Source organism: Chelon labrosus, assembly GCF_963514085.1.
Source record: "Chelon labrosus genome assembly, chromosome: 5".
In the NCBI taxonomy this organism is placed as follows: Eukaryota; Metazoa; Chordata; class Actinopteri; order Mugiliformes; family Mugilidae; genus Chelon; species Chelon labrosus.
In genome coordinates this window covers 14975156-15044652 of record NC_140341.1, presented here as the reverse complement: position 1 = coordinate 15044652, position 69497 = coordinate 14975156, and the positions used below count along the sequence as shown (strand labels likewise).

At 44.3% G+C, this 69497-nt stretch overlaps 3 protein-coding genes across 6 annotated transcripts; 1 reads left to right on the top strand and 2 right to left on the bottom strand.

The window, feature by feature from the left end:
* The first annotated feature begins 13960 nt into the window (after positions 1 to 13960).
* Positions 13961 to 38112, top strand: bcl9 (BCL9 transcription coactivator). Its single transcript, XM_084544864.1, has 10 exons — positions 13961 to 14722; positions 16424 to 16589; positions 28226 to 28716; positions 30761 to 31074; positions 31283 to 31390; positions 31538 to 31724; positions 32402 to 32498; positions 32615 to 34787; positions 35271 to 35543; positions 35662 to 38112. The coding sequence occupies exons 3-10, from the start codon at positions 28430 to 28432 to the stop codon at positions 36699 to 36701; spliced, it is 4479 nt and encodes a 1492-aa protein (XP_084400990.1). The 5' UTR covers positions 13961 to 14722; positions 16424 to 16589; positions 28226 to 28429; the 3' UTR covers positions 36702 to 38112.
* A 312-nt stretch (positions 38113 to 38424) lies between these two features.
* On the bottom strand, positions 38425 to 46258 carry acp6 (acid phosphatase 6, lysophosphatidic). 4 transcript variants are annotated; one of them, XR_014699072.1, is made up of 12 exons: positions 46169 to 46258; positions 44669 to 44894; positions 44438 to 44566; positions 41834 to 41964; positions 41607 to 41686; positions 41429 to 41516; positions 41107 to 41239; positions 40324 to 40424; positions 40128 to 40220; positions 39879 to 40044; positions 39596 to 39786; positions 38425 to 38876 (listed from the first exon to the last, which is right to left on the bottom strand). XR_014699072.1 is itself a non-coding variant. In XM_084544865.1 (11 exons), exons 2-11 carry the CDS (start codon positions 44885 to 44887, stop codon positions 39652 to 39654), a joined length of 1275 nt encoding a protein of 424 aa, XP_084400991.1. In that variant the 5' UTR covers positions 44888 to 44894; positions 46169 to 46258; the 3' UTR covers positions 38887 to 39651. The 4 variants fall into 4 exon arrangements, 2 of the variants coding, with proteins under 2 accessions (XP_084400991.1, XP_084400992.1); XR_014699073.1 differs by lacking the exon at positions 38425 to 38876 and adding an exon at positions 38887 to 38962; XM_084544865.1 differs by lacking the exon at positions 38425 to 38876 and having other exon boundaries at positions 38887 to 39786.
* A 1931-nt stretch (positions 46259 to 48189) lies between these two features.
* On the bottom strand, positions 48190 to 50420 carry LOC311488264 (gap junction alpha-5 protein-like; the record flags this gene model as incomplete). Its single annotated transcript, XM_084544867.1, has 1 exon — positions 48190 to 50420. The coding sequence occupies one exon, from the start codon at positions 50418 to 50420 to the stop codon at positions 49275 to 49277; it is 1146 nt and encodes a 381-aa protein (XP_084400993.1). The 3' UTR covers positions 48190 to 49274.
* Between the last annotated feature and the right edge of the window lie 19077 nt (positions 50421 to 69497).

The window sequence follows — 69497 nt, the reverse complement described above, 5'->3', positions numbered from 1 at the left end:
CTCTGATGCTCTGACCCAGTCAAAATTTGCCAAATCGTCCTGCTTTTAACATTAACTTTGAGGACTGAATGCTCATTTACAATTTAATATATCCCACTCACTTATCGTTGCCATGATAATGAGATGATCTGTGTTATTCACCTGAATTTCACCTGTGTAGGTCTCCCTTGTGCCTCTAAAACTGTTGTGACTTATCAGGGAATAGATATGGGCCTTCTGAGGGTGTCCTGTCAACAGGATGTTGTTAGTGGGGGCCTTTGGGTCCTATGGGTTGAGGGGAGGGGCCTCTGTGGATCATCAGACAGATACTTGGTCAGTTTAGGATCTAGTGAATTTGGAGGCGAGGTCAACACCTTGTGTTTTTTGAGCTGTTCCTAAACTTTTTTTGCTCGAAATTGCTCACACCAGTATTTGCTTTTACTTTTCTTATTTAATATTAAAGTGAATCTTTTCACTGTTAACTAACATTCACAGTACATGACACACTGGACCGCTTGATGCTGCGGCTGCGAGTTCAGCGCAGTCTTCATCCAGACAGCAGGAGGTCGGGGGAGTTCTCTCTGGGGAGGTCACGATCCAGGAGGAATGATGAAGAGCTTCAGACATGAATCACTTCTTTACATCTTTCCTGACTCATCTGCAGCAAAAGCGCAGACACGAGTTAAGAACAAACTACTGTATAAGGAAAGAAAAAAACACAGTATGTTCTATGCACCGTTGGTGTGCAATGTTTAAATCAATCAGATATTAGTAATGTTACATGTGCCAGAACGTCTTGATTTTATTACATTTTTAGTGCATGTTGATTATCATAGTTGTATGAATAGTATATGACGGGTTACTCTTGTAATTGGTCTTTTTCGAGACTTTTGAGATTAATCAAAAAAATGCATATATTATGTTTAGTTTGATGTGGCTTTGCAAAGTAAGGAATCAAATGTGACGTACTTCAGTATACATGTGGAAAACTAGATTATTATTTTATAAGTTAAGATGGATTTGTGCATATAAATACTTCTTGAATCCTGAAACCCTGCTTTTTTTTTTTCTTTTTGAAAGGATCACAGTTGATTTCTCTTCACGATTTCCCCTCTACTCACTGTGACCACATAACAGGTGCTGCAAGTCAAAACATTCTGCGCGAATGTCCCAGAGCATATCACTGAAATCTGAACTTGCTCTACAGCCACATCTAGCTCTTCCCACGCCACGCTCAAGGGAAAAAAATGCATGGAATATTTTTATTTCTTTAAGTGGGGAAGTCTGGATGCAAAGAAGTAAATTTCTTCCGCTCCAACTTGGCACGCTGTTTGCTTCTTTGAAACCACAGTACCCAAACCAGACACTAGATGACAGCCTACACCAGCAGATAACAATGGCCGCTCGACAACAATAAAACTACAATGCAAAATGGTTCCAGCCGTATCAACCCTCACCTCTGGAAACCTCGAGACACCTCCATTGTGGGGTATCTGATTGATGGGGAAATGAGAAGGAGGTGACTAGTCAGCGAGCTGAAATCCCTCCGGAGCTTCCAGCTAAGAAAATAACACCACATTTAATTATTTGCAAAAAAAAAAAACCGGCACAGTTATAAAAACTGCAGTAAAGGTTAATGATTGTGGTTCCACTCCCGGAGGTCAGCTGTTTGTGACTTCTGGGAGGCATTAAAACAAACTTGCGGAAGGAGGAAGCAGCAAAGGTGACGTTTGGCGCGTAACGCCGCCTTTGCACAGTGAACACTCGGATTAATAACAGCGCGCTGGTGTTTTTGCACTAATTAACCAAAAAGGGCTGAAGGAAAGGGGGTATGTTGACTGTAACCCTGCAGCTCCGTTGGCCTCCGTATCTGTTGCAGCTTATTATAGAGTAAAACTCCCGGTGCCTTCACACTGCAGCATTATTCGGGGGCCTGGGTATACTTTTTCAGACTCATAACCAACAGGGCTTACTTGGGTTACCCTTGCCCCACCAGCGGCTGCATATGGAGGCTTATGTGAGTTTAGGGAGCCACGGAGAGTACGCCCAGGAACAGCTGACAATTTATGCTAGTGGGGCCCCCACATTCTCAGAGAGAGGGAGAAGAGGGGGGGAGGGAGAAAGGGAAGGAGACAGGAGGGAAGAGAAGGGGGGATCGAGAGGGTGTAAAGGGTGAGGAGTGAGGATGGGTGCGAGCTAAGCAGACCTGGGCTGCTGCTGCTGCTGCTGGGGTGAGAGGGAGTGAGGTGGGGGGGAGAGGGGGGTAGAGAGGGAAAGGGAGGCTGTCTTGTTTGTAGCTTGTCAGCAATTGCTTGAGACAAGCTTCCCCTCCATGTGTGAAAGCTACTTGGCAGGAATGCTTGGGCCGTACCAAGTGAGGCCAGGCGAGAGGGGGGTTCCACAGGAGGAACGGACCCGGATTGAGGAGCCAGTGTGTGGCTGAAGTAATCCTTCGGCAGTGTCGGCTCTTTGATGTTGTATCTTTGTGGATGTGTGTGTGTGTGTGTGTGTGTGTGTGAGGGGGGGAGGAGGAGGAGGAGGGAGGTGTGTGTGTGTGTGTGTGTGGGTGTGAATGAGACTGGAGAGAGCGTTCTGTATGGATATGTGCTCTCTCTCTCTCTCTCTCTCTCTCTCTCTCTCTCTCTCTCTCTCTCTCTCTCTCTCTCTCTCTCTCTTCCAGCAGCAACAAAAGAGAGGGAATGAGACACCCCCCTGCCCTCCTCCTCCTCCTCCTCTTCCTCCTCCTCCTCGCCGGCTCTCAAGAGAAAGAAAGCAAAAAAAAAAAAGCAAAAAAAAAAAAAGGAAAAGAAGATGATGAAACCTGAAGTGGTCCTGCAGTGTGAATTGTGTGCACATGCAAACACACACACACACACACACACACATTTTCAAACGTGCACGTGTGCAGCTTCTCCAATTTAATCTGTTTACTAACAGTCTGTGTGAGTCCTGTTTGTGCTGTTCGTGTGTGTTTTTCGAGGAGCCGTGTCCGTGGGTGTGTTTCTGCGTGCGATTGTGCGTTTCAGTTTGTGTTAACAGCCAGTAGGGGCTGTTATTGTCTTACGATTTTGTGTGTGTGCGCGTGCGTGTGCTTGTGTTTGTGCTTGTGCGTGCGTGCGTGCACAAGGGGTCAATCTCCAGTAGCCTGTTGCTTTCTGCTCTTGACTGCTCTCTCGACTCTGCATCGGGAAGAATGCAGCCTGAGATCTGAGATGGATTCCTGCAGGATTCCTTCATTATTCCCACTGCCGCTGCTGAACAAACACACCCAAAAAAAGACAGTCTTTTTTCTTTTTTCTTTTTTCTTTTTTTTGCTCTGTGCATATACAAACAGGAATATCCTAAAACGACTCCCTTCTTCTTAATGATGAGGGAACGTTTCGCTTCATTCCCGCACCCGGAAAAACTCCTTATCCCCTCACAGTTCTCTTCTTCCCCTTTCACTCACTTACTGTCTAGCGAATACACGCTCTGCTGGCAGTCACAGGGCTTCACTTCCACACTCGCCCTTTGTGTGTGGAAAGGCAGTAAACTTTGAGAGCGTCCAGTCAGCAGCAGCAGCGGCGGCGGCGGCAGCAGCAGCAGCAGCAGCAGCAGGCTACCGAAGAGCAGTGTCCTCTGTGTTACACAAGGAACTGAGAGCTCCTCTCATCCCTTCACCCCCCCTGCTCATCGTCTGTTTCCAAGGCCCGTGGTTAAAAAAAGAGAGTGAGAAGAGAGCGAGAGAAAAAAAAAAAAAAAACTGGAGAGGCCAAGAAACGGGGATGCAATTTTAAATGAATTAGGCCGTGAATAATTTTCAGGATGTCAAAATGTATTGGGGTGAAGGTGTTTATGTAATTGGAGCGCTTGGTTCACTGGTACACAGCTTAACGGAGGAAATTCTTTATTAGGGCTGTAATGAACACACACACACACACACGTTTAATTTTTTGCACGTGTGCGTCTGCAGCGCACCTACGCCGACACCTGAGTGACGTGCCGGATCCGCCCGGGTGTGCTGACCTCGATTACACCTCCTCTTGAGGGAGGTGGTACTGTAAGGAACGGAGAGGGACAAGGCGGAAAGAGGAGAGGAGGATGTGGAGAGTTGAGAGAGAAGGGGAGGAACGGGGGAGGAGAGGACGGGAGATGGGAGAAGGGAGAGGAGGAGGAGGAAGAAATGGAAAGCAGAGGAGCAGAGAGAGCAGGAGCGCGGAGGAGAAGGGAGGGAGCAGGGGCGCGGAGAGGTGGCGATAAGGGAAGAGGAGTTGCGCAACGTAGCGGCGGGCAGAAATGATGGGAAGGAGAAGGCAGAGAGGAGAGGGGATGATGAAAAGAACGAAGTGTGAGAGGTAAAAAATCAAGGGGGAGGAAAGGCTAAAGGAAGGGGGAGGGAGGGAGGGAGGGAGGGATGAGGAAATAAGGCAGGGAAGGAGGAAGCGAGGGAGGGCGTTTGGGGAGGAGAAAAAGATGGGGAGCAAAAGGGTAGATGAAAGAGAGGGAAAGTTGAAAGGTAAAGGGGGCGGAGATATGAATGAAGACTGTGGCTGAGGAAGGCAGGGATGGAGAGAGAGAGAGAGAGGCTGGTAGAGGAGGGAGGGAGGGAGGGAGGGGAGGGAGGGGAAGGGGAAGGGAGGAGGGTTGATCTCTGGGGTTTGAAGCACATTAGTATTCATGGGGAAGAGGAGGCCACAGACAGCAGAGAAACAGAGGGACCAGACTGAGAGCGGCACACACACAAACATGCACACACACACACATACATAAATACACTCACACCGCATGTTAAAGCAAGCGCTCTGCATACGAGCCCACACACACACACACACATATCGCTCCTGTGTTATGTGGTCTTGGATGCTACGGAGGGCCTAACCGCTCCTTGTGCTGACACCCACACAAACACTATCGGCTCCGTCTTGTCTAATATCTCCAGGTTGCGCGCATTAATGCGGATGCGGGCCCCGAAGAGCCTCCCCGGGAGACGCTTTAGCGGTTGAGGCCTCCGAAACCACACGCACCCCTGCTGGCCCTCGGATCGAATCCCGGGCCCTCAGGAGCGTCCCTCCTGTGTTTTCACCGCCCCGCATCCCTCTTTCCTCCCTCCTCCTTCTCTGCCAATAAAGGCAGAAGAGACCGGAGGGGCCTGCGGATGACGTGTGCCCGCTTTCAAAAAGGGAACGAGACCCCGACAGCTATACCGGTGCGCCCGCGGAGAGGAGCGAAAGGGAGTGCAGGTGATTCATTTCGCTGTGGGTCGAGAGCGGGGCCCGGGCTGAGCTCTGGGGACGGAGAGAGGGCGGACGGAGACAGAAAAGATTCCTGTCGAGTTGGAGGCCACTTGCAAAACACCTCTGATGGTGGCAGGAGGAGAGCAGAGGGAGAGAGAGAGAGAGAGAGAGAGAGGGAAGGGGAGGAAGAGGGAGAAGCAGCAACACTCTCTGGGTGTTCTATTCTTAGTCTCTCTCTCCTCAGACTTTGGGTATACGTGCGTGTGCGCGCGCGCGTGTGTGTGTGTGCGCACAAGCATGTGTGGGCGGGCAGGTGGTGTACAGCTGACAGTTGATTTGCTGTGACACCAGACACACTGGCTGCCTTGGACTCCCATGGCCTAGATATCAGAGTCTCCTGGAAGCCCCTCACACTCTATTTCACACACACACACACATTTAATCACATGCACACACACACACACGTCGTCTCTTTCTGTCTCCCTTTCCCCCTTTCCCTTAGACCTACATATCAATTTCTGATTGGCGAGCAGGTGGTTTCAACTGTCCTCGAGGGTTCGGGAGGGAAGAGCGGGGGGGAAAGGCAAAGAGAGAACTGCGAGGGAGGACGAGGGAAACAAGCAGGAAAACGGGGGAGAAGGGAAAAAAAGAGGGAGAAGAGAGAGGAGTGATGAAGTGCAGGGAGCTGATGGAGTGAGAGGAGGGAAGAGAGCGAGATCCCATCATGTAAACAGAGCGAAGCGCCGCATAGAGATGGAGGAGGCTGTTGCCATGGCGGCAGAGGCTGCATCCTTTTGTTAAAGATGTCACTCAGGGGGAATCAGGGCTAATGAGGAAGGACTTTTGCGCCTGCGCGTGCGCGTGCCGGCGCGGGCGCTCAGTCGGTGTGTATCTGAGCAACACGGCCGGTCTGCTGGTATTCTCGGGCACCGGCGGTGTAATGGTTTCACTTCAGGGGAATGACAAAAGACCAAGGAGGAGGAGAAGAAGAAGAAGGAGAAGAAGAAGGAGTTGAGAGATGAGGGGCAAGTGAGAAATTAAAAATAGAGGAGGGACGGAGTCAAGCAGGGGTTACACGGTCCACGTAGAGAAATGTCAGTAGTGTCACTGGCTGGCGAGAAGGCGGCGAGCCACAGATGAATGTAAACCGCGTGTGTGTGTGTGTGTTTGCGCGTCTGACCCAACTCCATTGAGAATAAGGCGATGGGATGTGTGTGTGTGTATGTGTGCGAGGCACGGTTTGGTTTGGTGTGGCGCTGTGCTGCGTAGGTGGTTTGTTCTCCGTGCTCTTCATCTTGCTGCAAATTAGTGAAGAATCAAAGGGAAACAGGTTTCATTTAATCCTACCCTCCTCTGTCTCCCTCCGTCTCCCTTTCTTTTTCTCTCTTTCACTCTCTTGTCTCCCTGTCCTCGGCAAACAGCCTTGAGCCTCCCACAGAGTGAATGCAGACATCTGCCTGCACTTTCCCTCTCTCTCTCTCCCTCTCTCTCCCTCTCTCTCAGTACCAACACACAAACACACACACACACATACGGAGCATTTGTTTCGCTGTCAGCACCATCATCAAAGCGAGTGAGAGAGAGAGAGAGGTCTTTGCGCCATTCTTCCCTTCTTCTCCCTCTCCTCACTCCTTCCCCCCCCCCCTCTCTATACCTCCCCTCCCCTTCCCCTCTTTTCCTGATCTCCCTCTCTTTCCCTCTCTTCCTCTTCCTTTATAGACAGAGATAAATAATTTGATCTAGAGGGTTTTGAAATTCCACCACTCTGAGAGGCGTGACGTTAATCTTTTATTATCTGCTCTCTCATTCTTCCTCTCCCTTTCTTTTCCATTCCTTTTTCTCCTTATCTCTCAAGCAGACCCTCCCACCCCCCACCCCCCTCCTCACACTCCTTACACCCCCCCCCCCCCCCCCCCCCCCACCCCCCTACCCCAGCCTGTCCTTGCAGTATTCTAATGATTCATATTTCACATCCACTGCCTTTTCATTTAGCCTGTCTACACCGCTTCAGGGACAGCTACTCACGATCTTAATTGACTGAGGAGATAGAGGGGCTGGCTAGGTGGCAGAGGTAGCGCCATCATCCAACCCCCCCCCCCCACACACACACACACACACACACACACTCCCCACCCCACCACCCCAACCCCCTCCTCCTCCTCCTCCTCCTTACACAAACAAATGTATGTGCTCCGCGAGGGAGAAACGGAGTCCACCGGCGTCCGCGCATTTGAACAAAAACTCATCAATGCACGGGCAGGCATGCAGATTTGCACCCTGTGGTAATTAAGCTGTCGATTTTTCTTAGGGTCAAGGGAGTGACGCAGGAGAGCTGAGCAGAAATGATGATGTGAGGGAAAGGATGCAAAGAAGAGGAGCAATGTGAGGACTCGCTATACCCTCCCTTTCTCACCTCTCTCTCTCTCCATCCCTGCCTCTCTCTCTCTCTCCCTCTCCCACCGACCCACCGACCCACCCAGCCACCCACCCACCCAGCCACCCCAACCCATCTCTCTGTCTGTCTGTGCCTCTCTTTGATCTCAGCCTCTGTCCCACACTGCATATTAAGATGCCCGGCCCCTGTTTGGTATTCTGAGGCGGGCACTGAGATGCAGTCTCCATATCCTCTCCTCGCTTCTCTCTGAAAGAGAGCAAAAACCCCTCTGTCTGTCTCAAGATGCTTATCCCGCTAAATGGGTCTGAAATAGCTGGAGAACAGGGCGGGGGAGCGGTGGTGGCGGCAGGGTAGAGAGAGATGCTCGGAGTGGGGGGGGGGGGAGAGGGCGGTAGGGGGAAGTAATAGACACACCACAGACGGGTGGGTGGTGGTGGTGGTGGCGGTGGTGGCGGTGGGGGCGAGAAGAAGGGTAAGGGAAGCGGGGTAAGGCACGAGAAGCAGAGTGATGGGGCTGATTTTAGCTGAGAGGATAATTAAACGCTATTATCACAATGGGCCAGTAATACAGCCAGCCCCGAACATAGAGGAGCCAGCCCTCCCATGTTTGCTACACTAAAAGGAGGGAGGAAGGAATGAGGGAGGAGGGAGGCAGAGGAGAGGGAAGCACAGATTAATAGGCGGAGGAAGAGCAGGAGAAACAGAGGGGGAGAGAGAGAGAGAGAGGGGGAGACAGACGGCAAAATAGGCAAACAGAATTAGAACGGGGAGAATGAGTGGGAGAGTTTAGTGCTGGGGTGATTGCTCAGTGTTTGGGATTAGCATGACTCCCTCTCTCTCTCTCTCTCTCTCTCACCCTCTCCTTCTATATGTATCTCCCTCTTTCTTTCCTTTCGCTCCCTCTCCTTCCATAAGCCCTGGGGATGGCACAGCTTTAGTTAAACTGCTCTATTAAACGGCGCCTGCTGAGAAAATCAAATTATAACTTCCTTTAATCAGCGAGTATCAGTGGCCCACACAGGAGCAGCCGGCTCTGACAGCACACACAGAGAGACAGAGAGAGAGAGAGAGAGAGAGAGGGAGAAGGAGACTGTGACTGGAGACCTGAGGGAGGCCGATATGAACCTGTCTCCCGTCTGCTTCGGTTCCCATGGCAACAAGATAGAGTGAGGGGGAATATGGGTTGTGGAATGTCTGCATCTATCGTTTCCTCTCGGTAAGCATTCATACACAGAGATAGGAAGAGAGGAGAGAGAATGTGCTCGGTGAGTCAGGGCGCTTCTTTTGAGCGCCAAAACACGCGCGCACACGTGCCACGCAGCCATTACCTTCTGCAATATGTCCGCCGCGTGGCCTGCGTGACCCCAGCAGTGCCGTAAAATAAAGGACCTTCACAAATCTGTTGCACTCCAGTGGATTCATCCAACATTTTGGATAAAGACCTATCAGATTTTTTTTTATTTTTTACTTGGTGTCCCCAGTTACAACTCCAAACCATTCCGTTTACATTGTTAAATCGTTTTTTCCAATTACATAATTACGTTTTGCGCTGACACAGTTAATTGCTGCCTGGATTGTGTTCACTGGCCTGCATTTATTTTTCCACAGTTGTGTCTGTCTGTCGGTTGGGTTTAGGCAACAAAGGCGCTCCGGTTAAAGCGGGGAGGAAAACTTTCTTTTAATGTTCACAACCTATTGCCGTTATTAATACGACACCAGGTCATTAACTATTCCTAAAACCTTAGCCAGGTGCTCTGACTTCTTAAGAGTAACTGGAAAATGGTTCAATAATGCAGACGTGCTACTGCTAGATTGGATATTTCATCAAAACGACAAATGAATTGCCTTACCAGTGAACATTTTAGTAATTAAAATAGAAAACATATTTGATTTAACAAGTCAGGGGCATACTATAAGACACTTCACATCCAAACTTCTCAAAAGTCCTTACAGCTGTTTAAGGCTCATATAAATATAGAAAAGTGCAAAAAAATGAGCAAAAATTTGTGCAACAGCACTTTGTTTTTTCTTCTTTACCACCCCATAAATCACCTCAGAATCCCTCAGCTTTATCTTGGGTTTGACCCCTATGCTGGAAATCAGTGAACTAATCTACCTAACTGTATCTACAGTGTTGAAAACAAGCTGCACCTTGAGGATTTTTCAATGCCGTCGTTGTACTCTGAGTATTTCTACATGGTAACATCGGCATTTTTTATTTAAAGTATTTGATCATCCTCCACTCGGCCCGAGCTCTCTTTCTTGTTGTCGCCGCGAAGGCCTCAGCCATATAAGCGTAATGAACTCGTTGCAATCATAAATCCTTCTCGTTAGGAGGCGATGTAATCGCTCTCGCCTCTGATTAGTCATTAACAGTCCAGTTAGTGAAATGGTGAGACGCAGGTGGGTGGGCAACTGCTTGCATCTCCGGGGTCTGCCTCGACTCGTTAATGATCAGTTAATTAACATTGTTTCAGTCCTCCAGCTTGTTTACACTCACCTGCCACGGGGAAGAGTCAGAAAACACTGCTGCAGGGGACAGTAAACACAGCGAGGAGGGGGGGAAAAAAGACAGCGGCAAGGGAGGAAATGAGCTGAAGAGATACCGAAACTTATAATTGGATTGCATTAGAATAATGCTTTCCAAAAGTTCAACTTCAACGAGGAAAATGCAGAGGGGGAAAAAAACGCGGGAGAGTCTAGAAATAGACGGACAGGTGGTGCAAGTGAGGAGAGGAGAATAGACCAAGTGGTAGCATCTCAGTGCATCAGCCATCATTAGGGATCTGTGAGGCAGCGCTTGTCTCTGTTACTCATAGCAACACTGCATACCATGATAATAGGCTGACTGATGATTGGTCAGGCTGCCACACTCCGGTAAGTGACCTCACTGCTGTGTGAGTGAGCTCACCGTCTCAGTATTTTGATAACCCCTCCAGCCCTGGTCTTTTCTCGGCATCGCCACCAAACCTGTTAACGAACTAACCCAAATATGACCAGTTCCTCCCGTTGGAGGCCACCGCGGGAGCCCTGGGGGGTACACAAACCCACTCCCCAACCTTTTCAAACCTCCCACAGCTGCTCATCTTAGACCGTTTCTGTATTTACCGGGCTTTGTTAATAGCCTACGTTTTAATTTGTCACAGTTGCCGGCGTTATCCATAAAACGTAATGTGCTTCCAACCCACCGCTTCATCCTTTCCTTCTGTGTCTACAGCGTGTCTCCCCGGCATAAGACTGTTTATCGAAGCTTTAAATAATGCAGATGGTAATATGATAAGTGAACAGCCAATGTTGCTGTCCTGCTTAAACACACGCAGATGATGCATGCACGCTCACGCATGCAGGCACACGCGGCGTGCTTACAGTGAAATAAATACGATTGCGTTGTCCCCCCTGTTGTCTTAAAGCAGCCTAGGACGGAATCTGGATTTTGTTCTCCCGCTTGCAAAGTACTCTGGGTTAGTCATGCCAGAGACTCGCGGTGTTGGAGAGCCAGAACATCGACCTGAAGAGCTTTGCTAGTGTGCATGTCTAATGCAACCCAGTCTGGGAATACTGCCAGTCTACTGTTACTCCACCAGTGGGGTTTATCATACACACATGCACACACCCACACGCTTATATATCCACACAACCAGAGAGAAGAGGGAGTGTATGTGCGAGAGAGACAGAGAGAGAGAGAGACAGAGCTTTGTGGTGTGTCACTGATCTCTGCTAGCATGCACAAACATGTCGGACGTAGCCATGGCCTGCTTGTCAAAAGTCACAAATATGCAGCTCTCATCCCATGATTTTGTGTCCTACATACAGAATGTCATCGCGCAACGCTCACAGCCGTAAAAAAAAAAGAAAAAAAAAAAAGGCTTCAACCTTGCTGGTGCTCTACAGTTATGTGCGCTGAAATGCAAAGAGGCATACTGTGTGGTATCTAACACGCCTAAAAAGAAAGGAGGAATAAAAGAAAGTCAAAGTGTCAGCCAAGGCAGAAATAAATAAAGAGCTACATTAAGTAGTTTAAGTAATAAGTGAGCAAAAATGTTTAAAAAAAACCAGGAGGCCGGTGTTTTAAAATGGAAGTACATTATTTTTTTATTTTTTCTGTCTTCTGTGATTGGAAAATAAATATCTTTGGGCTGCGGCACGTTGGTCTGACGAGAGGCTCGAGCTTTGTGAAATTCTTACCCTGTTTTCTGAAATGTTATGGATTAATCCAGTGACACACACACACCGCGTCTTAAAAGCTCAATAGACTCCCAGATCTGTCCTTGTGCATTTAAACTGCCACGCGCACAAAACCCGAGCCTTCACCCTCGAACTGCCTCTTGAAGAAGAATGCTTTCACTTTACAAAAACATCTTCATTTTGAGACTCTAAATCATTTCTCTTTCGGAGAAAAGAGCCAGAACACACACGCACACACACACACACACACACACACACACACGTGCGCACGCACACTTCACAATCAGCCCAGTTAATAATGTGTGCACTTAACCACCAATTCATTCAATCCCCAGTTGTCTTGATTATACATTTGGGTTAGATTTGAAATGTATCTTGATTAAATATTGAGAAGGACCACTCTCACATCGCATGTCCTTAATGTTTCACTCTTCCTCTGAGGCTTGTGATAGTCACTGTGTGATAAGTGTTTCTGTGTGTGCGCGCTGTAGCTGAACATCATTTTATTTATCAAGTGGCATCAGTCTATTTTTTAATGTTGTTAGCTACTTTGTCACATCATGAACGCGAATCTGCATTGCACTGAAGAACTCCAGTTAATAAAAAAAATTAAATGAAGATGATTTTGGTGACGAACTTGCAAAATTATGTCTTATTTTCCTCATCATTGATGACTATAATACCCCAATAACATGAATTTGGTGGACAAAATACTGGAAATACCTTTCAGAATAACACAATGCAATTCAGCAGCACCACAAACTGCAGCCTCCTGGTTACATGTATAATATATATCTACTGTATCCATTCAATATAAGCCCAAAACTGATAATATAGAGTTGTACCGGTACATTTAGACGGCTGGTTTACTGTATACACTGTATTTATGTGCGTACACATGGGGGATATCTATTCTGCTAATGAACAGTTTCTATATTTTGATTTTCATCAAACTGAAGTCAGATCTATCCTCTTCTTATTCCCTATTTTTGTTCAAACAGATTTTTTAATAAGCCCACACGACATTCAAACCCTAAGAACGTTTAATTTTTCATAAAGTTACAGAAATAATCAGACATGCCCTCCTCCTCGATTGGATGTTAGAGAACTATACAGAAGGTGGATTGAGGTATTGCAACTGTACGGACATTCAACAAGCTCTTCTGACGGAGTCTGCAGGCCCCCTAACTTTCCTAAACCATCGAACGATTGCGAAATTACAGTATATAGAGATTTTGTGTCTCAGTTCACTAGGCATCAGAAGCTTCACTGAGCCTCTGTGTCAGTGAACTCAGTTGAATAATGTATTCTGATGCTCTGAAAATACTTTTCCACGTCTGAAAAAATAACCCTTATGATGATCAGGGTTATCTTGAGTTGCACCCGGTTGCATAGGCGGCAAACTGAAGATATGGGCATTAAAAGATAGGGACGTTTGCCGTGCATGGTTGCATCCTGGGAAATGTAGGATCTGTGCGTTTTGCAGAGCTTTCTGCATATTGTGGGCCAAAAAAACAAAAAAACAAAACAACAACAACAAAAAATGTATGTTTCGCCCTTTACTGGCTTTATATAAGTGCATTCATTAATGATAAATGCAAATGGAGCTAAGTAAGTGACTCTTAAAGACACTTTAACGCAGCTGTTGCTTAACAGACAGCTTCATTAAAGGAGGAAAACATCTGGACGAAAAAAATGAAAAGATCCAGGTTGTAAAAACACCAGGCTCCGGCGAACAATTACAGTAGTTACAGACTGATCTGTCTGTGATTCTCTGGATTAACAGTTGGATCCATACTACCTGAAGTACTCAATACAGATTCTTAAAGTTGAAAGCTTGAACTGTGCGCATAAACATTGAGGTGTTTAATATACTACCATATAAAGCAAAGAAAGGCAGATGGGAACCTGAGACTAGAACGTGTTTTTGAATGGAAAAAACATTTCCATTCATCAAAATAGACGGCGATTCGATTAGTCGTTTAGCCAATCGAACATAAACGGTGCACATGCACTCAAAACTATTTCCTGCCAACTTCCACAAAGTTTGATGCTTGGCTACGCCTACGTGCTTTGATATGGGGAAGTTCCAGGTAACTACTATTATGAAAGTGTTACTCTTGGAAACTAAAGAGAATAGTTCTTTTTTTTTTTTAAAGAAGAGACTGTCTTCTTCTTTGGGTTTGCGTGCATCTTTGCTGAGTTTACTGTGCCACATGGAGATGGACATTGGCGTCTCTCGGCTGTCCGACAGTAACATTCTCACTGGCACACAGACCTGACCTAGAATTGCTACTTAGAATTCGGGCTAAACCATCGCGCCTGGAACGGAGGGGGGTGTGAGAGACGACAGGAAATCTTGACTGGGATGTAATGGAGTAGGACCACTGGAAAGCTCGGGCGAAAGGGGGGGAGACGTATTCCCATTTTATAATGTTGCCGTGAAAATGTTGTGATTTGCTAAGCGTGCGGTGTTAACTCGTCGCCCGGGAAGAGCGGAAATTAAGCTAACATTCCAGGTGAGTGTTCCCCTTTTTTCACATCTAGCTGGAAAGTGTCGGTACCGCGGCTCGCCTCCTGGCAACGGGCACACGCGGGTCCTCCTCCCGGGGACATCTCACTCCGGTATCCGTTCTTCTCTGCCTCTGTCCCCGAAGGCTGGCTAGCTAAACCCACGTCGCGTCTGGCCTGGCAGACAGTGAGCACCATTTCAACCGTAAACGCCGTCTCTCTCTCTCTCTTTTTTTTTTTTTTTTCCTCCTTCTTACCACCCACCCTCCAGCGCAACAAAAGCGGATTATTCACGATGTTTGCGGCGTGGTGTGAAACCCGCGGAGAAATATTGGTTTTTACCCCATTATACTGGAGGACCGCCCGTGCTTCGTGAAAATGAAAAAGGGATACAATGCAGCATGCATGTTCTGCATTCTTCGGGAGCACCACACCGTTGGTATTGTATTTACCTTTATTTAAAAAAAAAAAGAAAAATGTGTTTGGTCTGATTTATAAACGCGTAGCGAAGATTATAGGCCTCGGCTGGTGATTGTGTCGGCCAGCCCTATCATCTGCCGAGCGATTTAATTGTTACATTGTTAACGGAGCTAGCAGAACTTGAAAATGAACGTTTGCCCAAGGCGGGCCTGAGTTGTTTTATTAACAAACAAAGCCCTGAAATGAATCCCATCTCGTATGGTGTGTGTGTGGTTTGTTATTTTTTTTATTTTTTTTTTATTTTATTTCTGTGTGCGTGCGTGCGCGCGTGTGTGTGTGTGTGTCTCTCTGTGTGAAGCTTGTGGCCGACGTCGTTGTTCTTCGCCTCTCAGCCGCCGTCCACTGCCTCCCTCTTCGGGGAAGACTTTGTTTGCGCTGGCCGAGGCTCCATGAATGCGAGTGCTGAAGTCCTCCCTTCCCTCCCCCCACCACCACCACCACCACCGACACACACACACACACACCAGTTCTCTGGCGAAACAGGAACAACTTCTTTTAGGAAAAAGAAAAAAAAGTTCCTGGAGTTTTCAAGCGCCATGGAATTACTTTGTCCGCCAAGAGTTGTCCAGTGAGGCGCTGAGATTTCAGAGGGGGGAAAGTCTAGTCCCTGAAGCCGCTGTGTGCTTTAGGTTTATTTGCAGAGTTTTTTTTTTTTTTTTTTTTGCTTTGTACATGTCTGTGTATATTTTAGGGGACGACTTCCTCGAGTAGGCCCGTTTGAGAGTAACTTGTGGCATTGTGCTACCTTGGCAAGACCAGAGAGAGCTAAACAATGTGCTCACTCTTTACATTTTTACCAATCTGGTTTAACTTGACTCGTGAGTGGAGTGGAGTGAAGTGGGGGGTGGGGGTGGATAATAAATAAATCCACAGGTCGTGTAGTAGTGGAAAGTAAAAGACATCAAGAAGTCACCTGGGAGTTTTGTTAGCTCGCTTTCCCTTCAAGTTTTTTTACCCTTTCATCCAAAAAAAATGGACCCAAAAATAATTAGTTGCCCTTTATTTTAACATTTTTTTTGTTGCACAGATTAATAAAATTTCCAAGACATGCTTATTTAACATGATATTGGCTTTATTGTGAGGGTAATCGGGGTGAGAGATCTCACCCCTCCCGTGTAACTTTGCAGCGAAGCCTTCAGTGTATTCGTCCATTGACAGTTTTAGATACCAGTTGCTCAGACTGAACTAAAGACCGTCCTCTTACAGGTCTCTTCAATTGCTAGGCAACAACTGCTGGTGTGCTATTAATGCATATCTCTCGTATTGCCTCTGTGCCGTTTCATGTGTCTTTTTCTATGCTCACTACTTTTAACTTGCATCTCGACAAAAAACAAACAAAAAAAAAAAATCTAATTTTTACTCTCCGCGAAAGAGAAAGTCGTCCAGGATGCAGAGTAGCGAGGAAGCTCTTCATAGAGTATCACAGGCTGCCTTGTAATCCCTTATGTGTACGCCAGTCGATAACTGAAGTATAAATGAGTGTCTGGGTTAAAAAGGCACTCTTACACTGTTACTGTAGCCCCTAATGACCTCTGCCTTGCACTGGTTATGTGTTTAGTACATGCTGGTCTTGTCAACACGAGTGACTGAGTGCTTTTCCTTGCCATTTGCTTGTTTGGCGTTTCACCCGATGAGCAAAGTTCTCCTCCCTCTGTTCCAGGTGTGAATGACTTGTGGCTGTAGGTTGTCGTGAGTGGGCCAGGTTCCTGCACAGCCTCCGTGGCTGACTGGGAGGAGTCGAGTGGAGAGCAGACATCAGTGCCCAGGGGACCTGAGGCCTGGTTCTCCATATGAGGCCCTGCTGAAAGGGCAGGGGGGCTTCTGAGGTAACCCAGCTCAACTCTATTTTTTTTTTTTTTTTTTCTCCTTTAATTATTTGTTTTGCTTCACACTTTATCACACACACTTCTGAGACCTACATGACAGACTGCACGTAAATATCCCTACTGCTTTCGTTGCTATGAAGCGAGTACCACAAGACATGACAGGATCATAAGGGCTGTGCAGGAAATCTCTCTGTATTTGCAGCAGTCTGTTAAATCCTTATACATTCCTGCAGCGGGTTATATATTTTTTTAAAAATCACCAAATAATGTCCATGAAAGTGTTGGAAATTTCTACATCTCACTGCAGGGACTTGTGACTGAGTGAACAAGGTGGTGATTTTGCATTTTGGACACAGTCTCTTTGTTTAAGACACCCGTGTTTCCTCTCTATCATTTCATGCATTTTCCACACTGTAATGTTTTTTTTTGTTTGTTTTTTTTAAAAACATAATAGTGGTGTGACAATCTCACCGTAGCAACAAACACGGGTGTCAAAGACTAACCGGTGCCATAAATTGATAGCTTAACACTCCTGTGATGCAACTGTAAGAAGCCAGGCACAGGCTCTTCCTAATGTTGGTCACTATCTGTTTGACATTTATCTGCGGAGGTGCCCGCATTCTGATATGAGACGCCTTGGATTGTGGAGCAGTTGCACTGTTCAGCCGCTGTTGATGCTCTGGGGGGTGAAGCGGCGTGAGGAAAAAGGACCTTAGAGCTGCTTTGGACTATCAGCGCAGCGTTTGGTCTCATTCTCTGATCTGCACATGCTGAGGACACAACGCGGTCAGTGCGCTCTCACCGAGAACGCCGTGCACGCTGTTTATTTATCTGCTATCTAGTCGGACGCGTGTTAACCAGAAACCACAGCGAGGTGAAGGACGCAGGGAAATGGATATTGATGTGAAGCGGCAAAGGATTTATTTTTGCCTCCGTCTATCGGCCTCTCATGTTTCACTGCATTTGTTTGCTTCATGGGTTTTCTAATTAAAACTCGCAAGGCTTGTGTTGTGTATGACACGGAGGGAATGTTGGAGAGGCGGTTTGTGTCTTTGCCTGTGTAGTGGGTGGCGTGGGGGATACCCCCCCCAACCCCCACACCTCCCAGTCATACAGTAGATTAGACCCGTGTGTGTCTGTTTTTCTCTTGGTTGAAATGTTTATTTTCACTCTGTAGCATCTGCGTGTTTTTTCTGTGATGGTTCTCATAAAGTAGGAAGCATTCACGTTAATCAAACATATCAGTTTTCCATTCACCTGGTTTTCTGACAAAGGCATCCATTCACAATTCATTAAGGAATTTCAATTCATCTGCTGAATGACTCTTACAGTAGTCAGGCCTCCATAGTACAGAAATTATGTAGGATGCCCCAAGGGATGCAGTAAAAACCGAGGATATTCAGTTAGGCGTTTTGTGGTGTATTAGTGCACTCTTTTGCCTCAACACACCATTTTAGGTTTACATGCTTTGGAAAGTGTAGCTGAATTATTGCTATAGACTCATAGAGCAATAAAACTTTAATCCAGGTGGTTGATATACACTCCATGGCTTTCAAATGAATTCAAATACTTTGATGTGAATTAACTCCGGTAAAACTTGAAATTGCATTAGCGCACAGTCTATTTTTCATATTCTCCACAGAATATGAAAATATAATGGTTCTAATACACTAACATTCACAAATTATACTCAAGAAGAATATTAAAAATATATTTTTAAAGGAACAATATGGCTTGATAGAAGACATTTCGCACTCCCGAGTTTGTAGACGATAGTTTGATGTGATTGTAAAAGTTATTAGCAGATCAGTGTTAGGGTAAACTTTTGATTTCTGTGGCTATTGATTTATTGATCTGCAGTTTCCCCCCCGCAGCAATCATGATGGATAATTGACATGTCTTGTGTGTCATTAGATGTATTGATCTGATCGGATGCACTGGATATGTATTGGCATCTGTAACGACTTTATCAATCTATTAAGGTTTTAGTCATACATGACCGATTCACATTAATGTGTTTTCCGACCACACGGTTTTATAAAGCTTCTTCTAAACACAACGTAATAAAAATCAGTAATTGGTCAGTAACAGTAAATGGGATGCACAGATTCTTTGTGAAAGAAAATAAACGGACAGGTATCGGATTGATGCCACTTATCAGAATTGGTATTTACAGTGAGAAAAAGTGGAAAAGGGGTCATTGTTCCTTTGTATGTCGCTTGTCAAACGCAAGGCTACGTATTGGCCAGTTAAGATGGGAGACAATACTACAGAGAACATGCACAGGGATAGTATTGTAGTATTAAAATAATGCGAAGAATCCAAATATTAAATAAATAAGGCTCTGTTGCTGTAGGAGTGGTGTTAAGTGCTTTCAGTAGATAAAATGGTCCAATTATCTACTGCTCGGTCTCAGGTCATTCATACCACAAACCGTTTCAGCAAGTACAAGAAAATTGGTTGTGTTTAGTTAATTTATTTAATCAATTTCTGTGCTGATTGTTGTTGATTAGTAATCAGTTACAAACACGGTAAGGATAAATTGCAGTGGTTCTTGTACTCTTTACAGCCTAGTGTGCCTTTCCAAACAGCTGTGTATGTATTTAATGTGTTTTCCTAATAGCAGCGTTTCATATCTGTTTGGCGTAGGAGGTCGTGGTCTCATATGTGTGGATGTGCGGCGGGGTTGTTGCCCATACAAGATCCTCAGGGATATGTCTGGCTGAGTCAGAATGTACCAATCAATCTGCTTTCATGTTTGTCTGCTGTGATTGACAGTTATGGCACAGACGGGCTGCTACGAGGCGAGGGGTCTTCTCGAGCAGAGCTGCTCTCAGGAGGAACCTGTGATTCCTTTGTGACCCGCCGTCACCTCAACTGTCCATGCTAAAAGCCACACGGCTGGTTGACGTCCTCTCCAGCCACCAGTCTGACTTTTGTCAGGCTTAGATTTGCGTAGCACCGTGACACAAAGCTAACATCTGTCCAACACAAATCAGGTTGTTGAGATTTCGGCCGCTACGCTTTCTTGGATTTTCTTTGAAATTCCTGGTAGTCTCCACTCTGTCAATTTACCATAAAACTCGATGCATGTGACAATTCAGAGAGCTCGGTTTTAATTTTGAGTTCGTTGGGCAATTTCACGAGCATCAATCTGCTGTGTCAAATCTTCCTTTTTCAAGGGTTCTTTAACTAAACCGTAGGCGATAATGAGAGGAAGCATCTCGTAATTTAATGCATCATGTTCTTCTGTTGAGCTCCTGATAAATGTTGGGTGTGATTCTTTCAGTGATTTTTCAAAAACGTAATCTTTTAGATCAGTTTGTGGAGAACAAGCAAAGCTTCACGGCGCTGAATGTTGTTTGTAGGTCAGAACCAATCACCGGTCTAATCGAGAAGCTGATCACCAGAAAATAGATTGGTAACTATATATTTTCAAATTTATTTGGCCATGACCAGAAGATTAATTGAATAATCAAATAAATAACTGGCTGATTAATTTATAATCATTCATTTCTGTTTTTATTTAATAGACAAAGGAAGCGAACGTGTTGTTTCACAATTAATAAATTTCTTCCTCTCTGAATATAATGAGCATAAAATAGTAATTGCTAACTAAGTCCCGCTTTTCTTTTTAAGCCACCATTAAAAGTTTTGAGAGCAGCTATTAAAGCTTTACAAAGATGTTGAGTTGAGACAATAAAGAGCGATTGTAGCTACATTATAATCTCCTCTTTCCTGAAAAGATAAGGGGGTGAAAGTAGGAGAGGATGTTCAGCATGTCTCTAATATCAGGATTAAAGGGTATCAGCATTAATTTGCACGTCGCGTCTTCAGCCAGTTTGCTTGGCATACATGGGCCTTATACTGTGCGGTCTCAACATACTGCTGTGTGGATAATAGGAGGGCAGACATGCCATGTTGCATGCATAGTTTTGCAGGAACCTCAAGGAGGCTCAGACGGTAACGCACACGAGTAAGCTCTGACTCAATGGGAACACTACATGCCATAAACTTGAGGCGCAGTTTTCAGTGCATCTCAGACATTATTAGGACGGCTAAGTACTGCCGCATGTGGTTATTTCTCTGTGCACTAGTATGAGTATGTGCGTGCATGTTGCGCGGTGCCTGTATATTTAATTGGGCAGGTCTTAGCCAGTGTGTTTAAAATTCCATGGGAATGACACACCAGTGTAAATGGAGGTATTTCAGGGATACAATCTGGCTTATTTTCTCTCCAAAGTGCTAATTTTGTAGTCTGATAAAGAGGATAGAACATCTAGTGGATACTCCGTGTGCTTCCTTGAGTAAAAATATAGTTCTTCCTGTCGGTAAAGATGCTTGAACTGAGTCGGCGTGTGATCGGTTGAGAAGCAAGTTACTAGAGTTCAGCTGATGTTGAGGTTTTGTACAGTTTATGTCCATTGCTTCTGTGATGTTTGTGTCTTTGTGAAGACATCAGCGATGCTGCTAGTTCGTCACGAGTGCCAACAGGTTTACAAGCGGCAACGTTGGAGAAGGGACGCAAATTTCATTTAAATTTACCTCAATGCTCTACGTGGCCTCTGAAAGGCCTGGCCGTTGGGATTTCCCACAGTGCTTTTAGTCACAGGGAGACGTCCTCCCAGCATGAGCAAGGGAGGAATGTGGCCCGAGTGTGGGAGCGACCGTCCGGATGGAGGGAGGGAGTCACGGACCAGAGAGCACGGTCAAGGGAAGGCTGGAAAGAAGGGGTCTGCACAGAGGGCAGAAGAGTTTCTTTTAAGCAAGCGCTGCTTCTGTTTGACTTCTGATTTAAGCTTCAACGGAGATGAAGCATGCTGTTGGGTAAAACGTGCGTATGTGTCCATGCATTTGCATCTGTACCATTTTATATTGGTATCACTCCAACTGCTGCTCATTTTAGTGAGAACTTTTAACACAGCACAGCTCTCTTGCTTTAATTACCACTTCTTCTAGAGGTCTTCATGAGTTCAGAATTTTGGTCTTGTATAAAACCTGTTCCAACCTGAAAAAGGACCAAATACAAAAGGGATCTGTAAAGAATCTTACCCAGTTTGAAACAGACCGTAGGATAATTGGACTGCATCAGAAATACGGCTGACCCAAAGAGAGACCACTAATAGTTAATTGGCTGCACGATGTAGCACCAACTAACAAGCGGTCTTCCTCTTATTTTTAAAATGTTGTCCGTTGCTTCTGTTTTATCTGGCTTCAAAAACACGTCTTCTGTAGCAGGACACCACAGCTTGCTTTCAGAGCTGAAACCAGATTTGTTAATATACATTTTAGACATATTTACCTAAACCAGATTAGACTGAATGTAACTTGGAATATAACCCAAGTGATGGCCATGCTCGGGTCCGTCATATCAAGTCTATAAATACCAAGTGCCGAACTGATCCCACTGCTTTTAAAATAATCTAGTTTGACACTGAAAAATAACTCGAAGAATAAATAATGACCGCAGAAAGAGTTGCAGCCAAAGTTATGTTGTGGCATCATTACTCCCACTTCTTTACTTGCATACTATACACACACACACACACCGTTAACTGGTGGGATTTTCCAGTGTAAATTATTGCCAAGACTGCTCCCATAGCGCAGTGGCATAGCTTCACAGACTAGCTCCTGCTCTGGTCATTTTCTAGTCTTTTTCGTTTCTTGCTCTTCCCGAACTAGCGGACACGGGCGAGACCAAGGACCGATTTGTTGCATGCTTCTGGTGTTACTGTGCGCGGGGGTTGACGGTGTGACTGTGCCATTGTCCAGCGCTGGTGCAATTTATGTACATTTAACAAGTGTTATGGATTTACAGCCAATTGAAAATTACAACCTGAGCGTGTAAACTTGGGAGACACTGCTGCGTTTATTAATATGCCTAAAGTGTCTTCTCTAGACCAACAGTCTTCTTGTGTGAATGCTTTTTTTAATTATAATTTAGTTTAACGCTTTTGTAGAGTCCAGACGTCATACTTGTCAAAGATAAACCTCGTGCGGTGCTCCATCAGAGAAGCGTGGAATATCACCATAGCCTTTTTATCATGATATTTTTGCCGATAATCTTGCTGTCGGCATTTGATACTGGCACACTCTAATTTGCACCCACGCTTGTTGTGTCAGAGAAATAATGGCACATTGTCGCCAGCCCAGTCTCTTTGTCTTGCATTCGGTAGAAAGGTTAGTGAGTGTGTGTGCCTATGCAAGACACACCCACTTAGCCAGAGACGCAGAGACAGAGGGCAGATGGACAGAGATGGAAGTGCAGGATGAAGTGTGTGAGACGGAGATCAGAGCGGGCCAGAGTGCTGATTGCCAGTCCTGCTGCTGGAGCTGGCCGCCACACATGGCACCGTGCCCAAGCCACACCAGCAGACTTGTCACTAGTGAGTCAGCTGTGTGTGTGTGTGTGTATGTGTGCGCATCTGAGATGTAGACACCCATCCGCGACTTGTGTAATAACCCCCCCCTCCCTTCTACTGGTAAATCTGTATCACACTCCTTTCCCATCCTCCTGTTTTCATTGCCACTTCCATCATTGTGATGGACATGGTGAGGCTTCTGTCACCACGATACGATATGACAGAATGTGACATTACACACATGTCGCCTCCCCGGGGACGGAGGGACATCGTCTGCCAGCCAGAGGAGAAGATGCACCGAGGATGGGGGAGCGGGGGGAAGGTTGTTGTTGTGGAAATGCTGGACGCAGAGACCAGTGGAGAGACGGCTGGTGCTTGGTGGAGCGCAGTGAGTGGGGAGGAGGCTTAAACCCGGGTGAACAATAGACAAAAACCTTGGCGGAGAAGGGTGGAGATACGCATCTACTGGGAGCGGCTAATAGTTTGGAGAATGCAGAAAAGTTTAAAAGTTCATTGTAAATATTTGCTCGGTTTCAATAGAAACCGTCACAGGCCAGCGTTCATGTGTGAGCGCCCTTGTTCCTGTCACTCCAGATATATTATGTCAAATGTTACATCTGTGGCGTCACAGCTCTATCTTTAGTGACTCTCTGCATTCCTCGCATTCTGCGTGTGCCGAGTGCGAATCATGAATGTTATGCAGGGTGTGGCGTGTTGGGACAGCACTCCCAGGAAGTCACCTCAACAGGTGAGCGTGCAGGTGTTCCCACAGCCGGGGTATTCTGGATGTCCAACAAGCATGTTTCCTTGATGGATGGTAAAAAAAAAAAAAAACTTTTTTATTTTCCTAAAGTATAATTAATTTCGACTGTTTGTTCTTCAGGAAGTCGCTACTTATGTAGAAGCGTGACGTGTATGTTGAGGAAGTAGTTGTACTAATGAAACTGGTTATGCACAAGGATATCGCTTTCAGCTTTTTATTTGAGTTCAGACTGCAGACGAACTACTAGTTTGATATCATCTCCGTCATCGTATTAGCCTGGCATTAAATTATGTTCAGAGAAAGGCTGCCGTAATAATTTGGGTTTAATGGTAATTGATTTGAAGCTAGCTCTTCAGAATGGAAAAAGTAGAATAAATGGCATGTTTTATTCCTAAACAATGAAAACTCCCCACCCTAATTTAAAAAAAAAAATCTGGGTGCAGCCAGTCACTGATGTTGACTAACATCAGCTCAATAGTGCTGTGTAACTGATGCTTTACTGTGTCTGTAAACAGACGCTGTGAGCATGCTCTCTAGAAAAGGTCTCAAATTCAGTTCCTGGAATTACTGCAAAGTTTCATAAGCGGATGGTAAAGAATTTCAGTGTTACAACTGTCCCATAATTTGCACCTGTGTTCGGTTCATCCTTAAGATTTACCTTCATTTCATAGTTTTGAAAGCGGTGTTTTAAGATTGACGCAGTGTCAGAACAGCATTTGAAGCAAATCTTGTGACAAGATGAATATAAGACAATTCCATATCATATTGGGTTTTGTTTGAATTAAATCACGTGGTCCTGCATTGACAGTATCACATTTCACTGCTGACAGTTTTGTATATTCCTGCAGGAAACTGTGAAGAGAGGTGGAAATAATGCTTCTGATATTGCCCTGAACAAATAATGGGCTAAAGCAATTCTTGAGATGGAGGCCGAGCAGACGGAGAGCGGGTAGGGGAGCTAGAGAGCGAGAAAGAGAGAGCAATACTCCATTGTGACTGAACTGCAAAATGGGATTTGCATAAATAAGGCTGAAACATCAGCAGGCCCTTTTACAGCCAGCAGCAGGGCTGAGATGAGGGAGGAGAGATGGCGCGTGTTTGTGTGTGCTTCTCTTTTTGGGGGGGAAAAAAAATAATAAATAAATAAAATAAAAATTGTATTTGTAGTATTGTTGCTTCAAAATTTTAAGCCACTTGGACCAGGTTGGCAGTAAGGTCAAGGTCCTTTTTTGTTGTTGTTCCCAAACCTTACTGGTGGAGAACACCAGTGGATACTATATTGGTATAAATCCTCCCACTCCCTCAGAGGAATTTGGGTGACGTAGCTGGGACGGGTCTACTCTCTAAGCAGGCAGGCAGGCAGGCTACGATGACTGTTACATAAGCATGAAATAAAACGCTCCCTTTAAGTGCCACCCGCATTGGAAACCCCAAGTCTAATTGAATTGAACAATTTTCTGCCCTCCTTTTTTATGTGGAACCTCATATTTATATCGTAGCCTCATTATGCTGTTTTCCCATTAACTCGTGTGCGCCGCGGCTCTGCCATCATAGACAGTTCAGCGTCTTTACTGGAGTTAGAAGAGGAGAAATCTGATTGTGTTCATGATGCTTTGTTGTGTGTGTTTATGTGTGTGTGCGCGTGTGGCCGGCTGCAACACGCACACCTGATGTGCATGCGTGTCGGCTCCTTATGACAGTCATGTCAGCAAGCTCTCCAATTAGTGTCTCGTTAGCATGCGATTGGAGGCAACATGTGATTGACAGTCCCTGCTGTTTGTGTATGTGCGCGTGCACGTACTCGCATTGCACGCATTTGTGTATGATTGGATTTTTGGTTTAGATGAAACCCCTTGAGCGCATTCACACAATTTGGTGCTGTTCTCTCACACTGGCTTGAGCTATCACGTCTGAGGCTAAACTAAACAAATGTTTCAAGGGAATCTTCTCGTTTCAGTCAAGGCTCTCCTCTTTGTTGTCAAACCAAACCCACCTTTTTTTAACTTGCGACGTCTCGCGCTAAAAGGTTCGCTGTGCTCCAAGTAAAGTGTTTGTTGCATGGCTGAACAGGGTTTGATTTTTCTTAGTGTTATTTCAACTGTTAATGGTGTCTCACACATTTCCGTTTCACCTGTCTTTTTGTCCCACCTTTGAGTTTTGGCTGGAACAGACGACAAACCTTAGCTGCTTCACTTGAAGCATAATCTGTGCCTTTACATTCAACAACAGCATTTAACAGCAGTGTAAAGATCTGTACTGTAGCTCTTTCCATTGACTATATTTTTTTTGTATGTCCTCAAATAAATGTGTAGTAAATGTGATTGTGTGATTGTGAATATATTTCTCTTCACATTTCAGATGTGAGTTGTAAGGAGGTGGAGTTTTGTCCACACTGTTCAAGTTTGCTTCCCTGTCGTCGGCATACAGTTTTGCCTGCTGTTATTGGCAGTGATTTGGTTCAGATTGGCCGTCTGGCATTTCTTTTCAGACTTGGACCAGCCATTGCTACCGTTTGATCACCTAATAACGGTCAACAATGGCGAAAAACTAAACTGTAGTTCTCGCTCTTTTTGCTTCTTTTCGTTTCGTCACCGCTAGCACAATGTTGTCCTTCCCTTAGTCCAAACTCTGCAGGAACAAAACCATAACTCCAGAAACAACGTAAGAGGTGTCAAATGTAGGACATGCTGCTCTCTGAATGCCCGTTCTCTTGATGGTGTACAGTTGTTTTGACAAAAAAAACGTAACTCGACGTTCGTAGTGTCGTTTATGCGAAAGCTCTTGTGTGAATTTCAAGCACGTTGTGTCGCGAAATAACAACATGTTGTTTGACTTAGAAAGGAGTTCTTTCAAGCACTTCTGTTGTAAATAAATATGCAGTAATGAGCCCCCCACTTCCTTGAAGAGCCTGCACTACTATGTCACACAGTGTGTTTTTTATGTTCGAAGGTTAGTCTAATCAGTTTAATTTGGACACACAAGCCTCCTCTGTTCCTGTGGAGAAGCCAGCCTCGGCTCGTGTGCAGTAGTGACCCTGACAGTTGTAAATCACATCTCCTGTAGGCCACTGAGAGACGAGTGTTGCTGCTGCTGCTGCTGTAGCAGGAGTCTGTGTGTTTTCCTGGTTCCCAGTGACGCCCCCCCCCCCCCCTCCCCGAAACCCCTCATACTCTCCACCTCCCTCTCCCAAGGGGATCTCTGGAGCCAGTTACAATGTTGAGTTTTTTGGAAGAGCTCCTAAATATTTTCAGGATGACAATGTAATCTGACTGGCTGGGTTGCTCTCTTGAACAGCATTCTCATGCAATTCTTGTGCTCATTCACCAACTCGGAAACATACAGCGATTCGGATCACGGTAATAACTCTCCTATACGCCACTGCCACGCTTTACGCATTATGCCACCAAGTGTTTGTAGCGTCAATGACTTATTTATCTGAAGTTGGATTATTTCATCCCAATAGTGGTGTTAATATTTAAGAATGACAACGATATTGGTTACTTAGTGGCCAGCGTACACATTAATGCAACATATCTTAATGAGCTAATGCTAACGAATTTATTATCTCCTGCGAAGATTGGTGCAGGGTTCAACTTTTAATGTAGCTCTCTATTGCTTTTAGCTTTTGACGTTGATCACTGTTGATATTTAGATCCACATGGACAGGGCAGATGGACATAATGCTGCAGGAGACTTTTGAGAATAACTGCGAAAACGGTTCCACTAGAGTTGATCTTCACAGCACACATCTGACACGTCTTAAGGCTCATTTAAAGTACTGCGGGACTAGACGGCGTAACCTACACACGTAGCCGACAACGGTGCGAGACATTTTTACTTGTGCGCTTGTCAGTCTGGCTGCGCTTTGCCAGTCGAGTTGATTTTTGTTTCTACTTCCTGCTCTGAAACTTACTCACCAAAGACGAGTCATACAAATGTTTGTAACTCCGAACCTCCTCAGTTAACCTTTCCTCGATGTGTTCCATCTTTAGTGATCCAATATTAATCAATTTGAAAATTGCGGTGATGGAGAAGGAGCAGGAGCCGGAAATAGTAAAGCGGGAACACTCTACTACCAAGCAGATGAATCGCAGCTCTTGCTGTCTGCGTCGCAGCGGTGTGTAGTTACATTTCTGCGGAGGTGCACGTCAGGCTACGGTGTTAGGGTCTGCGTAGGGTCTGGGCTGTCACCGTAGCTACGACGTCAAAATGACGCAGAAGCCTGAAATGCCTGTTGGATGGAAAAACCCAGGCGCTGGTGTGGTTTTCCTGTTTATGATTCATGTTAAAACGTCTTCATGTTATTATTTTTGGTCACACGTACTGATTTGGAGTCATTGTGGAGGAAAACAAAACAAACAACTTCTCCATCTTTAAATGATACACCTGAAGATTGATACTAAAAACATTTTTTAGAGGATTGTCAATTTAAGTTTGGTAAAACTGCCGCCCCCGTTTTCACTTTTGTTAACTTTCCTTTTTCTCTCTCTCTCTCTCTTTTTTCTCAACAGTGTGCCCAAGGGCCGTTGAAAGCCCCCTTGGGGGAATTTCATAAATACACTCTGAACAAGAAAAGCCTCCTGGACTATTGTTATTGTTTTTACACGCTTTTTCACTCACACACACACACACACACACACACACCCACACCCACACCCACACTTACACACACACACGTGCGCACACACACTCCCACAGACAAGGACATAGAGAGAATGTTGGAGGTCCAAGAGGAGAGGCCAGCGGCGGCAGGTACAGCAGCGACACATTTCAGCAAGAAGGAGCGAGGGAAGAAAGAGAGAGAGGAGGCCAAGGACGGTCGGGGAAACCTGTCGAACATTGGGAATCCTGTTCCTGGCTCCAGGAACGTGCGTCCAAAAGCGCCACTCGCGCACACAGGCAGCCCTCACCAGCTCATCACTCCACCTTGTTCTGTAGTCCTGGGAGCCCCATCAATGCACTCCAATAGGTTAAAGAACTCCCCGTCCACCAACACACAAAGGTGAGTGGACTCGCACGCCGACAGCTTGTGGGTCTAGCGTTGTCACGGTAATGATTATCAAGCGCGGGTCTGTGTGCAAATGTGTGACTGAGATCCAGATTGTTTTAACAGCCCACTCAGCCAAACACTGATCTAAATATTGATTATGGTTATGCATTTAATCCAGGCTGCTTATGAACAGCTGCACGGCATTTTAAATGCACAGGCGGTCATTTTCAACTGCACCGCGTTTAGCTGATTGCCCTAATAGCTAATGTAGATGTTCGTGACAATCGACTCATTTATCCAAGACGACGTTGTTGTTTATTACTAATATTGACTGAACCCTAAAATTGTTTTATTAAACTTAAATAATTAAACAGCCTTTAGTGGGGGAAGTGCAAGCTGTTGACAGTTGGAAGCAGATGACATATCCAAACACGATGCTCTATTCAGAGCCCAATGAAGTGAAATAACCAATTCTTACACTAAAATCTGAAACAAAGAGGCAACCTGAAGCCAAGTACAAATGCCAGTTATAGCAGTCCTTTGGCTCGTAGGATTGTTTGCAGAATGATTAGAGCTGCATTGCTCATCTAAGTGTTTGGTATGCTATGAAATACTCATATCTTATCGGTTTGCAAGGTGCACAGTGTTGTGAGTTGTTTGCAGTTCTGGAGTAAATCTACAGAAAATGTCAGCCGTGGTTCTTATGCAGCATTTTTTTGTTATACTTTGTTAATCACATTGTGAAATTTGATCCATCTAAACTATTAAAGTACAGCATGCACCTATTCTCTCCGACATGATCACAACAATCTAGATGAAACCTATGTAAATTTGAGGACCATGTGCCGACTCAAGGCCGAGAACTTATCAGTGTTAACTATGAAGCAACTGAGCAGCTGTAGCTAGTTGTGAGCCTACATGGTATGTGATCAGTAGTGAAATCAAGCCTTGGCAATGTGATTACGTTGACACAAAACTTTGCCTCACCCATGCCGTATAAAGCTGAAATCTAGGCCAGGTGTGATGCAGATGTAAAATCAGCTTATTCCGTTATTATTAATTTACCTGAAAAGTCTTGATGTGTGATCCAGAGTTGTTCTAGGGTCAGGGAGTACATTGTACTTGGAGGTTTTCCCTGCTGACTCATGGTTCTGGATCCTCTGGAAACAGCTGTCTGGACTGCCAAAACTCTGGCTTTGCCTCCTCTTTCTACTAGCTGTGTGTCTGCATGCGTACATACAGTGTGCTAGTTCTGTGGCTGAACTGTGGGTATATGTTTTGTGCTACATGTACAACTGTGTGTGTGTGTGTGTGTGTGTGTGTGTGTGTGTGTGTGTGTGTGAGGAAGAATGACAGAGAAATATATTAGGGTGTGGTAAGGGTGTATTCAGCCAGTTGAACGTGTCCTCCTTCCCTGAAATGAATAGTCTCATAACTAGTAAGCAGCCGTCATTAGTAGATGGCGCTTGCTTCTGCAGTCTGTTCCAGGTCTGTCTGTGTTCAGGTCTTCAGTGAATTCCCAATACCAGTAACCTAACCTTGCGTACATATATCCTTGCAGACATCTATCCCAGTGGCTGTTAATGACACTGTGTTAGTGGTTGCAAATGGAAAAATGAGGGCAAAAAGAACAATCACATTCCCTTTTTAGTGTTCTCTCTACCACCTCTCCTTGGTACCACACTGAGGAACAAGGGCAGATATTATAATTGGGTGCTGGGGAATATCAGACCTCATGGATAGCCAGCTGTCTCGGTACGCACCCCTCCTCTCGCCTGGTTTATGCCCAATTCCAATGCATGTTTATTGGATGAGCTAACACAGAGTCTCTTTTTGCTTGTTGTATGTGTTTTATAAGTGGAAACATGTCACAAATTAATGAAGGAAGACAAAAAATAACATTCTTAAGTCCCAAGTGAACAGTTTTATTAAAGTTTATTTTAAAATGCATAGTTTTACATGCATATTTATTTTTTTTTTTTTGTGAAAAAGAAAATGTTTTAAGCATGGTGGAAGTTTGACTGTGATCTCCTTTTATCTGTTCTTTTCCTATCAGCCCTAAACCTAAGACGGAGGCCATGGTACGATCACCTCCTGTCATGTCCCCCTCCACTGCCGCCCAGATGGACTCTAAAATGCCTAATCAGGGTAAACCAGGGAGCACGGGCAACCAATCACAGCCCTCACCCTGTGACCCCAAGACCCTGGGTTCTAAAGGGGCTCAAAATGTTGCAGGGGGAATGGGGCTGAAGAACGGCCAGGGCTTGAACTCTGGGGCAAGTTCCAAGGTGAAAGTCAAAAGGGAGAGAAGCACCTCGGTGGAGTCGTTTGAGCAGCCAGAGAGTGGTACACCTACCAGTGAGGAGAAAGGTAAGACCTGCTGTAGGCAGCACAGTGTTATCAGACCATATACCGATCTTGTTCTGTACATTTTTATTTTCTCTTGAGTAAATAACACAATCGTGGTCAGAGAAAACAAGAGTTGGGCACCTTGGGGAAAAAAATATACTTTGCAGTGCTTCACTGACACTCACAGCAACAAACCCGAGCTCACTGATGGCTGTGTGTGTCTGTGCAGATAGTAGCAGGGTGAAAAGGATGTGTGTGGCAGAGAGGAGGCAGCCGTACAGTGGAGCTGACTGGTGCTCTGGGGGTGAAAGTGACGAAGATGATAAAGGATTCTTCAGTAAGTGTGTTAACGTGTGCATCCAAGCATGTGTAGTAGTCACTCTACTGATCAACTTGAATTTATGACGAGTCCTCAGTCCCACTACATTTCCCATAAGCCTGTGCTGCTCCTAACACCATGGTGTTCCCGGTTGTCTCTCCGTAGACTGTAACTCCAGTGATGTGAAGCCCCAGGACTCCGTCACACATTCTACCTCCAATGCCGGACTCAGTCGCTCCTCCACACCCTCCCACAATACGCTGGGAGGGCAAGGCTCCACAACAGAACCCGCTAGTGGCCAGAAACCAGTCCCGAAACTTGTTTATGTCTTCACCACAGAGATGGCAAACAAGTAAGGAAGCTTAACGTTACTATCTTTTACTGCTAGTATCTTCTAAATTAAGAAATCAGCCTCTTGGTGCTATGTTACACTTTAAAGTATTTACAGTTAAAGTTTATCTCTACTTGTTTTAAATATTAATGTGTTCTGGCAGGCTAATTAAATCATCTACTCAACACTTACACCTTTTTTTTTTACATAAGAAAAATATACACCCAGAGCAAAATCCTTTGTTAGATTGCAGTTCAAAATTAAATGGAATTACTAACAATGTCAATTGCCTTAAGTATATTTTTGTGCCCCTGTTGTTGATGTCTTTGATGTTTGTTGCAGCCGTTTGTGTTTGTGGCACTGAGATGCTTCCACCCCCCCAACTTTCTCAGTTATTGCCTAAATCTGTTGTGTGTGTGTGTGTGTGTGTGTCTGCACAAGCATGTGTGTTTCTCAGTGGGAGTATACGCTTGGCTTAGATTAGCACTCTCGGTTGGGAATTAGGGATCAAAGATGTGGATGCTCAGTGGAAGTTGTGTGTGTGCAAAAGTTTGCTTAGTCTGTTGACCTTGGCATTACCTTCATGGTCCCATCTAGTACTCATTCATCCGGCTTACCATCTCTCAAATACACATATACACACATATATACTATTGTGTCTGATGACTGATATCTACTGTCTGCCTACTTGTCCTCAGGGCAGCTGATGCGGTTCTTACTGGCCATACAGAAAACATCATTGCCTTCCACATGAAAAACATCTCCAACAGCAAGGACAAAGCTCACCTCCTCTTGGTAAAGACACACACAAGCTCGTTAGATGGCACATAAATGCATACATACAGAGAACATCAACAACATTATCTTGACAGTGTTGTAACTTAAACCAATTTTGCCCTTCTCTCTTAAAGAACAATGCAGCGAACGTCCTGCGAAATGACTCCAAGCCTCCCCAGCAGTCCCTGTCCCATGCCCAAGATCAGAGCCACCAGCCTGGATCCAAGCCGTCCTTACCTGGCATGGCAGAGCCAGCCCCACCCCAGCCTTCAAATCAAGGAAGCCAATCTGGTGTTCTTCCACAGGAAGGGCCATCCTCTGCTGGCATGGAATCCAAAAATATTCCTGGCAGTAGCCCCAGTAACACTACAGCCCCAGTTGACCAGACCCCTGTCACCCAACCCGAGGCAGGCCTCAACCCTCCAACATCAGTTGAAGGAGGGCAGGGTGGCGGCTCTGGTGGAGCAGGCCTGACACCCCAACAGCAGCAGCAACAACAGATAGCCCAGGAGCTTCTGAACATGGAGGCCAACACAGAGGGACTGTCTCAAGAACAGCTGGAACATCGGCAGCGCTCCCTGCAGACCTTGCGAGATATTCAGCGCATGCTGTTCCCCGATGACCGTGATGCCCCACAACCTGGGCCCCCACAGTCTCATGGTGGACCCCATGACGGAGGCCCTGATGGTGCACCACGGAGGTCTGAGCAGGGCCCCCTACAGGCTATGATGGCACAATCTCAGAGCCTCGGACCACCAGGTGGACCAGGAGGACCTCGTCCACAAGGTCCACCCTTTGGCCCACCACATGGTCCCAGGGACATGCCCCCATTTCCGCAAGATGAAATGGGTCCACATATGGGAGGTCCAGGTGGTTGTGGAGATGGTGATCAGATGACCCCAGAACAGGTGGCTTGGTTGAAGCTACAGCAAGAGTTTTATGAAGAGAAGAGGAAGAAACAAGAAATGCAGCACCGGCCTCTTCCTCCAGACATGATAATGCACCATGGTCCACGTGGTATGATGCGAGGACCCCCACCTCCGTACCAGATGGGCCCAGGAGAGATGTGGGGAGGACCAGGTGGTCCACCAGAGCACTATCAGGAGCGCATGGGCATGGGCCCGGGCCCAAGGGGCATGCCCCCACATATGCAGAGGATGCCTGGATTCTCTGGTATGATGAATCCTGAGATGGAGGGACCCCCAAGGCCTGGAATGGGCTGGCCTGATGATATGCCTCCACGGATGGGAGAAGCAAGAGGCTTCCCTGGAGGACCTGGGGGAATGTTTCCCGGTCCAGGGGCTCGTGGTGAGCGTTTCCCAAACCCTCAGTCAGTCCAAGAAGCAATGTTTCACCAAGGAATGGGTGGAGAGAAGGGCCTCCCTCCTGGGATGATGATGGACATGCAAAGGATGATAGGGCACCAAAGAGGTGGAATGGAACCTGGTAATAGCATGGGTATGTTTCCCAGAGTGCCTGTTGATGGCCCGATGAGCCCATCTTCAAGGCTCCAGGGAATGGGCGGCAGGGAAATGGGCCCTGAGTTTGGCATGGGGCCTGGCCCTGGGCCAGGACCTCATATGCACCCATCAAAACTACGAGATCCCCCTATGAATATGAGTCCTGATGAAATGTTGAGAATGAGAGGAGGTGGAGGACCTCCAATGGAGAATATGGGTCCACAAGGCAGGCCCATGCAGGGTCCTCCCTTTCCTGAGCAGGCACAGTCAGGAGACTTTCCTATGGGGCCTGGACGGCCTTTCCCTGGGGGTCCTGGAGGAATGAGGGGTCCACATGCTGACCAAGCCTTTGGTCCTGAGCACAGATCTACACCAACAGGAGGTAATGGTCGCATTAACCATCTCCCTTCTGGGGGTGGGCCTACACAAGGTCAGAGAGGCCGCAAGCCAGCAGATCTGAATGTCCAAGGAGGGGGAAACTCCCCCAGTGTTAACCCCCTTAAGTCCCCTCCTCTGAGGCAAGTGCAGTCCCCCATGATGGGCTCTCCCTCGGGAAACCTTAAATCCCCCCAAACACCGTCCCAACTTGCTGGCATGCTCACTGGTCCCACAGGCCCCAGTGCTCCTCCAGCTCCTCAAGCTTCTGCACCAATGAAGTCTCCCCACTCCATGATGGGTTCAGCAGGTGCCTCTCCTGTTCATATGAGGTCTCCTTCTCTTCCTAACCCCTCTCCAGGATGGGCCTCATCACCAAAACCACCCATGCAGAGTCCCGGAGTACCCCCTCAGGGTGGCAAGCCTCCTCTAAGTATCACCTCACCAAACATGATGGGGGGCATGGAGCAAGGTATGCATTTCTACGCTTATTTGTGCTCATCAAACCTCTGCTTCTTCTTTTAATATTTGATTCCTTGCTTTTTTAAATTCATGTATATGATGCATTTACTTAATATTGGGATAAATTAATAAATAAAATTAATTATTAATCTAAGGTCTCAGCAATTGTATCTCCTGTAAAATATTTGACTAATCTGTCCTTGAATCCTATAATTGATTATATAAAAATAAAATAGAGGAGATATGATGGCTTTCTATCAGGTGTATTACTCATTCAAGTTAACAGCTGTATGAGGGGTGGGGTTGGGTGGGTGATGGTCCAGTGGCTCCCTCTTGTGGCCACATGATTTAAGGGCCATGTAATTTAACTGTTCCCCACACATTGCACTTCATCGCCATTGCTATTATCATCAAAAAATAAAAAATAAATATGCCAAAGAATTAAAACTTTCTATTTCTGCCTTCTATTGTTCCTTTGTCATGTCATCCCTAGGTGGTAATGGCCCTCCCTCGGCCCCTCCCTCATCAGGGGCTCCATCTGGTCCCATGTCCCTCCCAGGCAACGTCCCGTCTGGCAGTCCATACACCATACCCCCTGAACCAACACTATCCCAGAACCCTCTCTCCATCATGATGTCACGCATGTCCAAGTTTGCAATGCCCAGTTCTACCCCACTCTACCATGATGCCATAAAGACTGTTGCCAGCTCTGATGATGACTCGCCTCCAGCTCGCTCCCCGAACCTGCCTTCTGTGAACAATAATGGTAAGACATCTTAAATATCTTCTGTTTTGTTTTATTTGTAGTTTTAATTGTGGATTTAAACTTGTCTTCCCTTTTAACTGATTCACTCAGTATAAATGTACTGCTTCTCGGCTTACAGGTATGGCAATGAATCACCAAGGCAATCCACGTATGATGGGACCTGGAAACGCTGGACCCATGCCTGCCCTCAGCCCCCTTGGTATGAATCCAATGGGATCACAGCCTCTCTCCCATGGCATGCCACCACAGATGCCCTCTCCCAATGCCCCTAACATGGGCCCAGGCATGATGCCTCATGGTATGATGATACCACCAAATCCCCAAGATCCTGGCATGGCAAACCCTCAAATGATGCCCCAGGGACGCATGGGTTACCCTCACCGCAGCCAGGGATATCCCCTCACCCAGTCCCCTTCCCAGCAAGGCCCCTTTTCCCCGCACAACGGCCCTGGTCCCCAAGGTTTTCCTGGCCACCCCATGGGCTTCCAGGGAGAGGGAGGACCTATGGGAGGACGGATGGGGAACATGCCTCATGGGGGAGGGGGTGATGGGGGTATGTGCAAGCCCAATACCCCTGGCGGGCCAGAATTCAACAACATGCAAGGTGGATTCAGTGAAGCAGATCTTCATGAGGTAATGCGGCCGGGAGCTTCTGGCATTCCTGAGTTTGACCTGTCCAGGATAATCCCATCAGAGAAGCCCAGCCAGACTCTGTCATACTTCCCTCGAGGTGGAGGAGACAACCCTGGGGGGAAACCACCACACCCGTCTGGTTTTCCCATGCAGGGCATGATGGGCGATGGTCCACCGAGGATGGGGATGCCAATGCAGGGAATGGGGGGGATGTCAGGGGGACCTGGTGGTGGAATGGGCCCTCAAGACATGCCGATGGGCAACCCTGGCCACAATTCAATGCGGCCACCGGGATTCATGGGCCAAGGCATGATGGGCCCCCAGCACAGGATGATGTCCCCTGGGGTTCCAGGAGGGATGATGCAGGGGAGACAAATGGCCCACCCAGGTCCCGGCGGGTCACCTAACATGATGATGTCACTGCAGGGCATGGGCGGCCCCCCACAGCAGACAATGATGATGGGGGGTCAGATGAGGCCACGTGACATGGACATGGGGTTCAGTCCGGGCCCTGGAATGTTCTAATCCAACAGAAACCTTGTATCTAGAATGTTCTTGAACAATACACAAGGGTGGAGTAGAGATCATGGAAGTGTGGAGAGTATTCAGAAAACTGATGGACTCAAGTAAAGGAAGTATAACGTGTGAGAGAGAGGATTTACCCAGAAAATGAACAGAATGGAGCTAACCAGTCACCTAGTAATGTCCTGTGGGAACTATTCCAGTGGAGACTTGGACAGGCCCAGATTGGAGTATCTTTGCCACAAGAACATTTAATTTTGACTCATGAACTTCAGAATGTATGGGATTGTTGTGCATCAATTTCGCAAAAACTGTTCATGTGTTTTTTGATTATCTGACTATAAAGATGACTTCAACATCAAAGAGGAATCAACCTAACTAAAAGTCAGCGTGGAGATGCTACAGTATATGTCTACTTTTTTCAAACTTAAAAAAAAACAAAACAAATTTGTCACGAAAGTGGTATGGAACAAGAGAAAGGAAGAAGAATTTGTGCTTTGTGAAGACTTTAGTGGAAATCCATCTTGTCTCTCGCTCCATTGTTTTGACTGTTTCTGTACAGTATATACGTGAGAGTGCGTCTGCGTGCTTGACAGATTGTATGTTTGTGTGGTATGTATGTATGTGTCTGTATGTATAGGCATTCTATCAGTGACCTCTCAACTCCTCTTACCCAACTTTCATTGGGGGAGGAACGCCCCCTAAAAATACTGTACTGTTTACCATTGGTGGGCTATTCAAATTTTAGTCTATTTTAATTTCCTTTGTAACTCCAGTGTATAACAAACCAAACAATGACCTCATTAAGATAATAGTATTATTAAAAAAGCACAAACATGGACCATCTGCAGAAAGCGTCTTCTTTCTCTATTTTTACCATTGAGAACACCACATTAAGTGTGAGGATCCTGGCAGCTTTGCAGCACCATGATAATCTCCAGTCCATTTCAAGTTGTGGACGACATTTGACTTTGTGCTCCAAAACTTTCAGGACTCGACTTCCGCCAGCGTGAATAATATTGCTAATACCCAGATGTGCTATGTGTGTTCTTCTTGTTCCTGTTGTGTTCCTCTTTTGTTTTGACTCTTGTTGACTCTGGGTAATAATCATTCCCACAGCAATAATCCCCCGATGGTCAGCAGAATGGGACAGGATTGGCTGAAATCCACAGCAGGTATGCCAGGTATTATAGAAATAGTGCTAGGTAGATCTGGTTAAATTTAGTCAGGCAGGTGTGGTGTCCGGAGTGAGACACGCGGAATTGTAAACACGTACTGCTTACCATCCAGTTGACTTCCTCTCTTTTCTCTATTGTATAAGCTTGTCATGTGTTTCTCCATTGGCTTTGGTGCAGAATAGCCTACCAGGGCTGTGGTGATGGACTACAAATAAAAGATATTGTTTTGGTATATACATGTTGTCTATGGCGTGTGTGTGGGTGTGCGTGCGTCCACATGGGTCTCGACTATTCACATCTAGTCAGTTCTGTGCACCGGGTTTTTGTCAATCTACATGTCCAACCAGCTAGAACAAGGAGATTGAGTCATACTAAGATGCATTGATAAGTTTACATTTTTATCATGAGGTGCTGAGAACAATTTTCAGAGGACACCACACTTCCCAAATGGATGCATTTGCAGGTTTTTTAACTAGCTGTGCTTTTTTAACCCGGGTTTTAAAGTTTAGCTTGACTGGTCGGAATAGTACAGAGCCCCTTATTTGAAGTGAACCAAAAGAAATAACAGACTTAACATTGATTTAAATGTGTTTTTATGTTTTATCAGTCCAAACCAAACATCTTAACATTTTACGCAGCAGCCTGAAGGAAACTGATTTTCTACCAGGTGTTATTGTGACACTCAGATCTATGTCAAGGTCATATATTCATGCATATAATAATACAGTGTGGTGTGACTGTACCAGCAAATCCCCACAAGAAGGCAACCTAATGCTCTTATGTGAAATGCACTCGAGCAGAATTACTACATAGTTATGAAGACATTCATGTAGTAACACAATCTACACTCCACTCACCATTATTTATGAATATTACATACAGTACGTGACATTCTTGGTATTCCCCTGAGGAAGAATGTGATCGATGATGCAGCTGTGGAATCGACCAGTTCGGCAGAATAATTGCATCAGTGATCAGATACAACTACTGAGACCACGACCTGTAAGATGTCCACATTTCAGTGAAAAGAGTTGAAACGGTGAAACGAGGTAAAGGTTGATAATGGTGTGCGTTCGTCTTTTAAATCTAAAAAGAACTAAACCAACACAGACCTCATGTTAACAAGAATATCTGTAGACAAAGCCTGATACAATACAATTCACCTGCGCCGTATACCTTTCTCTAATATTATTAAAAACCAGTCGCTCCAAGATTTCAGTGAGGGACGTGTCCCTTCGTTACAAAGGCAGGTTTATTTTAAAGCAGTTGCACATACCATTCATTGTCCATGTTCAGTACACATGTATCAGTGTGAGCGACCACAGAGAGTGGCCCCCAACAAATGCATAATTTAGTCCTCTTTGAGAACTTTGCTAAATATTTTCTATATAAGAATGACACTGGTTATTTGGGATCTGTTTTCAGAGACGATGAGAAAGACAAAATAACTTAATTGAGCAATCATAAAGCCAAACAGACTAGAGGGGTGCATTCAGATATACACGTACGCACCGCTTCACAGCAAAACCATTCCTCATGTACACCTGTCACTATAACTTTATTAAATTAACTTACCTAAATTTAAAATGTGGTTGCCATGATTACAGAAAGATGAGGAAGCGTGAAATTAAAAGTTTGACGTTCTCCACAGGTGGCTGCCTGGATGGATTGATAAGCGAGGATGTTAAAAAAAGAAAAAACCATGATGTGTGCGCTTACTGTCAGAGTGTAATGTCATGGGTGGTGCTGTGTTCACGTAAAGGTTTGTTGAGGGTTCAGGGTTTCGTCGCGTCTTCTCTGCTGTTACATAGTGACTGGTAGTGTTCGAGGCTCAGTGAGTATGCCGAGACGACCTGTTTGAACTCCTGCAGGGGGCAGTAGACTCCACTACAACCTGGTATAAGTTGATCCTACAGAAGGAAAAGCAAATTAGACTTGAACACTTAAAAAAAAAAAAAAAAAAACATCCAGATGAACTTCTAACCACATTCTCACCCCATACCTGGCCAACGTATGACACTTTAACAAAGGCCTCATTGGTCCGCTGCTTTTGGTGCAGCTCCAGAGTGATGTCGGCGGCGTACGGTGGCCATCTCATGTCGAAGATCCCAAGGGCCATGAGGCAGGGAATCAGAGTGGTGTCGTGTGCCGAGTACAAAAACAACTTCCTGTATGGAAGAGCAGTGGACTGTTTAGAGTCTGAACACGAGCTTGTGTGAGAAATAGGTGTGTTCGTCCCGATGTGTCCAACCTGTTTGGCTGTGAAGAGGTGCCCTGGAGGGTCTCTTCAATGTTGTCTAACAGTGTTTGCAGGAGAGGTCCCACACACAGCTGCAAGTTCTCCCTGACAAAGACAAAGAATCACAAGTGGCATGTTGAACGCAATACAAAAGCGTGAGGAAAGTGTTATAGTGTAGCCGTTCCTCTCGTGGCTTTGTTGATCTGACCTCTTGCTGGGTTCGTAGACATAGTACATCATGTCCACAGCTCTCCGTTCCACCGTTTCCCTCCAGGTGTCCAGCACCGGTGGACAGGGCAGGCCGTGCGTCTGTTAATGCGAGAAAAAAATTAAACCGTTTCCAGAACTGTCATCCATATATTGAGAGATTTTTATATCATTGTTTGATTTTATTTTTTTTTTTTGTTACCTTCCACAATTTAGAGTAAACGGGGTGCCAATATTAAACCATTTAAAATCTACCAGTGGATTTAGTTCCTGTTGTAGGACCTGGCTCTGCCCCCTCGATATGATAATTCACAATGTTCGGTGGGGTTTTAGTATTTGGCTTTGAGTGGTGAGGAAAAATCCAATAAAAACGCTCCTTCTTTCTTGTTCAGATATCACAGCGGCCCTTGTGTGCACATTCTTACTTTATTTGAACATCTCCAAAAAAAAAAATGACCCTCTTAGGCCCGATAGTACCATTACACCTGGTTCTGTCTCTACTCTATTTCTTTCACTAAGCGAATCAATAGTGTTAATATAATATATCGAATTATGGCACCCGCTGTTTATAAAAGCTGTCGATCGTTAAGCTCAAATCTTTCTCAGTCTCTCCTATTTTAACTGCTTAAAATCTCCAAAACCTTTCACGAAATACGTTAAATAACCGTCAATATGCGAGGCTGCGGCTCCAGGCCACGTCTTTAGAATAAATCGTATGCGTTCTGATAGCTCGCGGTGAGACCGTACAAAAAAAGTCACATGAGTCACAGTGTGGTAGTGTCACCTCTCTGGCAACCATGTCATCCCTAATGAGGATGAAGTCGACGTGCTGGTGAGCAGCGATCCCCAATGCACTCTGGATGCTCTGCAGGTCTGCTGCAATGTCTGGCAGAGTGGACGACTCTGCCCAGCGGTGGCTGCAAAGAACACACACGGTGTCAGCCTCAGAACACGTATACGCCGTGACAGCCTGTCAAAGGCACCTCAGCTCGGCTCATAATTTTGCACAACACGTTATTCAGGATTCCAGTTTTGGGTTGTGGCTGCATATCATGGCTTAGACTTGATGGGACCCTGTGCCTGGTATGAAAATACACTCCACGTACCTGCCAAGGATTTTGAGCAGCTTGCACCCGTGATAGTTAGGATACAGAATTTCCGATTCTGCCCCCGTTGTTAATATAGGCACGATTTCTTCAAGTAGAACAGAAAATTGCAAAAACAGATGAGGCGAGATAGAGAACAGGACAAAGAACATCACGCGCATATGGATCTCTGCTCTACCTTTTTGTTTTTGCTGGAAGAGCCCTGCAAGCAGGCACTTGGCAGATTCAATGGTCCTCACAATGTTAGTGGAGCGCACACTAAAAATGGAAAAAGAAAAAAAAAAAATAGGTCATGGATGTCAGCCTGCTTTTAAACCATTTAGGCAGATATTCTTTGTACCACACTCATGAACCCGATTTCTCGTACTGTACGGAAGAGTGTTTGCGTTCTTGTGTGACACCTACTAGACCTCGGCTGGGCTGAAGCTGGAGCTGAGGAAGGGTCTCTCCACAACGTATCTCCTCCTTAGCCTCTCGCCCAGCTCATACAGCTGCTGCATGCCCAATGTGGTTAGCTGACCGGGGAACGTGCCACCCTGCCAAGCGTGCATCAGAGGAGCTCAAGGTATAATCACAGATGTAGCTAACAGAGACACACACCTGAGATCACATGCAGGAATCCAGGCTGAATGTGGTACGAGCGTGGCTGCACTCCACGTTGTGGGATTTGGTTTTCTAAGCTAAATCCAGTGAAGCTAAACCTCTTTAGCAAAGCAGCTAATTCAGCACAGGAAACTAACATTTTCACGGATGCAGCAGCTGGCAAATGGGTTAGGGTTAGGGACGCTACATCTCACTGGGAAGCTCTGCATACAAGTTAGGCAGTATTACAAAGAGGATCTGGATGAATGAACACGCTTCATGGATAACTGTAATGACTCCTTTAGCCACTAGAGGGAGAACTGCTAAGAGATTTAAAGGCTCAATATGAGTTAAGTACATTTTGGATTCTGATTTCACAGCTACAGAACTGAATATATCAATAACATTTACCACAAAGAACAATATTATTGATCATTCTATTCTAGTAATAGCTCAGTAAGAGGTAAAGTAAGCTACACTACCGGTCAAAAGTTTTAGAACAACCAAATTTTTCCAGTTATTTATTGCAGTTCAAGTCGTGCAAGTGCAATGAATAGCTTGAAACGGTACAAAGGTAAGTACTGAATAGCCAGAGGTTTTAAAAAAAGGTTTGGTTACCCAAAACTGAATTCAGAATTATACAAAAAGGCCTCTTTCAGGGATCATGAAGTGGGTTAACAATTTAAACCTGTTCTGCAGCAATGAAGGTTGAATCAGCCTTTAAAGCTGGTGCTACTAATTCCTACAGGTGTTCCAACTTTTCTTGGTTACTTACAACCCTCTCTGTCTGCATAAAAGCAGTGTTGGAACACACTGTGGTACCAGACCCTCATGAGCATCAGGTGAACAGTATTGTACTGCAGAAAGTAGTGTGTTGCTACAAAAATGGCAAGAAAAAGGCAATTAACAATGGAAGAGAGACAGACCATCATAACACTTAATAATGTAGGTCTTTCCTACAGGGAAATTGTAAAGAAAGTCAAGGTCTCAGTGAGTACAGTTTTGTTCACCATCAAAAAGCACTCAGAAACTGGGGGAAACTCTGACAGGAAGAGGTCTGGCAGACCCAAAGCCACAACTGAATCAGAGGACAAGTTTCTGAGAGTTAACGGCTTGCGTGACAGGCGGCTCACAGGACAACAGCTTCAAGCACAGCTTAATAGTGGTCAAGTCTCGTCTAGTAAGCAAGTCTCAGTTTCAACTGTGAAGAGAAGACTTCAAGCTGCAGCTAGAAAGCCATTGCTAAGATGTCAGAATAAGACAAAGAGGCTCGCCTGGGCCATGAAACACCGCCATTGGACTACTGAAGACTGGAAGAAGGTATTATGGACTGATGAATCAAAATTTCAAATCTTCGATTCATCACGCAGGATGTTTGTACGCCGTCGAGTAGGCGTACAAGAGAGGATGGTTCCACAGTGTGTGACATCAACTGTCAAACATGGAGGAGGAAGTGTGATGGTCTGGGGCTGTTTTGCTGGATCCAGGGTCGGTGACTTGTACAGAGTGAGAGGCACCCTGAACCAAAACGGCTACCACAGCATTCTGCAGCGCTATGCAATACCCTCTGGTACGCGCCTAGTTGGTCAGAGGTTCATCCTACAGCAAGATAATGACCCAAAACACAAGTCCAAGCTATGCCAGAGCTACCTCAGGAAAAAAGAACAAGATGGTAAGCTTGAAAACATGGAGTGGCCAGCACAGTCTCCAGACTTAAACCCTATGGAGCTGGTTTGGGATGAACTGGACAGAAGAGTGAAAGCCAAGCAACCTACAAGTGCCACACATTTATGGGAACTTCTGCAACAGACTTGGGAAGAACTTTCTGAAGAATATTTGATTTCTATTGTGGAAAGAATGCCACGAGTGTGTTCAGCTGTTATATCTGCCAAAGGGGGCTACTTTGATGAGTCAAAAGTTTAGAATACATTTTGGTCTATAAATTGATTCCATGATTTCTTTTTCAACTCGAATTGCTTATTTGTTCTATGCTTCCATTTCAGATGGAATGAGACACTAAACTGAATCATTTTCAGTAAAAAACTGGAAAAAGTGTGGTGTTCTAAAACTTTTGACCGGTAGTGTATATCAGATTCCCCACTGTCTGAACAAGCTCATTGTGAACTGGCGTCTATATGTTACTAAATACACCTTCTTGTAATGATTTGTCTAAATGTCTTCTGTCTTTATTTGTGAGGCTTTGTTTCATTTCAACAAGACTCTTGCATTTTAAACTCTGCCTTCATTTTAAACTACAGCACACATCTGGGTGTAACAATACTGTGTTGGCAAAGTCTTTCCCAGACAGACAGACTACCTTGACTTTACATGTATTTATTTATTATCTCCCCCCAGAGCCTGTTTCAAAGAACGAGGACAAGTACTAGATTTGTTGTCTGACTGCATCCACGAAGCACACCTACTCACAGTCAGTATGTTTTTCCGGTAGTTGTCTTCTAAAGGAGCTGGGGGCCTGGGCCCACCTTGAAGATCTGTCACTACGTAGTTCATATCGGTATGCGCAGGAGGCTCCAAGAGAGTCGGCACCCACTGGGCCTTCAATGACACGAACGTGCCCACACAAAGAAGTGCACATTTGTTAATCACGGACGTTGTGCAACTAAATCAGTTGAGGGGATGTGGAAAGAGAGTTTTTACCTCCAAAACATCGGGTATTGACTTTAGCGGCGTTCGGGCTCCGTGCCTGAACAGGACCTGGACGAGTTTTAGTTTGTACGGCGAAGAACTGGAGTCTGCGTCGGCAGGCAAGTAGCTGACGGTCTGGTCGGGTTCAGTCTTCTGTTGTGACCACAGCATCGATCCAAAAGCCGCAGACACTGAACCGAACACGCCGGCTTTGCCCCAAAGGTTCCTCATGGCTGTGCTGTGTACAGAACAGACGAACTAAGAGAATTCACTGCACTTGCATTCATGCTAATATTATGTAGGAAGATAAAATCCTTTTACAGCATCATAATGACAGCTACATTAACATAATTGGGAAAAAAAACTGCTGGCATCATTAGGAAATTCCCCCAGGTCTACTTAACACTAGCGTTTACTTACACTATATTGTTTACCTTGTGTGTTATGTGCAATTATTACTGCAGTACTTTTTTTACTACTGGCTGCAGATACAAAAATACATTTCACTGTGCATTGTACTAAGTATAACTGTGCACGTGACAAATATCTTACACTAGCTCCCACTGTAATCTGTAGATTATAAATAATGATTAGATTCATTAACACCTTGTCTTCTCAATTAAAAAGTGTCTGATTTCAATTTCCTTCAACTATAATGTATAGTTTCAATTTATTGTTATAAAAAGACTACAAAATGACTACAACTTCACCCAGCAGATTCATACTCAGATCTCATACTCATTTGCAAAGATATGATAAATGATTTCACATTTTTCTCAGTCTAAACCTGATCCATCAAGCTAAGTCTGCAACTTCTCATTATTTCAATTATTCTTTGATAAGTCATTATAGTAAATGCTCTATTTTGTTCATTAGTATTTAAATAAAAAGAGAAAAAAATCAGTTCATAATGACATAAAGCATGTTAGAAGCTAATTATGTTAGCTTACCTTTCAGGTGCAACATGTAACACATACTAACCTGAACAAATTAAAGCCCCTATAAAGTGCAATGGTATAGGAGATGATGATGATGATGATGGTGCAGCAGCTAAGCTAACTATAGCAGCTAAAGAAAAGTGGCTTCTTGATAAAAACGAGAGCAGAAGAATGCGCTCAAAATTTTAGTACCGATATTTGACCTTATAAAAAGTTACACATGACTCAAAGCTAACCAATGAGGCTCCATCAGACGGGACAACGAGGTCTTTTCCAGGGGGCGTAACGTTTCCCGGTCACATATTTTTTTTTACAACAGACAATGTAAACTTTTGCCATTAAACTGATTAAATATAGTCAGATTTGGGTCTATTTACACTGCAGATAACCCGAGTTAGGCAATACAAGATGCTAACTGAAGCCTCTTACGAAAACAACCACCGGTGTGTTAACTCTTTCAAAACTAGCCCTTCTCAACATGATGCCGCAAAGTCCAACCTCGCGGTTTGTAGCCTGCTAAGCTAACTGCGCTACGAGAATGAAGTTCGCTTTTGTCTCAAATGCAACTACTTACTTTTTTTGACTGAAGATAAAGTGAAGTTAGAAATATGAGCGTCCACGGTAACGTTAAATTCACTTGTCATTCGGTAGCTCTCGCCACCGGTTAGAGATAAAAAACGACATGTCGGGAGCTGTAGGCAGTCAACTACCATTTACTATGGAAGTAATGGGGATATAGGCACGAAGAAAACTACAGTTCCCAGAATTCTCGTTACTCTGTTGCTGTTTTTCTTCCTCGTTTTCACGATTTGCGGCGGAGGAGACGTATGAAAGTGTGCTACTGCCCTCTGTAGGACTCTTGAGGACCACAAGTAAAAATAAAATAAAATAAAATAGTAAAAATAAAGTAGTAAAAATATAGTAAAATAAAAATAAAATAAAATAGTAAAAATATAGTAAAAGAAAAATAAAATAAAATAGTAAAAATATAGTAAAATAAAAATATAAAATGTTTAAAAAAGTGCATATGAAGTAAATGTATATTATATACATAGAAAGGATTAATATGGTGCAAAAAAATGTGCATTAACATGAATAACACGGAGTTATCTGTTACAGAAAGGTGAGTTGTTGTAAAGTTGGATAGAGTTTGGTATGAATGAAGTTCCGTAGCGTTCACTGTGGGAGCGGAGTTGGATCAGTCTTTTGGAGAATGAGCTCTGCTGTCCCTAAATAGTCTGGTGTAGTGGATGTGATGGATTGTCCATGATGGAGAGCAGTTTGTCCAGTGTCCTCCTTTTCCTCACTCAGACAAGTGTCTCCAACTCTCTGCCAATCACATGACCAGCCTTTCGGATCAATGATGTCCTTTTTTTGCTGGTACTGCTCCCCCAACAAACCACAGCACAGTGCAAGGTGCTCACAACAACAGACTGGTAGAAAAACTCAGCAACTTTCTGCGTACATGAAAAGACCTGAGAGTCTGCTCAGGCCCTTCTTGTACACCCACATAGACATAAGTGTATCTTTTTGTAACTGGCCCAACATCAAAAATCAATGCTGTTAAAATGGATAGACAATTACTTTGATAACCAGTTGACCGTTTACTCAATAGAATAATTAGATTACTCACCTTAAAGCGTTATAACACTGTTATTTAGATGTCTGCATCTGTTTTATATCACTATAATTTAAATATCTTTGGCTTTTAGACTGTCAGTCTGGCAAAACAAGAAATTTGATGTTTCTTTGTCCCTTGACCAATTTCAATTTGCATTTTTACTATTTTTGGAGCAGGCGAAAAGGTGACAATAAATCAATGAATAACTATAAGATAAGTCACAATAATGAGCAGCAGTCTTAGCTAGATTTATTTATAGCAATACTATATATATATACACACATATAAAAATAATGAATGGACGAGCGTAAAACACTAACCTGAGAAGCATATTTTATCTTAAATGAATGTTCACCTTGGTTAATTTTTTCCATAAATAAGGATAAACACAACAAATATACCTGAAGACGATATCATTTTTATTGACTACTTCGAACTACAAATACAGTATATGCAGGATAATCTCATTAATGAAGAAATAAAGTCAGCTTTGCAGAATACATTCCACAAAAATAAAATAGAATAAATCCTCTTGTCTGGTTTTCAATTCTGTATCAGCCTTTCAGCTTGTGACAGATCAAGCTGGATACCAGCGCTCAGCTTCCTGGCAGAAATGGTGCAACAGTCTTTGTTTGTGTAAATACTGCTCATCTTCCCCAATCTGTCTCCTGCAGGTCCTTTCTGGTGACAACAGACTGAAAAATGCAAGTGGTGATGGGATACTGACAGGAAAAAATGCAGAATTCTCCTGTTACGCTTCAGTTTTAACAGTGTTTCTGCAGCTGTGATTTTAAATAGCTGGATCTAAATATCAAAGCATGACATAAAGCAATGAATTAATAACACACTTTTGAGAACAACAGAATGTACAGTTGATGATTTATTGATTTGTTATGGGTTAGTGATCACATTTATTGCACAAAGGTATGTGTGAAAGAACCAAATACATTTGCAGTGAATGTATAGTACGCTGAATTTGTGTTTTTAAAACGAACGCTTGCTTTGTTTTCTTTAGTGAAACCTCCATTCCAAACACCTGGTATAATTAATTTGCATAGACACTGAAAATGAAATGAAATACATTCAAAAACATGAACTCAAATGTACACTGCACGAGAACAAATTCACTTTACACAATGACTACAGGAGAGAATCTTAAAAAAACAACAACAAGTGCATTGCTGCCACCTAGTGGCTGAATCTGCTCATAACCAGCACTCAAAGCAGGACCTCGTCTTTTCTTTTGAATACCTTTCACGTACAAAATCCCAAAACACGCCACATTCCTTAATCATTTCAGATACAGGACTAATGGATACAGCTTTACTCACATGCTTTAAGATTAAAGTAATTACTCTTGAGTTGCATTTTTTTGTTTGTTGACCTGCAGGTATAGTGCAATCAGGTTATCGTGATTTAATTTAAACTTTTCGCAAAAATCCAACAAACAAACAAACAAACAAAATAGATATTATTCCACACTTGATAAGGCACAGAACGCTTCACAGTTTTTATTACATCAGGTCTCTGTTTTTACTTATTGCAACTCTAATTATTTTGCAGTTGGGAAACATTGGTTGTGATTTTTAAAGTCACAAGGTTTAATTAACTGAATCGTTGAGATACGTGCGACATTTCACTTTATGAAAAAAAAGCATTCCCTAACCTACCTCACACCAATCAGCATCGTGCATTTTCCTCTTCTCATTTTCTTCTGGTTTTGGCTTTTAAGTAAAACATAAAATGTGCAATAGTCAGGTTTCACACCTGTTACCCTGTTCTCAGTCTTCTTCTTTTGCAGTTCCTTTTTTTTTGCAGTTTGTTTTAAGCCACAGAACAGACTACCTGTTCACAAAGCTCACACATAATCCACTCAGTATAAATTTAGCCCATCTGTAGTCAAGTGTCAGGTCTCAATGCCTGACTTTGCATAGTTATAGTGGGGTCATGATCTGATCCCTCAGTCTCATGTTCGTAATACAATTTTCTCTTTTTTTCTTTTCGATTCTCAAAGTCCAGCCCTTCCTAGTTTTCTCCTTGTAAGCCACTCTTTGTGGATCTATACTGCCAGATCATCTTGCCGTGCCCGGCTGCTGGTGCCGCTGGTCTTGCTCAGGCGCCGTTTGTCCTTCGTGAAGCCGTGGGGCAGCAGAGGCATGGGGGTGCAGGCGTTGGGCAGCTCCGTGGGCACCTGGTTGTATCTCATCCCCAGGAAGTCTTCCTCGTCCTCCAGGTTGTCGCAGCTGTGATGCCGCTCGGTGGCTAAGTTGGCCGAGTTCTGCTGCAGGGCCATCCTGGTGTTGAAGGGGTGAGAGGCCATGGAGGTCATGGGGTTCATGGAGCTCGGGTCTGTCAGGCACTGGTTGAAGTCAGGAGGTGGGGTGCAGGAGACGGACGGCCGCGGTGTGTTGTTAGGCTCCAAGGCTGCGGTCACGGCCACCTTCTGGTTGTTCCTTTCCAGCGTCCTTTTGCGTACACACCTCCTGATGCCCTTCCAGCTGAGATGGTAGAGCTCCAACAAAGACAGGAGCAGAGACACACCAGCCACCACCAGCATGAAGATGATGAAAACATTCTTCTCTGTGGGCCGAGACATGTAGCAGTTGACGGGGTTGGGGCAAGGCCATGCCTTGCATAGGTACATCGCCTTGAGGAACACCCCATAGATCATGTACTGTACCACTACGAATGTTACCTCCATCACTGTACGGATCAAGATGCTCAGGATGTAAGTCTGCAGCAAAGCCCCTTTTAGGCGAACACGGCCATCAGATGCCATGCTCTTTGTAGTCTCTTTTCGCTGGAGGTACTCCTTCTCTCCCTCCAGGTCTCCTCCACCTTCCCCTCTTTCCTCCCTTTCCTCCTTCTCCTCCTGCTCCTTCTTCCGCTGTTTCTCCTCCCTGCGCACAATGTGCAAGGCGTGGCCCATGTAGATGAGGGAAGGCGTGGAGACGAAAACGATCTGCAGGACCCAGTAGCGGATGTGAGCGATGGGGAAGGCGCTGTCATAACATACGTTTGTACAACCGGGCTGCTGAGTGTCACAAAGGAAATCGCTCTGCTCGTCGCCCCAGGAGGACTCGGCCGCCGTGCCCAGCACCAGGATGCGGAAGATGAACAGAATGGTGAGCCAGACCTTCCCAATTGAGGTGGAGTGTTCCTGGACCTCTTCTAGGAAATTCCCCAAGAGACTCCAATCAGCCATCACTGCTCACAGTCCGAGAACACACCTGAGACACAAAGACTGAGGAAGGAAGACAGGAAGAGGATGCAGCAGAGGTGAAAAGGTGAAGTCTCTGAGGTTGAGGATGGATGAACAAAGCTGGAAAGGAAAGTAAAAGGAGAAAAAGAGAAACACAAATAATCAGTCACGGACTGCTGCAGATCCTCCACATTCCCGCTGCATGGAATGACCTGGATGCATGTGTGGCATTGTATGCATAAAAATAGCTTCTCTCCCTGTGAATTGCTTGAGGACTTGATACTGTGGCATGAGAACGGCCATTTTCCCATGGGAGAGAGAGAGCGAGAAAGAGGGAGAGTCATGTAAAAGTAAATAATAAAGTTGTTTTAAGAAATAGTATTCAGTATTATGTGTGTTTACATTCCCTCTTGTGCTATTCCAAATTATGTATGGGACACAGACAGAGTAACAGGCTACCAAGAGGCACGTCAAAGCTGGAAGGCTTTGTCCTTTTAATGCTGTGACCTGACCCGAGGTGCATAGTCTCCATTTTGCCTGCGGCGCATCACCAGCAGACTTCACTCACAACGACAGAGCAGCAGCTCCTCTCTGCGATGATGAAACCCTCCCACATGCTGCAATCTCGACCAGTTCGGAGGCGTCAGTCGGATTTCCTCATCTGTCCTCATCTGGTGAGCCTGCCCGATTTCACCTCTTGACTCAGGCATTAACTGAGAGTCTGGGCAAGACCCAAACATGGCAGTGACAGGCTGGCGAGTCTCAGCTGAGAACGACCCTATAAGGCAGCTCACCCGGACAGCTTTATGTGAGCAATAAATGACCTCCATCATTGAGAGGTGGAGAAAACCCATTAAACTCCACAAAAGGGTCGACCTCTAACTTCTCGACGTACATATGTCTACCTCCAGCTTTCACAATGTGACTAGAGATCAAAGAGAGTTATAACATGCGCCGAAGAAGAAGGGGTCCAAGTGATTTTACCAACACGTCACACATTTGAAGTCCCACTTGGCGAGGCTGTATACATTTAGCTGTGTCTTAAGCCAAACAGTTATTTTAAAGGTGTGCAAGGAAGAAAATGATACACAGCATAATTGCTAAAATCACAAAGAGTGGAGAAAAAGCCAAACAGGGAATTAATGATCTCTCTTACCACCTCTCATCTCTCCCTGAATGTAATCCACGAGTAGTTGCTTCCAGAGAAAGTAACTGTTCAGTCCACTGTGAAGGGCTTTGAGTTGGCTGACACTGGTTATGTGTGAGAGAGAGAGATGGACTAAATGACCATGACCATCTGTCCTTCTGTCTGTCTCTCCCCCTCCCTTAGAGCTTCTATTAAGTATATATATGGTAATAAAACGGAAAATCAGACCGTTGTGTTCACTATCTGCAAAGCGCGGAAACAAATCACGCTTATGACGGCATTTGGGAGAGGAAATATCCAACTTCTATCCGTGCCTGAGGCTCGAGCACCGACGCATAGGAAAGCTTGTTCTGGTCCAGCGGTTGCTTTCCAGGCATACAGCTAATACCTGCCACAGCTGGACACCGGTTGGCAAAAGTGGCTCCATGTCCTACTCAAGCAACTGGCTTGAAGCCCTGCAGGGATGAAGCTGATGATCTTTACTGGAAGTAATTCACAAAAGGGCTGAGAGCCGGAGGAAGGGAGTGAGAGTCCAGGCTGCACAATAGCAGGAGGTTGAACATGAAAAACTAATACTGCCAGTACTGACATCAGCTTTTCCTCATGTGCGGAACAATACGTCTCCCTCTGGGTTGGAAAATCAAAGATATGTATATAGAAGGCAATGCGAATAATTTGGTAAAACTATGTTCTATGTGCCCACCTAAAATATTTGTTAGTCCAGGAGTAAATCTACAGCTATGCTAGTGTAGCAGTAGTGTTCGTGCGTTGTGTTAATTGTGACCAAACAGGGACCAAACTGGCCGTTTATGGACGTTTATTCCTGGCAGGAGAGTATACAAGTCAGTCTCATCCCAAACTCCCAAACCTGCTCTCACACTGTGAAGCTAACAAAAAAAAAATGCTAATTAGCTAGCTCACCACATGCTAATCATGCGACGAACAAACAAGTAACAAAACAAGTAAGCGACAGGGAGTTAAAACATTACAAAAACATAATTAACATAAAAACAACCACTTAAATGTGAAATTAAGATGAATAATCCAGAATAATTACGGGGATAACAACGTGTGCACTCAGCGGGGAGACAGCACTAGCAAAACTGTTGCTGTCTCCCCAGGGTGCACGGCTCTAGTCTGCAGGGGTGCTGTGTTTAATGACAATAAAATAAAACTATAATTAATAAAATAAACAGTGTGGGAATCACACATGCTATTAACTCCGTTAACAAACCCCAAAGATGCAAAACGCTAAAGTCGGTATGCTAACATGCTCTCTGTGATAATTGTATTATAATGTGTGACACGTTCATCGTCTCAGCTTAGCATGTTAGCGTTGTCACTCTTGATAATTAGCACTAAGTACAGCTAATAGTCAAGTTCAACTGGACCCACAAAGACAATGAACTCTAAGGAGAGTGTGAGGGCTTCTTCAAAATTCATGACCATCTTGGGATATTTTAGTCTTAACTACGAGGGAACCTCAATGTGGCACCATAGAGAAAACACAGAAGATTTAATGGTAATCAAATCAACAGCTATTATATTTTAGTCTAAACCAAAGTAGTGGACAAATTCTATATTTTAATGGCTGATATTTTGTATATAGACCTTTAAACTATGAAGAAACTCACTTCATTTGGACAATACTTGAGATTAAATATTATACATAATAAAATACTCTAAGGTTGTGGATTTACTGAAAAAAACCCATTGTATTTCAGATTTAGGGACAATATTTCTATTATATTCCATCAGTTTGGGCACATATTGTATATACAGTAAAACAATACATACACACAAACTAGTATTCACACGTAGTGGTGAGAAAGGAAGTTTTCTTTTCTGGGGGTAAAAAAAAAAGAGACAGCATTTTGTACAACTGCGGGAGCTGTCTTATCCGTCTCCCTCCCTTGACTATCTCTTCCTGCTCTCAGAGGAAGCAATCTCAAACAATATGATTTCCGGAAGGACAAAAGAAACGAGGTATTAAAAGCAGGGGTTGCAGAGGTTACGGCCGAGCTGCTCTTTGCAGTAGGAACATCTTTATCCACCGCCGTTTCTCTGTCACACCTGCGCTGCTGGCCATAACCAGGGATTTACTGTGAGACGTAGTGCCTTTAGCTGAGCCGCCTGGTTTCCCTGCGCACCATCATGGCTGTCAGATTTGTTTATAACCCCGGTGGCAGAGTAATGAAGGAGTAATGGACAATCTGGTTATAAAGGTATTCGGGGCGGCAACGAGTGCATTATGCATCTCTGACTTATTTCTCTGTGACATTAATCAAAGCATCAGGGATGAGTCTGTGTCTGTCTGTGTGTGCGTGTGTGTGTGTGAGTGTTGCTGAGCTAAAGTAGTTCCATGGAAACAACGTCTACAATAGATGTTGGAAAGATATTATGATAAAGTAAGCGAGAGGGCAGACTCTGTATGAACTCCAGCCAACAATGACGTTGTTTCGCGACTTAAACTCAAGCTATTCACTGTATGCTGCCGTGTTTCCATGTGCATGTCCTGACACCGAGCTGGTCTGGACCGAAACCACGAAGCTGGGAGAGGTGACGGGAAAAAATAAGAAGTTACTACATGTGCACGGCTGCAAAGTGATAGATGCTGCTGTGACTTGCAGCAGACTAACAGGAAAAGTGTTGTGTGTGTTTTCTCTGCCAGGCAACACAAAGGTGAATCCTCAGCGCTGCCTTAAAGGGCACTGACTCTGGTTTGGGCCTGAGACAAGCCCTGAAGTTGGTTTTATGGGGCCATCAGATTATGTTTATGTGTCTTTGCACACGGAGCCCAACAAGAGAGGCATTTTGTTCCTCACTTGCAGCTTAAAAAAGTTGATAACATTCTGCTGATGATTTCCAAAATCTATCCTGTAGTGTATCCACACACCAGTGACCGCAGGGGGCAAGGCTGATTTAAACATTCCCCTCAGTGATCTTCACATTTCAGCATTAAGCCGTGTTTGACAGAGCCCCGATCCCCTCAGAGGAGCAGGATACGCCGCTCGCTCTGCTGTCCTCACACACACACAAAGGGAGTCAGATGGTCGGGTATACATTCTCTCTGAGCACTTCCCTTTAGTGGCCCATGTTTAGACTGACATCAGTGGAGGAAAAAAGTATTTACACTGCGTTGTGCATTTAGTACAGGTGTGTCATTATTGTGTGAGCGTTTGGGAAGGTTTGACGTTTTTAGCAACGTGATCTCAACATGCTCTTTTAAAACCACATTACCTGTAAGTAAAGTGTATTTTCATTAGGAGCGAGACCCTTTTAAGTGCGTTTATTCTAAAAGAGACGTATTTGGCTATAAATAGATTTTAAAAATATCTTGTGGAGCCACGTTTGTCTAATAAAGAGTTATACCTGCAGGCTGCTACTACATTTTTTATTTTTTGCAGCATCTGATTGCTTTACCCAGAACCAAAAGTGCTCTTGGTGAGCTTGTTTGTAAACTGCATGCCCGCTCTCTATTAAATCTTGTTAACTACAGTACACAGTGTTCAGTGCTTCACACCGCACACAAGCCACACAAAGTTTTTTTTAACTCTTGATTTGTTTGTCTGAATTTATGTGAAGTTTCTTTTAAGCCGGCCGCGACGTTCCTGAAGATCTTTTTCCGTCTTAGCGAGGAGAGACTATTAAATGGTTGCAAACAAAAAGTCTCTGCCAGGAGCCCTGTAACTAAAATATCTTTGCCAGCCAGAGTCAGTTGTGCAGGTGTCGTGTTGTGACAGCTCAGCAACGTCTCGCCGGAACAACCGCGGCGGAGACAAAGCACACAACCGCTCCGTTCTGACAAATTTATACGCAGGTTTCATCCCGTCTCGGCTGAAATCAACAACTGCGTCGAGGATGCCAAACATACTTAAGCTGTACTTAGACAAGTGATGCTTATTTATTACTCTGAGTGATTGATGATATTTCCAGAGGCCTAACATTGAGATTAACAGAAGAAATGAGGCTTATTTATTTTTATTTGCATCTATTTGCAGATATATGTCAATAGTTATAATTAAAGTGTGGCTTTTGAACTTTAAATCCCACGTCTGGTGGAGTCAATCCCAGCAGCTGTTTGGGTGCAGGAATGCCCCCAGACGAGTGCCACCATTACAATCAAGGATGAGCACGTTTAAGTTTAGCTATAGCAGCGCTGTTGGAGGGGTGATTTCGGGATAACGTGACCTACAGAGTGGATCTGATGCAGGGTGAGGGGTGAGGATAGTTCCCACTCATGCAAGTCACCTGTTGTCACCCCTTACAGGATCCCACTGCCATGCGTCAGTCAGAGCAGCAGAAGCCAGCAGGCCGACGCGCTGCCTGCCTGTTACCTTACATGGCTGTCTGGCTCTTCATCTGCCCACTACTGTACACAGACCCACAGCCCCGTTATGATCTATTGTTTAGCTGCGCATGGCATTACGCTGGAGCCTTCAAACCAGACAGCTGCGAGGTGTTTCGTGGAGGAAAATTGTCTCTCCAACACAAACCCGATTTAAATTCCTGGACAGCTGCTATTTCTGGGTGGTGAATGAACAGACAATTGGCATCCATGTTGGTTTCTGTCCTTTTAATTTTGAAGACTGCGTCGGTAGTTACAGATTAAATCCTTGGCAGTGTATTCAGGTTTAGTCAGCCTGGGGTCTGTTGGACATATTCACACAAATCACACTTATTTGTTTAGCGTGTTATAATTAAATCCAAGGGAGTCTGGGATTTTAATGCTGTATCTTCAAAGTCAAATGGAAAAACACAGACTTGAGTTAAAAACTGATATTATCTCATTTCTGCTTATATAATTTGTGATATATAACTTGATCTGAATCACATCATGCTATAAATCTTTTTTATTCTTTTTACTCTGTTAATTTTCAGAGAGAAATTGCATTTTTATTCCTCTACATTTATTTGCTAACTATAATTATCCGTCTATTAAACTAAATTAGATTAAAAATATAAAATCAGTTTGCAGCTGTTCAGTAAATTAAACAGATGGGAAAAGGGAAAAATAGGTGGAAATAACTCAACCATATCCCTCTACAACTTTAAATGGTCTCTCAAATTGACATTTTGAATAAAATATTAACGTATTAAGGAGTGTTTTTTATTTTATCAGTACTTTTCCTTAAGAAAATAATCTGAGACATCACTTAAACTGAGCAAAAGTTTCTTGTTTTTCTTTTACTGGACAAAATGATTAAACAATTAAATCAGAATTTCAACCTCTAGCTGCAGAGACAGCGCTGGCATAACCATTACTCAGCGGCTTCATTCAGTATGTACACATTGCCGGTGGCTCTGTACTTTAAGGTTCCCAGTGCTGAACTTTGTTTGAGAGTTGCAGGGAAAGAAGAGAGAGAGAGAAAGAGAGTGGGTTGACAGCTGTACCTGCTGGGAGGACCAGGAGTCTAACGCACATCAGGCCTCCCAGTCTGCCTGCTGATCAGGATGTCTCCCTCAGAGGTTGCGCTACTTTATCAAGAACATATCCTTTTACTGTGAGTTTTCACCTGAGGAAGAATTGTAGCTGATCTACCCGGCTTACCTGCAGTCTGGGTATCTGCTTCTAGATCAGGTGCAGGGTTCTTCTCTGAGAGGAGAAGAAGAAGAAGAAGTCCTCCTTAAAGTCGGCGTACAAACGTCAGGTGAAGGCGCAGAGATGATCAGATGACCACGTCAACAGGAGCTGGCTCTTGAGGGCCTTAAAGTCGGCGTACAAACGTCAGGTGAAGGTGCAGAGATGATCAGATGACCACGTCAACAGGAGCTGGCTCTTGAGGGCGGCGTGTGAGCTGTTTGCTGTCCCAGCATCAAGCTGTTAGTCCACACAGGGGGCACGAGAAGAAAAGCAGGGGCATCACGAGAGAGCGTTTCCCCCCACGGACCTCCCTTCTCTCTCTTCCTCCTCCTCCATCTCCTCCTCTTCCTCTCCCCACTCCCCCCTTCTTCTCACATCTCTGGTGCGCTGTTTTTTTTTTTTTTTGTTTTTTTTTTGGGAAGCAGTCTCCGGCAACAGGAGGGGAAGTGGAATTGTTTTCTGGGATCAATGGCAATTCCGTTCAGAGTAAACTTCCAGAGGGCTGTTATTTACTGCGTGGCCCTTAAGGTTTAAAGCTCCGTTGTCTGTGTTCGTGGAGACAATCCAGGATTTAGTGCAGGATTTAAACAAAAAGAAAGTTTGTTCAGCATCGTACAATATTTTGTCTAAAATATGCTAATCTATTTATCCATGTGTGTTTTTAGACTAAAGTTAAACTGAAGACAAAGATTGTTAAAAAAAAAAAAACTTACAAAAGAATGTGATTTTAACTTTTCTTTGCAGATGGAAAACTTTTCAAAAGCTGAAATTAATCCAGTAAACACAGCGTAAACAGTCATGAGGCTTTGGTGAAAATAAAACACCTACTTTGTTTCTGTGAAGGTTCTCAGTCATCCAGGTCATGGTTTAAAACGCTTTTAGATATACTTTGTTCATCTGTCCGTCCCTGGGTCTCTCTCCCTCCTCTATAAACTCACGCTGCTCTCAGAACCACTTGCTGAAGTTTGAGATGTTAACAAAGAGCTCATCCTCCTCCACCTCCCCTTTCCTGCCTTTCACCTCGTTTCCCCGTGTCTCGTACATGGTGTGAGTTTCAGCCCGGGACTCTCAGCTGGGCAGCCCGCCCGTGGACACATGTTGCATTATATAATGAGAATCTTTTAGGTTTAATTCCTCCTTGCTGAGGGCCAGCGTGCACTCAAAGCCAGTCAAATGGCTGTAATTATGTGGCGAGGGCACAGACATACAGACAGATAGCTCTGATGTCGTTTCACGTTTCAACAGATGTGACTTTACTTGACCACCATCCAGTCTCTCTTTCCTCATCCTTAAGGTGTGTCAAAGTCGAGTTTTTCACAGTTTGAAATTTTGGGAATCTACATTTAGAGACCCGATCAAGCTTAACATTAAGACCACTTTCCTGATATTGAGTTGGTCCCTCTTTTCCTGCCAACACAGCCCTGACCCGTCGAGGCATGGACTCCCAAACCGCTGAAGGTTGCACTGTGGTATCTGGCACCAAGATGTTAGCAGCAGATCCTTTAAGTCCTGTAAATTGCGTGGTGAGGCCTCCATAGATCGGACTCATTTGTTCAGCACATCCCACAGATGCTAGATTAGGATTGACATCTGGGGAATTTGGAGGTCAAGTCAACACCTCAAACTTGTTGCTGTGCTCCTCAAACTGTTCCTGAACCATTTTTTTGCTCCGCAGCAGGGCACATTATCCTGCCAAAAGAGGCCGAAGGGAATCAGGGAATACCATCTCAGTGGAAGGTGTACAACAATGCATCCACATGTATGGCAAGACCCAAGGTTTCCAAGCAGAACATTGCCCAAAATATCACACTGCCTCCGTCGGCTTGCCTTCTTCCCATAGTTCATCCTGGTGCCATGTGTTCACCAGGTAAGCAATGCACACACAACTGGACATCCACGTGATGTTAAAGAAAACATGATTCCTGATTATTTTCCACTGATCTGTTTGCCTGCAGTCTCCAAGTCAATCGGTCCCAGGTTCCGGTTCTTTAAATTCATTGCAATTCTGTCACTCTGCTTTTCAGAGCATCTGTCCCGCGACCCTCCTCCTCCATCATCGCCATCTCAACTGAAGACCCCATCATCCTGTCTGCTCCATCGCCGCTACCTTTATCTGGGACCCTCACCTGTCCTCATTCTGGGACTCTCTCCTCGTTCAAAATTCACCAACAAGACCACACCACAGAACATAAAAAGAAGTTTATGTTGACCAGGTTAAGGGGAGGAAAAGGTAGGGGATGAAGGGGTAAGGGATGAGAGGGGATGGGATGAACGGGTCGAGGGGATGGGATGAAGGGATGAAGGGGTCAAAGAGAAGGGATGAAGGTGTTGAGGGGAAGGGATGAAGAAGGATGTAGGACTGAGAGTGGTCCTCTGAAGTCTGGATAGAAGAACCTAGGGAGTGAGATTCAGAGTGGGATCATATCTCCGGAAGCTTCGGCTCCTTGCACCCCTGGTTCCTGCAATGAGATTGTAAAGGAGAAGAAAGAACAAAGAGGGTCGGGCTGGGAGGGGTTAGAGAACAGAGCCAAATGGGCGAGGAGAGGTTAAACATGCCTATATAGGCGGGTGCGGGTAATTCAGACGTGGACTTGTTCCTGAACCGAAGTTGTATAACTTCATCAAAACCAACTCAGTTTGTGAAATAAACGATTTGTGTCAAATAAACGACACCTTGCATGTTTTCGCAGTTTGAATTTTACATTTTTTTTGAAAGATGCAAAAAATCTGAATCAGAATCGTATTTATTGCCACATACGCTCACACATACGAGGAGTTTGTCTTGTGTTTTGCAGTATTTGTGCTAAGTTAAGCTAAATGACCCTCAGCTGTAACTTTATATCTAGCATGCAGGTGATTTTTGGTAAGAATGGTAATGGAGTTATTTATGTACCAGACTGTCAAACAGTACCATGAATGAGTAATTTCCCCCTTGGCCTTGGCCTTGAATCTTAAGTGCAATCAAAGAGACCTATCATTTAACTCATGTTCACTGACTTTGTTCTCTTCTTCCTGCCAGTGTCATGGCCTAATCAGGCATCTGAATGGCTAAGTTCTCCTCTTCAACAACTGCGCCTTTGACCATGTAAAAATAGCAGAAGGAAGCCAGAGATAAGGATCTCATGACAAGCTCTTTAACATTTTTGGCCTGGAGCTATGACCTTGAAGCTTTGGACATATACCTCCAAATATACAGTATGTATGAACACATTAATGTCTCGGACTTGTATTAATTTTCTACTTTCATGCTCTTACAAGGCCGAATAAAATTTCCTTCACACATAAAATCTTGATGTTTTCTCTTAATGCTACCTCAACACAGACTAATGCAAAGACCAGAGCATTTTTTTCCCCCCTTCTGCATCTTGCAAAGGTCGCTGGTGAAAAATAAAAGAGTTCACTGTGATTTCTGCAGTTCATTAAACAAAAGCCTATGGAGCATCTAACACCCCTTCAGGCCTCAGTCAGTCATTTTGAAGGGATGGAAAAGCTGCTGCTAATTCCTAAATTACGCAGCCTTCCTCAGTTGAAACGCTACTCTGACGTTTCCATTGTGCTGCCCATCAGGAAGGATTTAGGAGTGGAAACAACATTCACGCAGAATAACAGCATGAAGTGATTTGTAACAAAGAAAACGATGTTCCACGGCTTCATTTAATCTCATCACTAAGAGCTTCTTGTCAGCGCCGTGTGTTTACGTGTGCTTCTGCGAGTAAAATGCACTGCATGTGTATGCTTGACGGAAAAAGCCCACCCTGCCAGGATGAATTAATGTAACCCTCCCCGACAGCCTGCCAGCCTGACCCCTCGCCTGCCATTCTGTTCATGACACAAACCCGTTTTACCCAAGTCTGAGGAAAGCCAGGCATGATGGACACGTGCTGCTGAATATTTGTCCGAACTTCATATAGTACACCCCTTAACTCTTCTCTGTAACCTACTGGAAGCTGCCTAGGCCACAGTCAAGGAATGTTATAATAAAATGTAGCAACAAACAGCAAAGGTGGAAAAGGTTGAAAAGATAAGGTTGTTTTAAGATATAGTGTCTCATATATATATCAAGCACAAACCTCAACTAACTCAGTCACAGAAATGATCCACAGCATTGTGGAAAAGCTCCCCACCTACCACCAGCATCTTCCGTCAGACATTATAGGTGACTATTAAAGGGGATATGCAGTGATGGACTATAAAAAAGTGGGAAACTAAAAATTTGGTGAACCGTTTGACTGCTGGTAGAGCAGGTTGTCCACTGATTGCAAGGTTGGTTGTTCGACCACCAGCCCCTCCACATGCCGAAGTGACCTCAGGCCAAGACAAAGACCCCCAATTTGCTCCAGATGGCAGACGAGCACTTTGTGAGGCAGCTCTACAGCCATCGGTGTGTGGGTGCGTGCATGAATGGGTGCATCAGAAACGCTCTGAGTACCACTACGGCAGAAAATATTTGCGTCTTCAATAGTAACAGCAGAATAAGGGCTATCATGTTCTATACCAGGTTGTAAGACATTATTCTGCTGATATTTCCAGTCAAATGGTTCATATTGTATAAGTGAGTTTCCCAGTTTGATCTCAGTGTAAAACAAAGTGCATCAGTCCGCACTTTCTTCCCATGAACCTCTTCATTGAGAGCTGTGGGTTATTAATAAATCTCTGCCACTCTGCTGACAAGCCCACCCGGAGTTCACAGCACATGGTCATAGCGGTACATGATTACCAGTGCTGTTTGCTCATTATAGAGTGGCAATCCTTTGAACCGGCAGGTGAGAGATCGCGAGGGGCCGTCATGACAGACTATTAGTCAGCCGTCATGTATTTCAGACTTCTGTCTCCACAGATTTAGATTGCTGCTATTCTTACCAGCTGATCTCTGACCCTCGATGAAATGCTGTCCCAGACCGGAGGCATAGACGATGGATTGGCTGTGAATGCATATGTGGGTCACACATGCATTACTGTGTGTGTCAAGGATGTACGTTTCCGTGTTTGGTTTAGTTTTTCTGTCAGCGCTGCACACGTGTATATAGCAGCACCATGTGACTAATGTGAAAGTGATGCTATAAGAGGCAGCGGTTGGAGGATGGAAAATTTAATTTCCATTATGCAGATTAATGAAATAATTCAATTCAAAGATTTTACTTGTCAGTTCTCTATATTTTCAGGACATACAGAAGAATGACAAAGCCATTTCTCTTAACCTCACCTTAAAATAAACAGTATAGCTATAAAATTAACAAAAATAAGAGGATAAAAAAATAAAAAAATAAATAAATAATCAACCTATGTACAACAGTGGTGGCAGTGCGATATAGTAGCATATAAATAATTCATACAAACAAAATAAAACAATATTAAGCATTGTATATTAAAAATGGTGAAATATACCAATGTTATCAGTGAGTGATAGATCTACATATATCTGATATAATTCACTGAAAAGTTTGTTTTTTAAACGTATATATTCTCCCGTCATATTTTAGGGATTAAGAACAACTGCCAGTCAATATGACATTTTTTTATACTATAATGCTTTTTACCCAGAAGACAATTTGAAATGTCACATTTTTCAACTTAAATTTTCAGGGTCCCGGTTTCATATGGGCAGGCTCGTTTACTGAGTTCAACTAGAACTCCAGGTTACGAATGTTCGGGATTCAAGTAGTTGGTGTATAGAAGCCACCAGTGCTAACGGTTTAGCAGCTAATGACCGGGTAAACTAATGTAGGAAATGCAAAGACATAATAAAAAGATGACGCTGTTGTAAATATCAGTATTTTCCTCAGACATATACATTTATGGAGAAAACTCTGTACAAATAAATTACAATATGATAATGGTTTGAATCGCAACTCCTGTGTGACCTATGACCTGATCGAAAATGTCGCGAATACCACAAGAGGGCGCCGTCCATATGTTCTACATCACATGGACGTGAACACAACACCATTTGAAGACAGTAGTTGTCACACTATAAGGTATACTGTTGTTCGCAGTACCTGCAGAATATGAAGTCATAATGTTGGCCTCAAATATTAAAAGGCTTAAAATCCTTTATCAGTGTTTTTTAATTTTATCGAATGCACGAATGCTGAATGAAAGCAAACAAAAGTCATGCAGTGGACCTTGTGAGTTCCTCTCCCACCCTACCAAGAACAAGGTTATCAAGATGTGGAGAGAGCCGAAGGAAACGTGGACTCTTAATGCCATGTTTTCCCCTCCACGCCACCGCCGTGGAGTCACAGCATCCCAGTGTGCGGCCGTGGAGACAGAGCGGCTTAACAAACGCAGGAAGAGGGATATCTACAAGACCCCTCACCCAAGACCACCAGCTAACTCAGACATGAGGACAGACGGGCGCTGTGTGCGCGCGTGCTGGCGTACGTGTGTGGACAGACGGACTTTGTCCAGCGTATAAGTTTTATGTGTGTGTGATGACTGAAGAAAGACGAGGGGTGTATGCCCCCATACGTCCCTAAAAACAAACAGTGAATGAAAGGACGGCATTGTTCATGAGGGCAAGCATAAGGGCCACATGCACGGGCAATGAAAAGGCTATTCAGTAATGTTTTTTTTTCTTTGCTGGACCCTTGACTGGAGTTATTTAAAATAATAATAAAATGAAATAAAAAGCCAGAAGCAGTTTTACAGCTGATTTGAGAAATCCATGTATGTTTTTTGGAGGGGCATGGCATGTTTTCTGTCTTATACCCCTGACTTATAGACTTTTATGGCAATGTTTTATGATTTGTTTCTCCTGGTCATTGTTAAAGTCATTTGTGGAAACAACATTAAAGTATAAATCATTACCCACTGAGCATATGTGAGAAACTTGTGGGTGTTTGGCGGTGGACGCTTGACCGTGTGTGTCGGCACACCTATCCGTAGATAACATTGTGTTGGGCTGCTGGCTGACTACAGGGACCTAGAGGTATGAAATCATCCTGTGTCTGGCAGCGTGTTCCCCTGATAGAGACACAGAGGGCGTAACCCTCCTCTGAAATCTACCTCCAGCCCTTCGCACAGCTCTTCCTGCCCTGAGCGATACGCACCCTCAGTCACACTCTTCCTTCTTACGCTGCGCTTCTCAGAACCTTAGTCACCCTTCGTGCATTTTTATTGCACAACAGTTACCACTGCTTTTATCCTCCTTTTGTTTCCGTGCATTTTTCAAAATCCAATAACAACACCTTGCCGTTTCCCAGGGCCAGTGTACTGAGAGCCCCCCTGACTGATGGAATTCACATTAAACCTAAAAACTTTATGTAACTGATGAAACCACTGTAATGGCACTTTCCCAGCTCCAAACAGCAGAGCAGACAAAGTTTACTGACAAAGGAACATATTAAAACATCTTCCAGCTGGTTGCTTCTGAGTAACAAAGGTTCTTTGACAGTACGTTTGCAATATCCTGTAAGGCAGGGGTGCCCACACTTTTTTGGCTTGCGAGCTACTTTTACAATGATCAAGTCAAAGTGATCTACCCGTATATATATATATCCTAAGTCATATTAATTGTTGCTACAGTGTTAAAAGCTCTATCCATCTTTGTTTTTATTTTTATCAAGAAAAATCGGTGCACTGCACCTTTAGAAAAATAGCGCTGTCTCTTTAAGAAAGACGGTAGTCTTGAGTTGTTGTTGAAGTTGTGCGTGGCTGTGGATGTGTGCCGCTGAACTGAGGGCATGTTGCAAATATAAAGTAAAAATAAATAAAGATGAAGGTTTGTCTTGCTGTTTATTTTGGAGGTGCAACAGATAAATGATTAGACTATCATCTAAAACATTTTTTTCAATGGCACGCAATCTACCCGCACTGCCTTCGCGATCTACCGGTCGATCGAGATCGACGTAATGGGCACCCCTGCTGTAAGGTGTATAGACTACAATTTAAACCAAATAAGTCACAGGAGTGGAAACCTACCCTAGATGGCCATTCAAGCTTGTGTGTGTCAGCCATCACCTGTCTATATAGATGACAGGACGTCATCATGTGATTCCTGAAGAGTGATTTTGAAGCTCAGTGTGGTGGCTTAGGTAGCCGCCATCTTAGCAGTGCCTGACTCCGCCTAACTCTTTGAAAACGGTGGAGAATGAGAGGAGCTGGATCCAAACAGTATAATTCAAATGGGTGAGTTATATAATAATTCACCCCGTTCAGTTGTCGTGTACGGAGAAAATAGCTACAGAGACCAAAAGTAGCAATGCTGTTACATACTCCGCAAGAAGTAAAGAAGAAGTGACAAAATTACATAATTTTGTTGTCGCAGCCCTCGTTTCGGAGTTCTCGCTGCTTGTTCTTGACATCAACCGGGCAGAACTTTTTTCTCGTGGGGTCTCTGATAATTATTTTGCTAATGCAGAAAAGTGGAAAAGTGGAAATGCTAGCGGCCAGTTGGCGAGCTCTCAGATGCTAAAATTCGCAGTGCGACAACTAATTGGGTAGATTTCGGCATACTGTGTGTGTGTGCATGCTGAATGAACGGCGTGATCCGACGGACACGGTCGTCAAAACAACTGGGCAATATTCGAAAGTAATAAGAAAAGTGCCTCTCGTCGTCCATATCCCGCATCTCCCACAATGCTTAGCGTGTGTGACATGTGCTGTAGCGGGAGGCCCCAATGAGGACTTTCTCGTGAAGCGTACCTGCCCAGAACAAACTTCTCCCTGAGTATGTAACAAGCTCTAAATTTTCAGGTTCAGAGGACTGAAACAAAGTAAATATTGGACTGGCATGTGATTGTAATTATAGCAAATGTAATCTAATACTGCTTCATGAAAAATATCAGGTAAAACAGAGAATTTATTTGTTAGCACCTTCACAATATCAACGTAAAAGGTAAAGAATGTTATATTTTGAATGCAGGATACATATACATTTAAAATTCCCCAACATAACATCCAACAAAACACACAGCCAAAGTAAACGGTTGACTCTTTCACAGATGTATTTTTCCCTCTTTGAAAATTCTGGCATGACATCTGATTCTGAATCAAATGGATCTAGTTATTCTAATTACTCATATGTGTGTCACATACTCAAATCAAGTCAGCAGCATAAAAAGGAAGTATTTCTTATCAAATTACTAGTGTGTATTACTGTAAGAGGCTGAGTCAACTATTTTCTTACTTAGCTCATGTGAATGCAAAGCAGCCTCAAGGGATGCTATACTTCACAGTTGTTGTCGTCAGGCTGTGGGAAAGTGAGTGTACCGAACAAGACAAAACAAAACACATGTACAAGAGTCTTGGAATTTTCTCTGTCTCCAACAGTCATCCCAGACCACAGTCTCTCTCTCTCATCCAGGCCGTTACATCCAGTCTCGCACAGCACTTACATCCTTCCTCCATTATCGCCTCCTGTCTGCCCTCCTCCCTCCTCCCTCCTCCCACCCCTTTCTCCATTGTGTGCGCAGCGATTCTCCTCTCCCTCCCAGGGTGCCCGGCGTTGCACAGAGAGGAAGTTGCCCTTCCACTTCCTTCTTTGCTGGTGAGAACAATTCAAGCCTCGTCTCTCGCTCTCTCTCTGTCACACTTACTTGTAAGGCCAGAATACATGAGGCTCTCAGGACAGCTGATTTCCTGACACAGAGTCTGACGCTTGGATTTCTCTGGAAAAGTCTTGATCTAGTATTGACGTTGGCTTACTGCATACATGTCCTACGCTAGGACTCAAGAAAATAGTTCTGGAGAAGACAGTTTGTGGTGAGGGTATTCTACTGTATCTATCATTCATTGTCTGTAACCACTTGTCCTCTGGAGGGTCGCGGGGAGCCCATCCCAGCTGTCATCGAGCAAGAGGCGGGGTACACCCTGGACAGGTCGCCAGTCTATCGAAGGGCTAAGATAGACTACCACACTCACATCTATGGCCAATTCAGAATTGCCAATTAACCTAATGAGCATGTCTTTGGACAGTGGGAGGATGGCAGAGTACCACGCAGACACAGGGAGAACATGCAAACTCCACACAGAAAGATCCCAATCGGCCAGTCGACTTGAACCCAGAACCTTCTTGTGCTAACCACCACACCACTGCGCCACCCATCTACTGTATCAACTACTGCTAATGTGTCAAACTCCATTGTGCTATAGAAATGACATATCTTGGTGTAGGCAGACTCAGTTCTTATCAGAAAACAAGGTACCATGCCATTTGGATTTTATTATGGAGTGTGCTTCAACGCACAAAGAGGAAAAACAAAAAAAACTAACTCTGCACACAATTACATGGTCCTACAACCAATAGGAGCCGTTCAACTCAATGAAATAACAACCTACAACTGCCGAATAACATATGCTACAGCGTCTGATGGTCATTCCAAGCTTTTAAGGAAATGTAGGCAAAAATGGCAGACAAGAGGCACAAGCAACTTCTAGTAAGTACTGTCAAAAATTGCTGACATTTAAGATAGGCGGCAAAAACAGTATACTCCTCCAGGTTTAACTGTTAAAACTTAAACCAAACTAGGTAGCAACAGACACTGGAAACGGACATGGACAATATCAAATGTAGTGAACAATTTCAACAATAGATTCGATGCAAGATAGTAGGTAACTGTTTGTGTAGAGATGTTATGAGCCCGGTGGTCATGTTACCGTAAACTATGGTCATACTGCTCTTGGATGTACCGAACAGTATGTGCGGTATGTAGTGTCCAAGTATGTGACTCAGAGCATACTCACCGACTACAGCCACAAGCTAAGACGCTTTGATGAATTACGTAATTATACTTTATTTTACTTTGTTTAGACTATGTCCCATAACCATAAGGGACATAGTCTTATGTGTAGCTGTAATAAACACTTACAGCTTTGTGAAGAGGTGCAGTTTGCTCCTACTCGTCCCATAGAGCTGGGTCAGGGTAAAAGACACATGGACAAATCAAAACTACTACTACTACTTCTACTTATTTACGGAAAATTTAATGCAGAAACAGAAAACAGAAGATATTGAAAGGACACAGAGACAGCATAGCACACACAAGCGGCAGCGTTACATTGCACAAATAATGTAAACATTATACACAACATGTGCCAACTCTTTTATGAACTGACTGCACATCACCCTCTTCAATACATCTCTTCAAAAGTCATTCAATACATGTCAGCCAACACATAAGAAGACAGAGATGACATTTAAATAATGCATGTGTATAAAATAACTAAATAGTTTAAACCCATCAAGAGTTCAACAACAGAAATTTTAAATTATGGAAAAATATCTGAAAAAACGTAGTAAATTTAGAATATTTTGATTGTGGATTTTTTTCTTCTTCTTCTTTCCAAACAATACACAAATGATCTTTAGAACCACTATAATTTTTTTCTTCTTTTTTTTTCTTATGTCAAAAAAAAAATCTTAAAGGGGAACTACTGATTTTTACAACCTGACCTTATTTCTGGCATAAAATGCGATCGTTTACTCACCCATTCGGACGATATTTAGATCTGAGTATATCCATATAGTAGGAGTGAATGGGGCACCGAAACGCAGTCTCTAAATAACGCATTATCTGCTGCAAAACTTGTTAATTTCACCAGTATTTTATTATGATATGCTAGTGCTATTCCCCATTGAGTCAAGAGTTACCTGTTATCATCATCCAGGGTCTGTAGATTGACCTACTAACTTCTGACCTGGATGGTGTTGGCTTGTTTACCTGTAATTTGCTACTGCTACTTTTTTGCAACATGGCTGAATATTTTTCCGATTCTGAGGTTGTGGACAACGACTTAATGAACAGCTGGCCAAAGAACAACAAACCACTGCACGTCTGCGAATAGATAACAAGTAACTAGCATTAGCGTATCATAACAAAATGTTGGTGAAATTAACGACTTTCGCGGCAGATAATGTGTTTTTTAGAGGCTGCGTTGCGGTTCCCCATTCACTCCCACTATATGAATATACGCGGGTGTAAATGTCGTCCGAATGACAAAAAATGACACAAATGTTATATATGAGTGAGTAAACGATCGTATTTTATGCCAGAAATAAGGTCCAGGTTGTAAAAAAAGGGAAGTCCCCTTTAATTTAAACAATATGGTGTGAGAGTTATCCGTCATTCTGAGGGGAGACACAGAAGCTGGTAAGAACCTTGGATTCTCATGCCATGTTGACTTTATATATTTGTTGTGAATAGCACTTGTAATTATGCTTTCTTTGTTTGACCAACACAATCACAATTACATTATATGATAACAAAAAAGGTTCTGCCACTTTTCTGCCATAATATGTGTTTACCAAATCACAATGACTTGAGATCAGAACAACCAGTAGTGGCAGGTCCCCTCACAGATGCAGGAGGAGGGGTGTGTGCCGGTGCTGTAACAGGATATAGAAGGGTAA

Coding starts and splice junctions, on each gene's coding strand:
- acp6 (XM_084544865.1), bottom strand. CDS start 44,887: ATGAGGAACCTTTGGGGCAAAGCCGGCGTGTTCGGTTCAGTGTCTGCG. Junction 44,567..44,668: donor CAATACCCGATGTTTTGGAG/GTAAAAACTCTC, acceptor GTGTCATTGAAG/GCCCAGTGGGTGCCGACTCT. Junction 41,965..44,437: donor ACCGGAAAAACATACTGACT/GTGAGTAGGTGT, acceptor CACGCTTGGCAG/GGTGGCACGTTCCCCGGTCA.
- bcl9 (XM_084544864.1), top strand. CDS start 28,430: ATGTTGGAGGTCCAAGAGGAGAGGCCAGCGGCGGCAGGTACAGCAGCG. Junction 31,075..31,282: donor ACCTACCAGTGAGGAGAAAG/GTAAGACCTGCT, acceptor GTGTCTGTGCAG/ATAGTAGCAGGGTGAAAAGG. Junction 34,788..35,270: donor GATGGGGGGCATGGAGCAAG/GTATGCATTTCT, acceptor TGTCATCCCTAG/GTGGTAATGGCCCTCCCTCG.